A 72,089-nucleotide genomic window follows, 5' to 3' on the forward strand; every position below is an offset into this window, starting at 1 on the left:
TTCAACATCTTCTCAGCCAAAGATGTGTGATATGAAATGGGGCAATCAGGCTGCAACTAGAAAAATTTAAGTCCTTTTAAGGCAGCTACAGAAGGAAAGTGTCTGATGAGGGAACAAGACCATTGCAAAAATCTATTTTAAGAGCTCAGAAAGTGAACTACAACTCTCAGGTGGATAGATGACTCAGAGACTAACAAAAGAAATTTACCTTGGAAAATTAAGGCTCCTTCCCCACTTTTTCTTAGTATCTTTCTTTTCTATAAACAGAATGGAATGCTCAAACATCAACTAAACTGAACTATCAGAGGAATTCTTAAAAGAAACCCATCCTTACAGAAAAACGTAACATAAAATTCCCAATCCTTGCAAACACTTCCTTCTCTCACTGATCTGTTTTGGGGGAATTCAGCTGTAAAAAGAAACTTATTGCAGGTGCGAGGTTAACTCATTAAGATCCATCAGAAAATTACCTTTGATTCTCTATAGTTTATAGTCATTTTGATTTATATCAAGGTCAAAGGACTTGATTCAAAGTATATAAAGAATTCTTGATCTGAATGTGATGCTCCTAAAAACGTAGCAGTTTTTGTTTACCAGGTATTGATCTATAAGAAAACAAAGCAGACTGTCCCAAGACAATTAATGCCCTTTGGTAACAGAGAAACCTAGAGGATGGGGCATATCCAAACATGGCCAGGGACACACACAGTTCACAGCTGTGCTACAAAGTTAATCACATGCTCTACATGTTTATCTGGACCCCTGAAGTGACCAGGTTTGCACATTCACAGGTGCTTAACCCATTGTCTGGGTTAGGGCATGTTTTGGGGTTTGACCCTTGAGGACACACAGAGATAGAAATATGAGAGAATTTGCCCTGGTACAATATTTTGAGGGCATATATCCTTGAAGATTAGTATATTGTAATTGACAAAAATGACCACTCCAATTTTATGTGGTTAAATTTAAAGTTTTATTTGGTAAGTGAGCAAAAACAGTGCTGGGCAGCCAGGAGAATCTCCTGTTCCTCCACGGCTCACATCTGACAGTATCGTATAGACTCCTTTTATAGGGTAGGAGTTCAGCATCATCTCAGTCTCTTTGCATTGTTTCAGTTCCTTATCTCTTGTTCTGCATACTCGGAGCCAGTTTATCATTCTGCATATGCGTAGATATCCAGCAAGGAGTCGTGGATCCGGCTTAGGAATGTTAGAATACAGGACTTTGACAGATACACAAAGCTGCCTATGATACACAAGGCTGTCTGTTGTAGTTTAGTTACAAGTCTTGGCAAATAAGCAAAGCAACCTACATTCCACTATTAAGCTATTATAAAAGATAATTATTAATCTAACATCATTTAAACTTAACATCATATGATTAACAGATAATTCCATTTCTATTTATTACAAAGACTTCGGATTAGATACGTATTTGATGGGTAAGAAATATGTAGAAAACAATTATTGTTGTGATAGAGTAGGTGGTTCATTACATTTTAAAGTCAAGGAATTTGAAACTCTCCACTAGCTACGGCACAGCAGATTTGTCCAGGCCAGTGAAACTCTTCTCCTTGCCATGAGGAGGGAAGCAATGTATATGATAGACATTATGTAACAGCTACATATTTAGTATCCACTCCTTAAATCTTGTTTTTCATATTTCAGTGGCTTTTTAGACATCCCAGCTCAGCTGCTTTCATTATTGCTGTGATTTGAACTTGAGCTTTTTGTCTGTCTGATACAGGAACTAGTTGAAGTGCCGAACAACCCAAATTCTGAACCCCACAGTTAAACACTCATTGCCCCAGATTTCCTGCTCCTTTAACACTGGCTGCAGGATTTAGCAGATAGGATGAGGAACTCTTTGTCAGAGCACTAACAGAATTTACAAAGCCAATCTGCCCAATCTGGAGGCTCCCTAGCTGTATTCACAGCCCATATCAATCCCCCAGGGCCTTCAGTTTCCCCTGATGTGAGTCAGGTCTACAGCTCCCCCACAGCTCTGCCCTGGCCTGGGCATTGTCTCATCAGCAGAGGTCTGAATAGAGGAGACAAGGTGTGAAACGTTCTTCCCCTGCCCTGATGACAGCAATAGTCACCTATTGTCACTGGCCCCGCAGGTATTTACCGGTGTGGGGAGAAGCCCTCTGGTATTTGGAAAGGTGATAAGGGGGCTATTTCACATTTTGGCTTGAACAGATTGTCTAGGAAAGGGTAAGCAGAGAACAGTCAGGGTCCTCACATATGATTAACAAATAATTTCATTTTTATTTATTACAGTATTGTTTTAAAAAGTCAGCTAAGTCCCCCCAAACTGGTGCCTTGAGATTGAACTGCCTCATTATAACATCATTAGAATGTGAAAAAACACCCCTCCTAGCCAGAGAAATCTCCCATCCAAATCAGCCCCTTACCCTCTGAGCATGCTTAGTGAATTGAAAAGGAGCTGTATTTTTAGGATGAAGCAAGGAAGAAACTAACCAATGTCTAATTAGTAGGTGTTGACATTAGGTGTAGTCAATACCTTTTACCATATAAATACCTGCCACAATATCAACTGTGATGCTAGCTTTGTGGAATTACTACCTAGCATTCTATTCTGCGCAGAACTCTGTGTGTTGATTGGTTTTTGCACACCAGGTAAAGAACCCAGATTTAGGACAACAGTGGTGATAATTGCTATATTTATATGCATATGATTTGCTGTGCTTTGATCCCATGCGAATAACCATAGTGTTATTTTCCAAATGCCAGGCATGTAGTAAGAACTCTATCTTTTTTTTTTTTTTTTAGATAACATTATGAAACAGCCAAATTCCAAGAATTAGTTAAAAGAGTGAACTTTTAATTTCTAGTATTAACTTCCTTGTTTCATGCTACTAAAGTGGAAAAGGGTCATATTGAGAGTCAGTTTACCTCTGTTCATAGTCAGGACTGTGCATACCTCATGGATCCCTTCTAAAAGCCTCTACTCCCACCTTCCATAAGTATTTTTTCAGCAACTGCTTAGGATTTGCAGCCACTCATGCTGACTTTTGGGAATTATCCCCATTTCAAACATGATGTTTATCTTCCTGACCCACATTAATGAAGAGAGATGTTTGGAATTTAGAAAGCCCAAGGCTTTTGATTTTAAACACTTTATTAAGAGTTGTTTGTTCTTGAAATTACAGAGGCTGGATCACCCACCACTTCACTACCATCTATACCAACAATAGCTTTATCTGAAAGCCAGTGATACAGAAGGTGGTGGTATTACACCACATAGAGTTTGGAGATTTACTGTGAATTGACTAAACAACCACACTTACTCAGAATTTAGAAATTAAATGAAACAATATTTACAAAAGTAGATTAAATAGAAAAGTAAACTAAATATAAAAGGTAATAAGCATATATAAATACATATGTACATATACAACTAGACAATAGCGCAGCTACCCCCCTGTACAGACCCCCCTGGACAAAGCCCAGAGGGCTGTGTATCAGCTACCATGTTATTCTCTCTCTCTTGTCCCTGCTGCTGTTTCTTACCATAACCCAAAGAGAAATGATCAGGCCAAACAAGCAAGGTCAGAAAACAGAGACAAAGAAGCAAGCCAGAGAGAACAAACAAGGGCAGACTTTGGCTTATTTAAGGAACTAACTCAGAAAGATCCTTGGGAAACAGCCCTTAAAAACAAAGGGTTCCAGGAAGGCCAGACCTACTTCAAGAAAGAGCTCTTGAAGGCGCAGGAATAGGCTGTCCCAGTGTGCCAGAAGAGGAGCCGACGAGGGAGACAGCTGGACTGGATGGGCAAGGAGCTTCTAAAGGACTTAAGGGGAAAAAAGAGGGTGTATCACCTTTGGAAAGAAAGGGGAGGTATCCCAGGAAGAGTTTAAGGACATTGCTAGGTCTTGTAGGAAAAAAATTAGAGAGGCAAAAGTCCATTTAGAACCTAGACTGGCCACTGCTGTAAAGGAGAATAAAAAATATTTCTATAACTATATTAATGGCTAAAGAAGGGGCAAGGAAAACCTCCACTCCTTATTGGATGTGGAGGGGAATATAGTAACAAAAGACGAGGAAAAGGCAGAGGTACTTAACACCTTCTTTCCTTCAAACTTTAATAGTGGGACAACTGGCCTCCTGAACTGGCAGATGGAGCAAGGGACCAGTATAGTCCCCCTGGAATTCAAGAGGAAGCGGTAAGGGACCTGCTAAGCCACTTGGATCCTCACAAGTCCATGGAACCAGATGGGATCCATCCTAAGGTGCTGAGAGAGCTGGCAGATGAGCTGGCCAAGCTGCTCTCCATCATTTATCAGCAGTCCCGGCTCACTGAAGAGGTCCCTGATGACTGGAAGATGGCCAATGTGATGCCCATCCACAAGAAGGGCCGGAAGGAGGAACCAGGAAATTACAGACCTGTCAGCCTGACCTCAGTGCCAGGCAAGGTTATGGAACAGGTCATCTTGAGTGAAATCACACAGAACCTACAGGATGATCAAGGGATCAGGCCCAGCCAGCATGGATTTAGGAGGGGCAGGTCCTGCCTGACCAACCTGATCTCCTTTTATGATCAGGTTACCCGCCTGGTGGATGTGGGGAAGGCTGTGGATGTGGTCTACCTGGACTTCAGCAAAGCCTTTGACACCGTCTGCCACAACAAGCTCCTGGCAAAGCTGGCAGCTCATGGTTTGGACAGATTCACTCTGAAATGGGTCCAGAATTGGCTGGAGGGCCAGGCCCAGAGAGTGGTGGTGAATGGTGCCACATCCAGTTGGAGGCCAGTCACTAGTGGTGTCTCCCAGGGATCAGTGCTGGGCCCCATCCTATTCAATATCTTTATTGATGATCTGGATGAGGGAATTAAGTCCATCATCAGTAAGTTTGCAGATGACACCAAGTTAGGAGCAGGTGTCGATCTGTTAGAGTGTAGGAGGGCCCTGCAGAGGGACCTTGACAGGCTGGATGGGTGGGCAGAGGCCAATGGGATGAGATTTAACAAGGCTAAGTGCAGGGTTCTACACTTTGGCCACAACAACCCCAAGCAGTGCTACAGGCTGGGCACAGAGTGGCTGGAAAGCAGCCAGGCAGAAAGGGACCTGGGAGTGCTGGTTGATAGTAGGCCAAACATGAGCCAGCAGTGTCCCCAGGCAGCCAGGAGAACCAATGGCATCCTGGCCTGTATCAGGAATAGTGTAGCCAGCAGGACAAGGGAGGTTATTCTTCCCCTGTACTCAGCATTGGTCAGGCCACACCTTGAGTACTGTGTCCAGTTCTGGGCCCCTCAGTTCAAAAGAGATGTTGAGGTACTGGAAGGTGTCCAGAGAAGGGTGACAAAGCTGGTGAGGGGCCTGGAACACAAGCCCTATGAGGAGAGGCTGAGGGAGCTGGGGTTTTTTAGCCTGGTGTTCAAGTTTGGGGCCAGACAGATCGTCTCTTGCCCCGAAAGGGACAAAAGAATGAGACTCACACAAACGGATTGGAGAGTGATGGAAAGTTTAAATGGAAAAGCGATTGGTGAAGCTACAGAGAACTACAAACTACACAGCATAGTGGCAGAGAACATCCCAAAGCGTACAGAGCCCCTCACAGAATTCCCAAAGGCTTCCCAATCCTTCCCTTCTTCCCACCTGAGGGTAAACCCAAACCCTCCAGGGCTCTTTCTTCCCCCTCCCGCTGCTAGGCAAGTCTCAGGCTGGCCAGGTCTGAGACTGCCCCCCCCTCCATTCTCCTCCTGGCATTAGGCCTAGACAGGCCTAAGAGGCCTTGAGAATATTCCCCCGGCATTACCCGATAAGAGAGGACATCTCCCAGGGGAGCAGAGAGGGAAGAAAGAGGAAGAGAATGACTTTGCAGATGGCCTTATAGGGTGCAGGACTTATGGGTAGAAATACGCCATTTCCTGTGTCCACCCCTGTGGGTGGGCACCCAGGACACCAGAGGTGTATCTCATGCGGCAGTGGCAGGGGGCACCCAGCCTAAACTGCCACACCTGGAGAAGAGGAGGCTCAGGGGTGGCCTCATTGCTGTCTACAGCTACCTGAGGGGAGGTTGTAGGCAGGTGGGGGTTGGTCTCTTCTCCCAGGCAACCAGCAGCAGAACAAGAGGACACAGTCTCAAGTTGTGCCAGGGGAGGTATAGGCTGGATATTAGGAGGAAGTTCTTCACAGAGAGAGTGATTGCCCATTGGAATGGGCTGCCCAGCAAGGTGGTGGAGTTGCCGTCCCTGGAGATGTTCAAGAGAAGACTGGATGAGGCACTTAGTGACATGGTCTAGTTGATTGCATAGGGCTGGGTGATAGGTTGGACTGGATGATCTTGGAGGTCTCTTCCAACCTGGTTGATTCTATGATTCTAAGCTGTGCTTTCAGACTATATAGAAATGCAGACCAATGAAACAGGATAAATTTATCTCTTATATTCTGTTCAGCCCCTCGACGAGTCCATCCTCCTGGACTCTCTCAAATTCTCTGGAAAAACTTATTTACAATTAGAAGACTAGGGTACTAGCCCTAAGCCTGTAATAGAGAGAAACAGACAAACTCAACAGCTAAGACTGTTAAGTATGTATTATTTAATACTTTATGAACAGCAATGGATGCAGCACTGGACACACAGGGGGTTTCCCCTCCAAATGTGTGCGGAGTTATAATACCGTTAGCTACTTACATATTCATGCTATTTCTTATTCATTTACATTTGGCGCCTCCCATCTGTGCATGCCAATGTCTACTGGCAGTGGGATTGGGAGGGTCTTCCTCTTAGTTGCATTTTTCCTCTCCACGTATGCACTTTTAGTTGTTTTTTCCTGTTCTTCTGCTCACATCTGTAGGAACAAACTGGTATGTCCCCAACCTGTTTCCTGTTATCTATATATTTTCTCAGATAAGCATTCCACAGATTCACCTTCATCTAAGCATTACATTGTAGTGTGACAGTTTTCTTCCTGCATGGTAAGCAAGCCTTGAGCTTCTAAATACAAAGTCCAAGATTCATGTCTTCCCTTCTTTCAATTCACAAATTAGAAGTACATCGTGATGCATGGTCATCCTGTCCCTCAAACTTCTTGGCTTCCATACATTCATTTAGTTCCTGTTATTCTGGCTTCCATACATTGATTTATGATAGGTAAATGTACAATTATTCTAAACAGATTAATACAAAACAGATTAATATAAAAACTCTCCTTCACTAGGATTGGGGACCGGAGTCCTCTTCCTATTTCTTATAGTTTGTTCACATTTTTTACAAAAAGCTTGCATTGTCATTGTAGCAAAAGCACACATCTAGAAGACCTGAGAAAAAGGACTAAACTACACTGATAATGTGTATCTGAAGTACTTGCACCCTGACACACTTACAGCAGAACTACATGACCTATTGGCACAGTGAAAAGCAAACAATGACAGGCTGTGTTTGTTTTCTGTGAAGTTATATTGACTATGATAATATTTTAATGTTAATAAATCTCATCATAAACTGAAAGTACAGGTTGAAACCACTCATGCTCCAACAGCATCTCTTGGCCTATTGCAGTTTGTAAAGGCTGCTAAAAGTCTTCTCCTTTCACAAAGATGGGGGCAGAGAACCCTTTCCTCACCTCCCCTCCAAAAAGGTGTGGCAGTTTTATGCTGTGCCTAGGAAATTTTTCCACAGATCTTGAGTAGAAAGTATTAGAATGTAAATAAATCATCATTGGATGTAAAAGGGAAAATAATGATAAAGTCTAAATAATCCCATTGATCTGAAAACCGACATAAAGTTAGTTTGTAAACTAACTTTCTCTTTTCGCTTCCTCTGCTCTGGCAGATACTAGATCTGGCTTCTGCTGGCTTTGCTGACCTTGGCTGTGTTCTTTGTTGTGGTAAAGTACTAACAGCAACTCTCTGCTCTTTCTCTTGTCCCGTGTACAGGGGGAAGGAAGGGAGCAGGGAGGGGGAAGCTATTGGTAACCCCCTGGTTTTGTCCAGGGGGGTTCTTGTGTTGTTTATAAATTGTAAATCTATGTAAATATTGCATATTTTGTACATATTTATTGCATTCTATATTTCTAGATTGTAGTTTCATTTGTAGATACAACTTCATTTGCTTTCAACTGAGCTAGTCTGGCAATTTTAAGTTGGGGGGGAATTTCAACCCACCACGTTCATAGTCTGCCTAACGCAAGGCAAGGAAGCAAAAATGAAGCTATTTTGGGTGTTGTGGCATTTGGTTTACTCTGTCTTAAGTGTGATGCTTTATAAATGTTTTCTTTTCTGCACTGATTGACCAAGTCGTCAGGTACACTGTATATAAGCTATTTGTTTGGTTTAGAAACAGGTTTGGTGATTACTGCCTTGGATTTGTTGGTTATGTATATATCAATGGAACTGTGAGTGTTCCTTCTGAGTTTCTTGAATTTAGTGTTCCTGTAACTGAGAGTTATCTAGGTGATTTGAATCTTAAGATGGTCTGTTCATTATGCCTAAATTTGTTATTTGTGGTGGTAATAATAGGTCTGTTAATAGCATTGTGCTGACAGAGACGTGCAGCTAGTTGCACTGTCTCTAAACAGAGAAAAAGATGTAAGACATCTGGGTCTTAATGCAGGCGATTCTAGCAGTGAGGAAGGAACAGAGGCAGGAGAAGCTGAAGCAACGACAGGTAGTAGCAGGCAGGCAGGAGTGTTGTGGTGTGGTGGGCTGAAATTCGCCTCCCACTATTAACAACTCCAGACTAGCTCAGTTCAGAAGCAAATGAACCTGTATTTTACAAGCAAATCTACAATCTATGATGAAATGCAATGAATATGTACAAATATACACTATTCACAACATTTAAAAATATGTACAATTAATAGAAAAACACAACAAAGCCCACTGGCCCCAGAGGGGCCCTGCTTCTTCCCCCCCCCCCCCCTTCCCAGAGCTAGCAGTCAAAGGGGAAGAAAGCCAAGAAGCAGAGAGGTTGTTAAACTTAGCTTTTCAAGGTCAGTATGCCAGTATGTTATCTGTGAAGAATAAAGCGCAGAAGAGAAACGCAGACTGCCCAGCAGAGAAACACCAGACAGACTGACAGAAAGACTGCCTGTACTTTGTTTTGAGTACTGAATCTTAAACATTTCTCTCTCTCCAACTGAAAATTGAAGTGTTTAGAATAATCATTATTTTGCTTTCTTACACCCAATTGTGATTTATTTACATTCTTTTACCTTACTGATTGAACTCTGTGAGAAGAAATTAAAGGTATAGCCTTAAAACCATCACAATCCACCCCTTCTAAACAATTCCATTGGCTGCTACTACTATGCATCTAATCTAAAACAATATCTACAACAATGAGCAAAGAAAGTTTATAGTCCATTCTGGCTATCTCAGATGTAGATGATTCAAAAGTTCGAATCACAGGAAAAACAGAAAACAGTTTGTTTCTTTGCAGATGGGGCCTTTTGGGCGTGATGTCGTATCTGTACGACACTCTGAATTTAACCTCTCTCAGCCAAAGTTAGATTTCTTTGTGGAATACACTGAATTTCACCATTCTCTTGCATCACCCAATAGGTGTAACCAGGACCTTCAGCAGAAACCACCCCTCGGACAGGTTTTGCCTCTCCTGAAGGAGAAAATACCCAAACAGTTTTGCCTAACAGATTCTTCTCTCTGATAACAGGAACTCTATCACCTTCCTCCTTTTGTAACAAGTCTGATTGATAAGTTTGCAAGCATCCAGTGCTCACCTCTACCATAGTCAGCACATATTGCTTACCAGATCGAGAACGAGGTAGAGTGATGTAGTCAATCTGCCAGGCTTCACCATACCTGTACTTGGACCATTGGTCACCATACCATAAGGGCTTGATTCGCTTTGCCTGCTTAATAGCAGCACAAATGTCACAGTCATGGATGACTTGCATGATAGCATCCATGGAAATGTCAATGTCACGAGCCCATTGGTAGGTTGCATCTCTGCCTTGATCTGACGAGTCATGGGCCCACTGAGCTAAGAACAGATTCCAGTCAAAACCAAGATAAGAGTTCATGTCCACTTGGGAAACTCTCACACCTAGATCTGCCTGACGGTTCTGTTGTTCTTCCTCAGTAGCTTTGCTCTTAGGAATGTGAGCATCAATGTGTCTCACTTTCACTGGGATTCTCTCAATGAGAGCAGCAATGTCTTGCCACAGATCTGCAGCCCAGGTAGGCTTTCCTTTTCTCTGCCATTCATTCTTTTTCCAGTCCTTTAGCCAACCCCACAAGGCATTGGCTACCATCCATGAGTTGGTGTAGAGATAAAGCTTGGGCCATCTCTCACATTCAGCGACGTCAAGAGCTAGCTGGACAGTTTTTACCTCCGCAAATTGACTGGATTTTCCTTGTCCATCTCTTGCCTCTGCAACTCTGTGTATTGGACTCCACATTGCAGACTTCCATCTTTGCTTGTTTCCAACAAGACGACAGGAACCGACTGTGAACAATGCATATTTCTTTTCATCATCAGACAGATAACGGTAAGGAGGAGCTTCCTTTAGTGAAGGCACCAAATGCCCAGAATTATGCCCCCAGATACCAGCTAACTTGTCCCAACATGTTCTGGTAAGTCCCTCCCCTTCCACCCTCCTTCCAGGAGAGGACAAAAGCTCAGGCGCTAACCCGTCTGGTAAGGGGTAAACAACTGCATGCACCCATCGCATGGCATGCTTATGCTCTTGCCATCTAAGGGCATAATTCTAGCTTCACCTTTTCTATAGGTGGAAGTAGGTTGTTGACAAGTGTGCCCATTGGCTAGATCCAGCCTCGAGAATCTATAAGTATTACTCCATTTGTTTACTACTTTGCTCTCTCCTTTTGCTTTCTCTCACTTTGGCCGAGCCACAGAAGCTCAGCAAACCCCACGTCTTCTCCATCCCACATGCAAGCGCACTAGAGGCCTCTGCATATGGACAGAAGCCAGCTCACCAAGCTGCTCGAGGAATGAGCAAACAGGATGACCCCTTCGCTGATGCAGAATCTCAGCGTCGTATGCCCGAGAGAGGGTGAAATCAAGACCAGTTGAAAGGACTGAGGAAGCCCCAAGAGAGGGTAAGCAAAGCCCAGTCAAAAGGGCTGAGGGAAGCCCCGAGAGAGGGTAAGCCTTAACCCAAAGGGGAAGGACCAAGCCCGAGCCAGGCGGTCCAGATCTGCTGCAGCAATAAGCAGCCATAAGCAGAAACGCATCTTGCGTAGCCCCCGCCATTTGCGGGAGAGAAAAGAAGCCACCCACTGCAGCCGCTCCAGGCCCTAAGTTGTCAGGGCAAAGCACCGGGGATTTCCCTGAGGGAAAGAGAGAGCAAAAGATAGCCTCTCCATTGAAGTCAAAGGCAAAGACTGCAGCATTGTAATTTAAATGGAAAGCAGTCGCCAAGATTCAGCGCAGTCAGCTTACCTCGAGCCAAGTCGAGGGGGAAGTGTCGCTTCACTGCACCCCCCACCGAAACCCGCCTACCGGAAGCCGCCATCTCGATCGTGAAGGCCAACCCCCGAGAGCCCGGCCCTGCCGCGTGGAGAACCGATCCTCTGTTCAGGGAGCCGCTCCAACCCCGCTAAGGAAAGCAACCTCCCCGCGACCACGGGAGAAGGAAACCAAGCCACCTCCCTGCAGACCGCGGGAGGAGAAAGCAAGCCTTGCCCCCACCCGCAGAGGCGGGGGGGAGAAAGAAAGTCGCTGCCCGAATGGGACCAGCCCCGGGCAGAAAGCAGATAAGCAGCGAGCCAGCGTGACCCAGCAACTTGTCTCGCTACACAGAAAGACAGAATGTATCTTTCCATGTGTACAACATTCAGTAACATTCTATTCAAAGTGCCCGCCCGTAGCCGCGTGATATTTCTAGCTTAACTTGCTTCGTGAAAACATAATAAATATCTCTGTACATAGTTGCAAGCTGCAAGCGTCTTGTCGAGTCTCCATCTAGTGGACAAGCGGTGGAACTGCACCATTTTGTTCCCTTAATTAGAAATTGACTGTAAATATTATAATTGGGTATAATTTTATATACTGAACCAGTTATGGACTATATTGTTACAACCATGCATCTGAATCAATATATATATATACGGTGATTAATAGTATTATTAATAATAATAATTTTCATAATCCATAATTTCATAATTCATAATTAATAAGCACCATCCTCCATCCCTAATCCCCCTCTCCACGACACTTCCTCAGCACGAGTTACACTCTCCTTTGGAGGTTTTGCACGGATTGTGTCTTCTGGCCAATTTGTGATCACCTCCACCAAACAAGGCCTTTCAAGATTTCCCATTCGAGCTCTCTGTGTTATCAGAGCCATCCACTTAGACCAGGTAGCATCTGTTGCATGATGTGGTGAAGATCCTTAGCCTTTGAACATCCAATTTAGAACTGGCAATCTAGGAACTAGAAGAAGTTGTGACTCAGTTCCGATCACTTCAGAAGCAGCTTTCACTCCTTCATAAGCAGCTAAAATCTCTTTCTCTGTTGGAGTGTAGTTTGCCTCTGAGCCTCTGTAGCCACGACCCCAGAAACCAAGAGGACGTCCTCATGTCTCACCTGGAGCTCTTTGCCATAAGCACCAGGTTGGACCATTGTCACTCGCGGCTGTGTACAGAATGTTCTTAATGTCTGGACCAGTTTGGACAGGTCCCAGACCCATTGCTTGGACTACCTCTCGCTTGATCTGGTGAAAGGCTGCTTGTTGCTCAGGACCCCATTGGAAACTGTTTCTCTTTCGAGTCACATCATATAGAGGTTTCACAATCTGACTGTATCCAGGAATGTGCAGTCTCCAAAATCCCACTATGCCTAAGAAACGTAGAGTTTCTTTCTTATTGATGGGATTTGCCATGGTGGAGACTCTGTTTATCACATCCATTGGAATGTGACAGCGACTGTCTTGCCACCGCGCTCCCAGAAACTGGATTTCTCTGGCAGGTCCTTTTACCTTGTCTCGCTTGATAGCGAAACCGGCTTGCAAGAGAATGTCAAGGATTTTATTACCTTTCTCAAAGACTTCTTCAGCAGTCTCACCTTAGATGATGATGTCATCGATGAACTGAATGTGTTCTGGAGCTCCACCTTTCTCCAAAGCATCATGGATCACTGCATGACCGATTGTTGAACTGTGTTTGCACCTCTGTGGCAAGCGATTAAAAGTGTACTGTATTCCCCTCCAGGTAAGGGCAAACTGAGGCCTGCATTCCTCTGCTATGGGGATAGAGAAGAAAGCATTAGCAATGCCTGTGGTAGCATACCATTTGGCCTCTTTGGATTCCAGCTCATACTGGAGTTCCATCATATCCAGTACAGCTGCACTCATGGGTGGAGTTACTTCATTCAGGGCAGACGCCATTCTCCATTCTGCTTTCACACAGGCCAAAACGGACTGTTGAAAGGTGAATGAGTTTTGCTGATGACATTCTGACCTTCCAATTGACGAATCAAGTTTTGAATGGGCACCAAAGAGTCATGGTTGGTTCTGTATAGTCTGTGATGCACAATTTGAGAAGCAACTGGCAGTTTCACATCCTCTCTCTCATGTAGTCCCACAACTGCAGATTCATCTGAGAGTTCAGGTCTAATAAACAACTTCAATTTTCCTCCATCAATTTCTGCAGTTGCTATTCCAAAAGCCCTTTTGTAACCCTTTGGGTCTTTGATGAAACACCCTCCTCTCAGAAAGTCAATTGCCAAAATGCAAGGTGTATCTGGTCCTGTTACAATAGTATGTTTCTTCCACTCTTTCGCAGTTCATGTTATGTCAACCTGCAACTTAGACAGCTCTTGAGATCCACCAGTGACTCCCTGAATAGTTGTAGGCTCTGACCCTTGATAATTTGATGGTATTATGGTGCACTGAGCTCCTGTGTCAACCAAGGCCCTGTACTTCTCAACTTTTGAAGTGCCAGGCCACTGAATGTACACATCCCAATAGATTCTGTTATCTCCATTATACCTTTCCTTCCCCTGGCAGAAGGCAGGGCACCCCTAATTGTGGGGATTACATCCACATGTACAGTTGACACCGCACCTACTGTTAGTGCCAGAATCACTGTTGGAGCAATTAGAATTGTTGTGGGAAACCGAGGAAGTGACAGCTACCCTTCTGGTATTGTTACCTCGGGCTCTGCCACTCTGCAGTTCCCACAATCTTCTGAAAAGAGCAGAAGTGGGTTGACCCTGCCACCTATTCATGTTTTCACCAAACTGATCACACAGATGTATCCAAATAGTTCCATGCAATTGCCTCTGTGGTCTATTTTGGTTTGGCCTTTTTTGAAATGGCCTTCTAGGAGGACATCTGTTCCTGACAGCTGAAACTTGGATCCATTTGGAAGAAGAGGAATTGAGATCATCCCCCTTCACCAAGTTCAATTTGGAGTTTTTAAGTCTCTCATTCAGCTCTTTCATGCAATTCTTTATCTCTCCAGACAGAGTTTCAATGGCTGAGGGGGCCCCCACCTTCCCTAGTCTTTTTACCATTAATATACCTATAGAAATTTTTACTGTTCCCCTTGATCTCCCTGGACCCAGGACCAGAGAGACATCTTTGGACCCTCACATTGGTGATGGTGATTCATAACACCTTTTTCTCTTTTTCTCTCTTTACTGACCTCTATTTTATTTTACCTTCCCCCTTTCTCCTCTCACTTTTCCCTACGTATCTTGCACCATCTTATAGGAAAACATTAAAGTTTTACTGTTGATTGAAGTGAAGCCCCCTGGCTTGTTTTGACTGAGTTTTTTGCACTTCGAGGTCATAGTAACAAACCATCATGAGTCCACTGCATGGACAGTGACACCAAGCTAATTAAAATTTGTAACCATTTTCCAATGCCTTGGAGTAAATTAATGTTAATCAACACCAAATGCTTGAGTAGTTAAGTTTATTTGAATCAAGGAGCAATATATGCATGCTATGCAAGCTTTTGGTTTCTTATGCTTTAAAGATGAAATAGCTAGTAAGAGTAGAATAAAGAAGAGGGGAAAAAAAGAGAAAAGTGAGAGTGGGATATCATCACCCTTCATTCCAGCGACATCTCGCAGGACTGGTGCGGATCTCGACATAGTTCTTTGGTGGTGGGTGCAGATCCAGTGAAGTCTTTTGTGGTGAATGCACACCAATCGATATACTATTATCCTTTTTATACACCTGGAATATGGGTGGAGTGGGCATGGTCATACAACTGTGGAAAAAATGCAATCCTGCCTTCACAGAACTTACCTCTTCCAATTAGTTAACTTCCTTAAAGAGCAGGCCTCACCTAAGCCAAGGAGGGAACAGGGTCCTTGCTGCATTTCACACTTCTCCCCTCCAGGCAGGCCTTTCTCACTCTACACCCCGGGTCACAATGTCATCACCACACAAAGTTTGAGACTTTAAGTCCTTTTAGGAGTTAGGCTCCAACAGGCTTTTAAAAAGTATTTAGAATAGAAACTGAGATTTTAATTTTTTTTAGTCCTCTGTCCCCAGCACTTCAGACCAGCACTTGAACCAAGGTGACTGCCCAGATGGGAGTCATAAAGCTCACCCGACCTCCATCTGCAAAACCCATCAGAAAGAAAACAAAACGCAACTCTCTCGGTGAAAGAAAGGGGAACCGGCACATTCCTGAACAGCACCTCAGGAGCCGCGGTTTCAGCCTGCAGTCAACGTAGCTATACCACCACACAGCATTTCCTCTCCTTCCCTGGGGGACGGCTGCTGGCGGGGCGGTTCTAAACGAGATGGAGAAACCGCTGCAGCAAACAAAAGAAAACAACCATTACCACATTCCTTTTAGGTATTAAGTGCCCTCCTCCTGGCCCCTTCTTATAGCCCCCCAGCCGCACGCAGCTGGTGAAGGGCGGGGCTTGGCAGCGCCTCGCTCAGTGAGGCCGCAGCCCTGACAAGGCCTGGCTCCAGGCAGGGCACCGCCATGAGCTCCACAGGCATTCCCATGATTGCCGTGAGTCGGCGGATATGGGAGCTAGTCCCACGCGGGACCTTTTTTTTTTTTTTTTTTTTTTTTTTTTTTTTTTGGTCTTTTTTGCCGCTATCCTAGACGGGGCGGGGGAGTTAGAAACGAGTAACGAAGGACTCGTCCCCTTTAAAAACATCCCTCCGCCCCTTCCCACGTGGTGCAGGACAAGGGTACACGTTCTGTAATGCGTCCCTGCATTTTCTTTTGTGGTATAGATAAATCGCGTGTGGAACAGAACGTGAGTATTGGTTTTCTGTTTCGTATTCAGTCGGGACTGCTACCGTTTTCTCCCACCTTCAGCTGTTGGGGGCTCGGTACTTCCGGTCTGATGCAGTAGATGTGGGCTGGGTAAACGTGTGATGAGGCTTTCCTTTTTCCTTGAGTGATCGCTGTGCTTTGCGGGAGGAATATCCCGCTATGGAGTGAGCATAGGCCGGTAGGAGGAGCCGCTGCCATGTTGGGGGGCGCAAAGAGGAGTTGAGTGCAGAAAACGGCGATGGAGAAGCGTCCAGCTTTCGTAGTCCCCAGGCCGGGATCTGACCTTGCCCGCTGACAACCCCCGACCTTTTTGTTTGTTTGTTTGTTGCTTTTTTTTCCTCCTTCGCCGGTAATCTGTACTCCTCTTGTTTTCGCTCTACCCCAGGAGGATCTGGGCATCCTTGCCCGCCCGCCCCCCCTATCGGGCCCTCGTTCCTCTCCCATGGGGGGAGGGAGGGGGGCGGGCGACAGCGACGAGAGCCGTAGAAAAGAAGAGGGAAGGGAAATGGTGGCTGGATTCCCCCTACCTGGTCTTCCTACCTCGTATACGCTTGTGTTTCTCATCTTTCTTTCTCTCATCCTCGCTCTTCCCGGTGCTTCGGTGTCTTCTCACGCTCTGCTTGCCAATTTCTCCGACGGGCACCCACCGTCCCCTTTTTCCAGTTTCCGTCCCCACCTTCCTCTGTATTGCTAATCCCTTATTCTGGTGCAGACACCAGGGTTATTCTCTGCTGGTGCCCCATGTATCAGACTTTTCTTCTTCGGCTTCCTGATTTGATGTCACCTCTGTGCTTATTTTTGCATTGTCTCTTTCCAGGTCTCCTCTGCCTCTGTCCAGCAGCGCACTTCCCATATTCTTCTTTCATTACCAGTACTACAGCTTCCATTGTTGTGCTCCAAACTATTATGACAGAATTTGTCCTAAGCTAAAACCACACACAGACACCGTTTTTTCATTTGTGCATGGTTTATTGCCCTGCCAGTTTAAAGACACTCTTATTTCCTTTACTGAGATATTCTGCTTTCATATTTTATTGGCCTTTCCTAGCTGTAGTTTATACAGTTTTTCCCTGTGATGCATATTTTTATTCTGAAACTACAAATGAGCTATTTGTTACAAAGAGTTTCTCATAGCAGGCAAGATGTCCAACTGCTATATCTAATCGTGTTTGCATACTAGAGAGATGTAGAGACACACTTAGCAGCATGCATTCAAAATTGAATGTCTTCTTCTCTGGCAAATGAACAGACTGATTTACTAATGCTGCAGTGGAAATATTAATTGCAATTCTGTAGTTCAGTGTAACCAAGATGATTTTACTCCCATTTTCTTATCTTATATTACTCCCATTTTCAAAAAGGGTAAGAAGGAAGAACCAGGGAACTACAGGCCAGTCAGTCTCACCTCTGTGCCTGGTAAGATCATGGAGCAGATTCTCCTGGAGGCACTACTGAGACAGAAGAATAGTGAAGAGGTGATTTGGTACAGTCAGCATGGCTTCACCAAGGGCAAATCCTGCCTGACAAACCTGGTGGCCTTCTATGAACAGGTCACAACATTAATAGATGAGGGGAGAGCAACTGATGTCATTTACCTGGACTTGAGCAAAGCCTTCGACACTGTCCCGCACCACATCCTGGTCTCCAAACCGGTGAAACATGGGTTTGATGGGTGGAGCATGAGATGGATAAAGAACTGGCTTGATGGCCGTGCCCAAAGAGTGGCTGTCAATGGGTCCATGTCCCAGTGGAGGCCAATGACAAGCAGAGTCCCTCAGGGCTCAGTCCTGGGACCAGTCTTGTTCAATATCTTTGTCGGTGACATGGACAGTGGCATTGAGTGCACCCTCAGCAAGTTTGCTGATGACACCAAGCTGTGTGGTGCAGCAGACACGCTGGAGGGAAGGGATGCCATCCAGAGGGACCTTGACAGACTGGAGAGTTGGGCACAAGCCAACCTCATGAGGTTCAACAAGACCAAGTGCAGGGTCCTACATCTGGGTCGAGGCAATCCCAAGCACAAATATAGGCTGGGCAGTGACTGGCTAGAAAGCAGCCCTGAGGAGAGGGACTTGGGGGTGCTGGTGGACAAGAAGCTCAATATGAGCTGTCAATGTGCACTTGCAGCCCAGAAAGCCAACCAGATCCTGGGCTGCATCTGGAGAAGTGTGGCCAGGAGGTCAAGGGAGGTGATTCTCCCCCTCTACTCAGCTCTGGTAAGACCCCACCTGGAGTACTGTGTCCAGTTCTGGTGCCCCTATTACAAGAGGGATATGGACATGCTGGAACGTGTCCAGAGAAGGGCCACGAGGATGATCAGAGAGCTGGAGCACCTCTCCTATGAGGACAGACTGAAAGAGTTGGGGCTGTTCAGTCTGGAGAAGAGAAGGCTCCGAGGTGACCTTATTGTGGCCTTCCTGTATCTGAAGGGGGCCTACAAGAAAGCTGGGGAAGGACTTTTTAGGATATCAGGTAGTGATAGGACTAGGGGGAATGGAATAACGCTGGAAGTGGGGAGATTCAGACTGGAAGTGAGGAAGAAGTTCTTCACCATGAGAGTGGTGAGAGCCTGGAATGGGTTGTCCAGGGAGGTGGTTGAGGCCCCATCCCTGGAGGTATTTAAGGCCAGGCTAGATGAGGCTCTGGCCAGCCTGATCTAGTGTGAGGTGTCCCTGCCCATGGCAGGGGGGTTGGAACTAGATGATCGTTGTGGTCCCTTCCAACCCTGACTGATTCTATGATTCTATGATTTTTTTCTAACTTTTGTATTATTTATGGGAACTTTAGTCTCATGTATGAGGATTATGCAGCTGTTGCTTGCAAATTCAATTAGGCAAAATGCCCATGTAAGAATATAGATAATGCCAGTGCCTTAATCATTTATATTTATGAATGGAATGTTGAGAATTCGACTAGAGGACAGTATTGTATTTTATACATTATGGTTTCTACCATAGTGGGGATATATGAAACCAGTGAAAAATTGTCCCTTTGTAAGCAGTTCAGATTCTAAACCGTTGCATTTAAGGGAGTCGCAGCAAAAAGGGGAAATGATCTAAGAGGGAAGGGTGTTTGAGATTACATCTACATGTATTAAAGTTTATATGAAAAGACAGTGTCCTGGTTTGGTCTGGGATAGAGTTAAGGGAAGTCTTCAGGATGGTTTTGAATAAGATGGGCTTTGAAGATGACTTTCTAGCTGTGATGAGATGTATTCATTGTATAGCGTTCTCATGTTATCTTTTTCTTCCTAGAATGCCTAAGTCAAAGGAAATCGTGTCTTCAAGCTCATCTGCCAGTGATTCAGATAGTGAAGTTGACAAAAAGGTGAACATTGTATACAGCTTATAACCATTGTATTAACTCTCATATTTCAGGCTGGGGTTAAGGAATGAAATGAGCTTTCTGTCACAATGCATGGCATTCCATATGATTTATTGGATGCTAAAAAACAAAACAAAACACCACCCCAAAACACTAAACGCCCCTCCCAAGCCGAAAGCAACAACAAAACCCACCCCTCAAGATTAGGGTTTGGGTGTATGCTTTTTGTTTTGCAGTGAACTACTTTTCTTAAGTTGCATTTTGCTTTCTTCAGGATTTTCCTGTGCGATATATCTAGCCACATGATTCCTGAAATTCTTTGCTGCTTTGTGGCAAGTGGCAGAAGGCTTCTGTATAAGCTGCCCCTGGTGGCAAGAATTTGGACTAATTTTGAGGACACCTCCCCTGGCTCCCTTCGTTTTGGCATCTGGATTAGTCACAAGTCCAAACCAAAAACCTCTGCTTGCCCTGTCATCCATGTGTCATTTGCTTATCTAGTTTACATGGTTTTTTTCTGTTTCAGATTCTTACATTTACTGGAATACCATCTGATAGTTTCTCACTTAAAAGATGAGCCAACTTGAATGTCTTGGAGTTGATAATTTTAGCATTAACTGTTTTAAATGCATAAACAGTGTTTTAATTTATTTTTAATAGTTAATTTGTTTGTATAAAAGATGTACCAGTCATTACAAACAAAACCTGAATATAGCAATGAATTTATCTTTTTAAGAAATGCTTGGTGGTAATGCAGATATTGGGTCTTTTAGTGCAGCATGAAAAGAGACTCAGTCTGCTTTACTGAATTTGTTCATATGTGATTCTGTTGCGCTTAGCAAACTAGATGTTTTGTCAAATCTTAACATAAGAGAAAATGGTCAGGTGATTTCTTTGTTGTAGTTGTTAGGGAAATCTATTCCTGAAAAGACACAATCTAACAGTCTGCTTCAGTGGGCAGTAAGGTTTTGTGTTGTTTTTTTTCTATGACAACCTCCCATATTTGTTGGAACTCTGCTTTTAAAAGAGATTATCTACAATATCATTCTAGCAGGTGAGACCTAACTTTTTGCATCTTTGTATTGCTCTTTCCTTGGGGGCTGTGATTGCTATTTAACCATTAGTAGAAAAAGTAACTTTTTAATATCTGTTAGCAAAGTAATCTGATTTACAGGTGATACCACCTGAAGGTTTTAAAAGCATGTTTAACTTATGCTACGGAAAGAGATTAGACAATTAAACAATTAAAAAGGAAAAAAAGAAAATCTGTTTGATTTCCAGAGCCCTTTTTCATCATCTAGTTCTCTTTTTTTAGAAGAGATGCTAGCTGTCCTGTATTTTTCGTTGCAGACAGTGGAAATGAAAGTGAAATTTAAAGACTTGAAAATTTTAATTAAAACTATTCAACTGACAATAAACTGGGCAAAAAGAGCAGGCTTTTTGAAGTGTATATTGATCCGATTCTCGTTAAAGCCAAAATATGATGGTCAACTTAACCAGGAACAAAAATAGGCTCACTTGAAGGTTTTGATTTGTTTTGTTTTATTATTTCCCATCTAAATGTACAGTATTGGATTCCTGCCTTCACAGAAGGAAGATGTATATTGAACAGTAGCTTGTGACGTCTAAAAAAAAATGGGGTTTTTTTATAACTTATGAGTTGTGGCTCATGTGTTTTGTTTATTTTTGTTCCAAGGCAAAGCGGACAAAGCAAGCAGCTCCAGAAAAGCCTGTAAAGAAACAAAAGACGGGTGAAAGTTCAAAAGGTGCAGGTTCTTCTAATCAAAGCAGTAACAGAGATGAGAGTATGTTTCAGGTAAAGTTGATGATTCTTAGAGCCTGGTTAAGGTAACTATTTACATCATACTCAATATAGATTTTATGTAGTCATCTAAGTATCTTGGTGACATAGTCCTTAGTCTCCTGAAGCCTTGGCGAAAGGGGATTATGATGCTAACATGCAGATGAGATGCTCAGAAAAAGTGCTACCAGGTTTCAGCAGAGTAAAAACAAAGCTGAGCTGTGGGCAATCAATTCTAACCTTCATGTCTTTGGCCATGGTAACACTGGGTAGTCATTTTGTCTGTAAATACAGCACTTACCATAAGTATGCTATAAATATTAGATAAGGACAGCCTCTACATGGAAATACTTTCTAATCTGGATTCTTGAAAGAAAGGTTCTTGGAAAAAGTATGGATTCTTCATTCCTATTACACTAGGTCAAGGGCAACTTGGCCTTAGAGAAATAGCAACCACCAGTATCATGTAACTATTATCATACAGTTCAAATTATTGGCTATTCTCACTCAAAATCAAATCTCCTTGAAGTACACATCTAACTTTCCCATCCTCCTGCATTATCCACCAAGTGCACCCAGATCCTCGAGTGAAGGCAACCCCATGAACAGGTTTGTCTTGGCTCGAAGCAGGAGTAACCCAGACTGTTTTCCCCAATATATTCCACAGGGACTTTATCCCCTTCTGCAGCATGTAGAAGTTCCAATCGAGCAGGGCCACATGGATTCCAAAAAGGACCCAGGTAATAATAGACCCATTAGCCTCACTTCAGTCCCTAGGAAAGTTATGGAACAAATTGTCCAGAGGACTGTTACATGTCAACTGAAGCATGTGATTGGGCAAAGCCAATACAGATTCACCAGGGGCAAATTGTGCTTGACAAACCTGATTGCCTTCTCCGACAAAGTAACTCGCTCGGTCGGTGCACGGCGAGCAGTGGACATTGTCTACCTGAAATTCTTCAAGGCTTTTGACGTGGTCCCCCACAGCCTCCTCCTAGAGAAACTGACACGTTATGGCCTAGACAGGTGGTCTGTGCAGTGGGTGGGGAACTGGCTGACAGGCCCTACCCAGAGGGTGAGAGTCAATGGTTCCTTCTCAACCTGGCAGCCATTCACAAGTGGGGTCCCCCAGGTATCGAATTGGGTCCAACGCTGCTTAATATCTTCATAAGTGATCTGGATGTTGGGATCAAGAGTGCCCTGATGAAGTTTGTAGATAGAATCATAGAATCAAGAAGGCTGGAAGAGACCTCAAAGATCATCGAGTCCAACCTGTCACCCTAAACCTCATGACTATCTAAACCATGGCACCAAGTGCCACATCCAATCCCCTCTTGAACACCTCCAGGGATGATGACTCCACCACCTCCCTGGGCAGCACATTCCAATGGCCAACCACTCTCTCTGTGAAGAACTTTCTCCTCACCTCCAGCCAAGATGACACCAAGATGAGTGGGGAGGTTGACACTCTGGAAGGGAGAGGCACCCTCCAGGAAGACCTGAACAGTCTTAAGGAGTGGGCTAGCAAGAACCTTATGAAGTTCAATGGGGATAAGTGTAGGCTCTTGCACCTGGGAATACAGGACCACAGGACCCAGGAGTGCAGCTCAGACTGGGATCCATCTGACTGGAGAGCAGCCCTGTGGAGAGGGACCTGGGGGTCTTGGTGGATAACAAGCTCAGCATGAGTGAACAGTGTGCTGCAGCAGCAAAGAAAGCCAACAGGATGCTGGGTTGCATCACCAAGATCATTACCAGCAGGGATGAAGTCATTGTCCCACAATACTCAGTTATTATGTGTCAGCTAACTTTGATCTTTCACCATTAACTTCTGTACTGGCATGCCCCTTAACTCTCCAAGCTCTACTCAAAACATCATATTTTCCCTTCTTCATTCCATAGTTTGTGATACCTACCAAGAAGTCATTCAACTGAGGCAGCATCTAGTCTAATAGAGCTGGATGAAAGCTTCTTTTACCAGAATAGTACACTGACAAGCCAAGTTCACTAGAGTCATGGTCCACTATGTACCAGTGCTCCATTGTAAGCACGAAGTATCTTCTGTACAAAAGATAACACAATTGTGTGTATTTAAGCCACACAAGGCAAGCCAAGTTAAATGGTTTGGGCAGACAGTGTGGGATAGAGCAGAAGCATGATAATCAAATGTTTTGGCTGAAGCAATTTTAAACCTGTTTGACTGTTTAACCTGTGTTACCACCTAGTTTAAGCATTGTTGTTTACACAGTACTCTCAGATGAACAAAAGCCTTATAAAGACAGATTAACTGATCTTTTTTATAGACTGACTAGTCAGTATATGTATTCAAGAATGAGTTTAATTCAAAGCTTGAAAAGAATAACTAACTAATAACCACATTCAGAGCTTTCAAATACTATCTTACTGTGAGGTATATGTCTATTGCCTTAAAAGTTTATGCATCGCATTCTAAAATATAGGGTCCAAGAATAAAGGCTAATTGTACTTTCTAAGTCAAGCAAACTATAGAAAAATGGGAGGAAGTAGTGTGTGACGTGTTCAAATGTTACTGTTTAGCATAACACTTCATGAAGATAATGCAAAAAAGTCTATATACTCAGGACTCTTTACATCTGGATAAATATGGTAAATTAGCAAATAAAGTATTTAAGATAATCTACAAAACTGTATTTTACCAGGTATTCTCTGTATCAAGTCTTAAAGCAGAAAGCTGTCAGGGCAATAACAGAGTATGAAATAAAAGGGAAAAAATTAAATAGAGACATTTTAAGAAATCTCTCCAGAAAACAAATTTGTATTAACAATTAACTAAACTGAAACTAAAACAAAGACTAAAGCTATTGGGTGGCCTTATCAGCAAACACCTTCAATCAAAAGGTCATAAACACTGATACTTTACATATTATTTGTTTATATTATACCATAAGGTGAAAGCAACACATTTCCTTTTAGTAAAGCATACACAAATAGCCTCATTCAGAATACACTTTTAATGCACATTAAAAAAGTATTGCTCTTACAGATCATTTTGGAACCCAAATATACAATAGCTTGGAAAACAATATTTTAGAAAACAAAAGCCAATGTAAAAAGATCACTTAAAACAACTAAAATGATAAAGATTCTGTATGGTTCTGTATTTACAGTTTTCTTACTGCATCATCAATATCAGAAATCTGTTCCTTCAGCTGGTTCCACTGTTCTGGATTTAAAGAAATACCTGAAATGCATTAAAAATAAATACTTAAAGACAAAAGGAAAATTGTAGTGCAGGATATTGCATAATTACTGTCAAGGCTGGTTTCGTAAACAAAGTCTATGTCACAACTATTAGTGCTTAAGCAGCAACCACAGAATAGCAGAATGGTTTGAGTTGGAAGGGACCAACCCTCAGCCTCCCTGCCACTAGACCAGGTTGCTCAAGGCCCTGTCTAACCTGGCCTTGAACGCTTCCAGGGAGAGGGCATCTGCAACCTCCCTGTGCAGCATGTTCCAGTGACTCACCACCCTCACTGTAAAGAATTTCTTCCTAGTATCCAGTCTAAATCTGCCCTCTTCCAGCTCAAGGTCATTGCCCCCCATCAAATCACAGAATCACAGAACCACAAAATCACAGTTAGGGGTTGGAAAGGACCTCCAGATGATCATCATCCCACACCCAGAGATGATAAACTGCACAAACTCAACAATCCACAGTGTTAAAGCCACCCACAGCTTCAAAAGCACCTGTAGAAACAAATACCAGAGAATTGCAGCAAGCAACCATCCTACCTGCATCATCAAAATTATGAATGCTTAGAAGAATTCAGTCAAATTTCACAGAATCATGGAATGTTAGGGGTTGGAAGGGACCGTTGAGCTGAAAATAATTCATCTTTATTCTACTAATCCACATCTACTTGAGACATTCTAACCTTAGCAGCTCTGCAGTCTACCTGCTGGTGGTTTTGATGTTCCTCATTGGACCAACTTTTGGATATCTGGACATTTACGTGGTATACCTTGAGATCTAGCATTTCTAGTCAGGCAGCAACATCTTGCCACAAGTGGGGCAGCCTAATCAGGTTTGCCTCTGCATTGCCAATTGTTTTCCGCCTTCAGTGAAGTTATTACAGGAGATTGACCTGTACAAGTTGATGGGCCTGGATGCCATCCACCTGAGGGTGCTGAGAGAGCTGTCCGATGTTGTTGCAAGGCCACTCTCCATAATCTATGAGAAGTCATGGGGATCAGGAGACATCCCTGAAGACTGGAAAAAGGCTAATGTCACCTCCATCTATAAGAAGGGTTTCAAGAAGGACCCAGGTAATAATAGACCCATTAGCCTCACTTCAGTACCTAGGAAAGTTATGGAACAAATCCTCCAGAGGACTGTCACAAGTCAACTGAAGCATGTGATTGGGCAGAGCCAATACAGATTCACCAGGGGCAAATTGTGCTTGACAAACCTGATTGCCTTCTCCAACAAAGTAACTCGCTCAGTCGGTGCAGGGCGAGCAGTGGACATTGTCTACCTGAACTTTCCAAGGCTTTTGACGTGGTCCCCCACAGGTTCCTCCTAGAGAAACTGATATGTTATGGCCTAGACAGGTGGTCTGTGCAGTGGGTGGGGAACTGGCTGACAGGCCCTACCCAGAGGGTGAGAGTCGATGGTTCCTTCTCAACCTGGCAGCCATTCACAAGTGGGGTCCCCCAGGCATCGAATTAGGTCCAACTCTGCTTAATATCTTCATAAGTGATCTGGATGTTGGGATCAAGAGTGCCCTGATGAAGTTTGCAGATGACACCAAGATGAGTGGGGAGGTTGACACTCTGGAAGGGAGAGGCACCCTCCAGGAAGACCTGAACAGGCTTAAGGAGTGGGCTAGCAAGAACCTTATGAAGTTCAATGGGGATAAGTGTAGGCTCTTGCACCTGGGAATACAGGACCACAGGACCCAGGAGTGCAGCTCAGACTGGGATCCATCTGGCTGGAGAGCAGCCCTGTGGAGAGGGACCTGGGGGTCTTGGTGGATAACAAGCTCAGCATGGGTGAACAGTGTGTGCTGCAGCAGCAAAGAAAGCCAACAGGATGCTGGGTTGCATCACCAAGGGCATTACCAGCAGAGATGAAGTCATTGTCCCACAATACTCAGCGATGGCCAGACCACACCTGGAGCACTGTGTGCAGTTTTGGTCTCAGCTGCACAAGAAGGAGGTGGACGGGCTGGAAAGTGTCCAGACAAGGGCTACGAGAATGATCAGAGGACTGGAAGCCCTGCCATGTGAGGAAAGGCTGAAGAGCTGGGTTTATTCAGCCTTGAGAAGAGAAGGCTGAGGGGAGACCTCATCACCATGGACCAGTAGCAGCTTTCCAGCTATGTAGTTTTCATAAAATATGGCAAGGTCCATCAGTAAACAAGGCATATTTACGTGTCCTGTTTGAGCCCGCTGAGTGATCAATGCAACCCACTTACCCCACACTGCATCAGTTGCATGATTTGTGGAGAGAGCCCTCCTTTAAACGTGCGTTTCAACGCTGGCAATGAAAGCACCAAGAGGAGTTGTGCTTCAGTACCAATTACTTCTGAAGCAGTTCAATCTCCTTCATGTGCTGCCAGTATCTTTTTCAGTGGGAGTACAGCAGACCCCAGATCCTCTATATGCTTGATTCCCAAAAGCCTAGGGGTCAACCTCAAGTCTCCCCTGGTGCCTTTTGCCAGAGGCTCCAAGTAGGGCCAGTCTCCCCAGCTGCGGTGTAGAACACATTACTTGCACTGTGACCTGCTGGACTAACCCAAGGGCTGCTGCATGAACAATCTTTTGTTTTACTTCTTCAAAGGCCTGTGGTTGCTCAGGACCCAATTTAAAAGCATTCTTCTTTCAAATCATTTCACAGAGATGACTTACAATCTGACTGTGGTCTGGAACATATATTTGCCATAAACCCAGGACATGTAAGAAAACTCATGTAGCCTTTTTGTTAGTCAGTGGAGCCATAGCTGCTATTTGGTTAATCGCATTTATCGGGATCTGGCTCTGTCTTCCCTGCTGCTATGCTAGATGCCCACCAATACCCCTTTGGGTCCTTGAAATGTCCTCTCAAGATAATCTACCCCAAAAATGAGTGGGGCATCTGGGCCAGTCACAATATGGTGCTTTTGCCACTCGTGTCCAGTCAGACTTATTCCAGCTTCTACTGCGGTCAGTTCCTGCAATGCCTCTGTCACTCCAGAAATAAAAATGGATTCTATCCCTCTGTAGTTTGATGGCATCACAGTGTATTGTGCACCAGTTTCCACCGAAGACTTATATTCCTGTGGTACTGACATGCCAGGCCATCAAACCCACACAGTCCAATAAAGTGTTGTCTCTCTCTTTCACCTGTCTGGAGGCAGGGCCCCTCCAATTACAAACAGAGTATTTGTCATCAACATATGGGTCCAAGCAGCTCACATGGACTAGACCTCCATCATGGTTACTCATGTCTTGTAAATAAGGATCTGAAGCCCATCTATGCATCTGAGGGGCTCTGCACTGGAAACTGGAGCAGCAGTTTTCCTGGAAGGAAAACTGTGTTCTAGATTGTACCATCTGTTCCTTGTCCTTTCACTGGGCACCACCAAAAAGAGACTGGCACCTTCATCTTACCACTGACCCCTCAGACGTTGATAAGATCCCCTCTCAGCCTTTTCCTCTCAAGACTAAAAATGCCCAATGCTCTCAGCCGCCTTTCTTCACAGGAGAGATGGTCAAGTTCCGCAATCATCCTCGTAGCTGTCTGTTGGACTCGCTCCATCAGATCCCCGTCTCTCTTGAATTGGGGAGCCCAAAACTGGACACAGTATTCCAGGTGTGGTCTCACCAGGGCAGAGTAGAGGGGGAGGAGAACCTCCCTAGACCTGCTGGACACACTTTTCTTGATGCACCCCAGGATGCTATTGGCCCTCTTGGCCACAAGGGCACATTGCTGTCCCATGGATAGCTTGCTGCTCACTAGGACTCCAAGGTCTTTCTCCACAGAGCTGCTTTCCAGCAGAACAACTCCTATTCTGTACTGGTGCTTGGTGTTATTCTTCCCCAGATCACTACAAGCCCTTGTAAAAAGTCCCTCCCCAGCTTTTCTGTAGCCCCCTTCAGGTACTAGAAGGCTACTCTAAGGTCTCCTGGGAGTCTTCTCTTCTCCAGGCTGAACAACCCCAACGCTCTCAGCTTGTCCCCATAGGGGAGGTGTTCCAGCCCTCTTATCACCTTCCTGGTCCCCTCTGGACCCACTCTGACAGTTCCATGTCCTTCTTGTGTCAGGGGCACCAGAACTGGACATAGTGCTCCAGGTGGGGTCTCACAAGAGTAAAGTAGAGAGGCAGGATCACCTCGTTCATCCTGCTGGTCACACTTCTTTTTATGCAGACCAGGACACGGTTGGCTTTCTGGGCTGCAAGTGCACATTGCTGGGTGATATTGAGCTTTTCATCCACCAACTCCCCCAAGTCCTTCTCTGCAGGACTGCTCTCAGTCCACTTACCATCTAACCTGTATTGATACTGGGGATTGCCCCAACCCAGGTGTAGGACCTTGCACTTGGCCTTGTTGAACTTCATGATGTTCACATGGGCCCACCTCTCAAGCCTGTCCAGGTCCTTCTGGATGGCATCCCTTCCTTCCAGTGTGTCAACCAGACCACACCTCTTGGTGTCATCCACAAACTTCCTGAGGGTGCCTCAGTCCCACTGTCCATATCACTGACAAAGATGTTAAATGGCACTGGTCCCGGTACCGACTCCTGAGGGACACCTCGTCACTACTCTCCACTTGGACATTGAGCTGTTGACTGCACCTATGTCAGTGCAACCATCCAGCAAATTCCTTATCCATCGAGTGGTCCACCCATCAAATCCACGTCTCTCCAATTTAGAGACAAGGATGTCATGTGGGACAGTGTTGAATGCTTTGCACAAGTCCAGGTAGATGACATCAGTTGCTCCTTCTTCATCCAACAATGCTGTAACCCCGTCATAGAAGGCCACCAAATTTGTCAGGTATGATTTACTCTTAGTGAAGCCATGTTGGCTGTTGCAAATCACCTCCTTATTTTCCATGTGCCCTAGCGCAGTTTCCAGGAGGATCTGCTCCATGATCTTGTCAGGCACAGAGGTGAAACTGAGGTAGCCTGTAGTTCCCCATCTCTTCTTTTTTCCTTTTTTAAAAATGGAAGTGATGTTTCCCTATTTCCAGTCAGTGGGAACTTTCCCAGACTGCCACAACTTCTCAAATATGATGGATAGTGGCTTAGCAACTTCATCCACCAGTTCCCTCAGGAGTCGTGGATGCATCTCATCAGGGCTCATGGAGTTGTGCACCTTCAGGTTCCTTAGATGGTCTGATCTTCTCCTACAGTGGGCAGTCCTTCATTTTTGCAGTCCCTGCCTTTGCCTTCCGTGATTTGGGTGGTGTGGCTGGAGCAATTGCTGGTGAAGACTGAGATAAAAAAGTCCTTGAGTACCTCAGTCTTCTCCATGTCTTGGGTAACCAGGTCTCCTGTTTCCTTCCAGAGAGGTCCCACGTTTTCCCTAGTCTTCCTTTTATTACCAATATACCTATAAAAGGTTTTCTTGTGCTTGACGTCCCTGGCCTGCTCAGACAGTTTTTCTGTATTCTTCCCAGGCCACCTGTCCTTGCTTCCACCCTCTGTAGGCTTCCTTTTTGTTTGAGCTTGTCCAGGAGCTCCTCGTTCATCCATGAAGGCCTCCTCATTTGGAACACTTCAGTTTAAGCCAGAACAAAAGAAATCTTGGCTCCTAAAAGCCATACCTCTGTGATCTTAACTATGCACTTTTGAAGTATCATAATTCTTAGTTTCCTAAAGCACTGTGAATAACATATACTATAAGTAACATTTTGGAGAGACTATTCCACTCCCTAGCACTCACAAACCAACACAGAAGTTATTTTTTCACTTCAAGTTCACTGTACTTCTAGTGACATTCAATCAATAATTATTCAGTGCCCCACAACCCATCTCTTCAGCTCTAAATTTGTACTTCCTCAAGTTCAAGTCCAGGCAAATATTTCCTTTTTCCTTTACTCTCCTTATTCTTCCTCTATGACAACTCTATGCGAGTACAGACTCCCAGGCCTACCTCTCATATTCTCTCCAGTACGGCTCTTCAACTATTTACCCCCACTCTCCCCCCTCAGTGATCAGGCTTCCTTCGTTTCTTTCTCCCTGTAGGTGGAGTAGGATCTGAAAACAGCCAAAACTTTGAATTCCATTTTTTGGGCTCATAATTATTTTTTTTTAATCATCACTGTCTTACCAGAGCAATACGCACAGAGCTATTCCATTTTCCACCAGTCTATAGATGGCATGTTTTTTTTTTTAAAACAGGTCAGTGTGCTAACCATTATTAGGGACCAAATGTCATCAAGATGCCCGAAAATAAAAAATGGGTTATTGTCACAGATGACTCATTTCTGAAGGGAGTGGAAGGCCCAATATGCAGAGTGGACCCATGCCTTAGGGAGGTCTACTGCCTCCTTGAGGCCTGAATTTTAGTGATGTGAGGAGAAAGCTTCCTTCCCTAGTATGGCACAAAGACTACTATCCACTGCTAATCTTTCAGGTAGCAACAAGAAGTCCAAGGGCAATGAAGAGAGACTTCAGGGCCTGGGGATGACTGGTTAAGGGATTGGGAACACAAGTAGTGTCCACCTCTATCTCCCCAGTTGCAGAGTGATGAGGGAATAAACAGGAAAACAGAGGAGATCAATGCCTGGCTCCAAGCCTGGTGTCTCCAGGAAGACTTTGGATTCTTTAGTCATGAATTGATTTACAGGACACCAGGCCTGCTGGCAACAGATGGGATACACCTGTCTCAGAGTGGGAAAAGTATCCTAGCCCAGGAGCTCGCAGGGCTCATTGAAAGAGCTTGAAACTGGATTGGAAGGAGGAAGGTCACAAAAACCAGGCTGCTAGAAATAAGCCTGAGGGCAGCACACTGGTGTTTGAAGGATAGGGTGCTGGCAAGGTGGTAGGTAGAGAAAGGAGACCTATGTGGCAGCAAACACACAAGGGTTATCGATGGGTTAGTAACCATGAGAGCACCTGAGAACAGTCAGGTAGGTATTAGGACTTCTCCCTGCAAAAAGGTGGCAAGACCTTTAGACCAACTAAAGTGCATTTACACTAATGCACACAGCATGGGAAACAAACAGGAGGAGATGGAAGCCATTGTGCAGAAGGAAACCTATGATATAGTGGCTATCACAGAAACATGGTGGGATGTCTCACACCACTGGAGTGCCACAGTCAATGGCTACAAACTCTTCAGAAGGGACAGGCAAGGAAGGAGAGGTGGTGGGGTGTCCCAGTATGTCAGGGAGTGTTTTGATTGTATTGAGGTTAATGATACTGATGACAGAGTTCAGTGTTTATGGGTAAGAATCAGGGGGAAGGCCAACAAGGCAGATATCCTGGTGGGAGTCTGGTCTAGACCACCCAATGAGGATGAAGAGACTGATAAAATATTCTTTAGGCATCTGGCAGAATTCTCTTGTTCTTCTGGGGAGCTTCAACTTCTCTGATGTCTTCTGGAAATTCAACACAGCAGAGAGGGAGCAGTCCCAGAGGTTCTTAGAGTGTGTGGAGGAGAACTTCCTGACACATCTGGTTGAGGGAGCCAACTATGGGAGGTGCCCTCCTGGACCTGCTGTTTGTGAACAGAGAAGGACTGGTGGGAGATGTAATGACTGGAGGCCACATTGAGCACAGTGATCACAAAATGGTAGAGTTGTCAGTTGTTGGAGAAGTAAAGAGGGGGGTCAGCAGAATTGCCACCTGGGACTTTCAGTGAGCAAACTTTGACCTGTTTGGGAGCCTGGTGGACAGAGTCCCTTGGGAGGCAGGTCCTGAAGGGCCAAGAAGTCCAGGAAGGCTGGTGTCATTGGTTGAGTTGAAATCTGCTGCTGTTATTCAAAAAGTGCTGGCTGGAACAAAGTATCACAGGACTTGAAGTTCAGATTGTAACATGAGGGATTTCCTGTTCTGGTTGCTGCTTTCAGGTTCTGGGTTTGGGTGTTGGTCTCTTCCACTGGGACAATGGTGTGACAGGGAGAGATGGGGGGGGGTAGCTCACTGGTTTAGGGTTTATCTTGCTGGCTTCTGCTTGCTGCTGAGTTCTGCATTTTGATGTGCTTTTTTTCTGTAAATAGTCTAAGGTAATTGTGCATTATGTTATCTCATTTATATTAAACTCTTTTTATCTCAACTCTTTATCTCAACCCAGAGGGCTTTTTTTTGTGTGTTACTTTCCCTCACTTCTGTGTTGTAGGGAAACAGGCAGTTTAAACTGTTACAGCTGGACGCTGCTCAATAGGGACTTCTTAAAGGTACAGGAACAAGCTGACCCCATGTGCCAAAAGAAGAGTTGGTGGGGAAGAAGGGGCCTAGCTGAACAGAGAGGTCTGGTTGCTGCTTAGAGAGAAAAGGAGAGTCTGTGGTTGTTGGAAGAAGGGGCAGGCCACTTGGGAGGACTACAAGGATGTCATGAGGCTGTGCAGGGAGAAAATTAGAAGGGCCCAAGCCCAACTGGAAACTAATCTGGCTTCAGCTGTTAAAGAGAACAGGAAATGCTTCTACAAATACATTAGCAACAAAAAGAGGACTGAGGAGAATCTCTGTCCTTTGTTGGATGCAGGGGGAACATAGTGGTCAAGGATGAGGAAAAGGCTGAGGAACTCAATGCCTTCTTTGCCTCAGTCTTTAGTAGTAAGAGTAGTTGTTCACTGGGTACCCATCCCCCTGAGCTGGAAAAGAGGGATGGGGAGCAGAATGAAGGCCCTATAGTCCAAAAGGAGATGGTCAGTGACCTGCTGCACCACTTAAGACACACACAAGTCTCTGCGGCTGGATGGGTTACACCTGAGGCTACTGAGGGAGCTGTCAGAAGTGCTCACCAAGCCACTTTCCATCATTTACCAGCAGTCCTGGCTAAGTGGGGAGGTTCCACTTGACTGAAAATTGGCAACTGTGACACCCATCTACAGGAAGGCCTGGAAGGAGGACCCAGGAAACTACAGACCTGCCAGTCTGACCTTGGTGTTGGTGAAGGTCGTGGAGCAGGTCATCTTGAGTGCCATTATGCAGCATGTGCAGGGCAACCAGGTGATCAGACCCAGTCAGCATGGGTTCATGAAGGGCAGGTCCTACTTGATGAACCTGATCTCCTTCTACAACATGGTCACCTGCTTAGTGGATGAGGGAAAGGCTTTGGATGTTGTTTACCTGGACTTTAGTAAAGCCTCTGACATTGTTTCCCACAGCATCCTCCTGGAGAAACTGGCTGTTCATGGCTTGGATGGATGAACACTCCACTGGGTAAAAAGCTGGATGAATGGCCAGACCCAAAGAGTGGTGAGGAATGAAGTTAAATCCAGCTGGCAGTCATTCACTAGTGGTGTTCCCCAGGGCTCAGTACTGGGGCCAGTTCTCTTTAATATCTTTATCAATGATCTGGATGAGGGGATTGAGAGCACCCTCAGGAAGTTTGCAGATGACACTAAATTGGGTGGGAGTGTTGATCTGCTTGAGGGTAGGAAGGCTCTGCAGAGGGACCCAGACAGGCTGGATTGATGGGCTGAGGACAGTTGTTAAACCTCATACAAGGCCAAGGTCCAGGTCCTGCGCTTTGGTCAAAACAACCCCATGCAACGCTCCAGGCTTGCGTCAGAGTGGCTGGAAAGCTGCCTGGCAGAGAAAGACCTAGAGGTGTTGATTGACAGCCAGCTGAACATGAGCCAGCAGAGTGCCCAGTTGGCCAAGAAGGCCACCAGCATCTTGACCTGGATCAGGTATAGTGTGGCCAGCAGGACCAAGGAAGTGATTGTGCCCCTGTACTCAGCACTGGTGAGGCCACACCTTGAGTATTGTGTTCAGTTTGGGGACCTTAACTACAAGGACATTGAGGTGCTGGAGTGGGTGCAGAGAAAAGCAATGAAGCTGGTGAAAGGTCTGGAGAAAAGGTCTGGTGAGGATCAGCTGAGGGAACTGGGATTGTTTAGTCTGGAGAAGAGGAAGCTGAGGGGAGACCTCATTGCTCTCTACAACTCCCTGAAAGGAGGTTGGAGTGAGGTGGGTGTTTGGTCTCTTCTTCCAAGTAACAGGTGATAGGATGTGAAGAAATGGCCTCAAGTTGCACCAGGGGAGGTTTAGATTGGATATTAGAAGAAACTTCTTCAGTGAAAGAACACTGGAACAGGCTCCTCAGGGTGATGTTTAAGAGGCAGAGATGTGGTGCTGAGGGACATGGCTTAGCACCAGACTTGGTAGAGTTAGATAGTGGTTGGACTCAATGATCTTAAAGGTGTTATCCAACCAAAACAATTCTATGATTCTATGAACAACCTGTAGTTCACACCTGCTGTTGGAAACAAACTGACACAACAATTCTAAACTACTGGATTTTAAAAAATTTACTTTATTACACAATTTCAACTGTTCATACTGGTTTTAGGATAGCTAGATAAGGGGCTTATAAGTGCCTCAATGGAACATTAGACTCACATACTGTATCAGATCATTATTAATTTCACCCTAATAAAATTTAGATCTTTTTGCCACATAGATAAACATTTCTATCTACATCATGTAATTTTTGTCACTTGGCATACCCATCAATTTTCATTGTAGTTTACCACTCAAACTGCATATTCTTTTTAATTCCACCTCAAAACACAGCAGCTTGAAGTCCTTAGAAATTTTCCTGTACAATACTGGTACATCTGTTCATACAAACCTATTCTCAGTGGTTATTCAAGAGCTATTGAAAACATTTCTCAAGCTTTCCAAACATGTATTTGCTCCTGGACACACTAGAAAAATGTAATAAACTTTATGCTGATTCTACATTAAATGTTTTCAATCTCCAGGACAGGATGTTTGATACTTACCTCTTTTCTTGGCACAATATGAAAAATGATTAAAAGTAAGCTTTTCTAACAGAAGCAACATGACATTATGGAAAGCAGTACTACTGCAACTATCCTTGCATCCCTATCTTGAAGGTGATTTTCTGAAAATGGTTCAATGAAGGCATGCCATAAAAAGTAGTTATGGGAATAGCAATTAAAGGCACAATGGCTTATGCTGTGTTGACATTTAAAAACACAGCACCAAAGCTTGCATACTTGAGATATTTTCACCTGAACTAAAATCTTGAAATATTTTTTACAAAATTAGTCACAATAAATATTTTCATTATTTTAAGCTAATATTTTATAGAAATTGAAGATCATAACTGTTTTAAAGATCATCATTGTTTTACAGAAATGAATGTCATATTACAAATTAATAACTTACATCTCTTTGTTTACTTTTGAAATAAGAAATCAAACTGTAATTAAGGCAAGAAAATCAATTGATTAAGTTAATCAATGGGAAAATGTATGGCTATGTATATAATTCCCATATCAAATTTCCCTGTATTTGATGCCTTGTTTTCTGTAAATCATGGGGGATCCATTTAGGAAAACAGATTCAGGCCAATGAAATCACTTTGTTTTGGTGTATAATCTACAGACAAAACTAATAATTTGTTAAAATATAAATTATATTTTAAAAAAATACAATAACAAACTATAAAAATCAGATACACAAGGTTCTCCAGCAAACTGCAGACAATATTTTAACACGAAATAACATGACAATAGCATAACAATACCTTTTCTGCCAGGCTTCATTTCACCTTCTTGATCGATCCAATATTCTCTAATATCAATTAAAACTTTCCCTTTAAAGTCACGAACACTGACATATCTCATTTTGCCAATCTGTCAAAACAATATAATGATATCTTTTAGATATTTTACATGTTACAGCATTCATTTTACCAGCAGCATCAGACTTGGACATGTGATATTGCACACTGCAGTGTATTTTAGACACCAGAGAAACAAGTAGATCATGAGTTTAATCCATAACAGTTAGTAGACAAGTAAGTAATGACAATATAAATGGATGAACAACTTAAAACCACTTGAGTATTCAATGCTCAATGCAAAAGTGGCTCTCGTAGAATAAAAATATCTATATTCTTAACAGAATAAAATCCACTATTCCACTGGTTTCTGAAATAAAATTTTGCCTCTATTATATCCATCCTTGTTACTAGCTGTTGCAACCAAACAGTGAAGAGGGAGCTCTGCTCCCAAATCTAAATTGTAGTCCATTCCATATGTACAGAAATCAAATTAGATATTCACATGAGATACGCACAATTTCTAGAGGGGTGGGGTTTTTCTCCTTCCTCTTTTTTTTCTCCTTTTTCTGTGTTTTAAGCACAATAAATATAGCCAGAAATGAAAATAAGCCACCAACTGTCCTATGTCTGCTAGCAAGTCCTCATGGTACTTCATTGGAACTGTTGTTAAAAGACTATTGCCTGGTCCAGATCATTGCTAAAGATACTAAACTGGCCTCAATACTGAGCCCTGGTGTGATGGTTTTAAGGCTATACCTTTAATTTCTTTTCACAGAGTTCGAGCAGAAAAGTAAAAGAATGTAAATAAACCACAATTGGGTGTAAGAAAGCAAAATAATGATTATTCTAAACACTTCCATTGGGGAGATAGAAATGTTTAAGAGACAGTACTCAAAACAAAGTCAGTCTGTCTGGTGTTTCTCTGCTGGGCAGTCTAACAAAGTTCTGCGCTTAGCTTCGAAGATAACATACTCGCATACTGACCTTGAAAGCTAAGTACTAACCACCTCTCTGCTTCTTGTCTTTTCTTCCTTCTGCCAGGGGGGTCTGAGGAAGGCAGGGAAGGGGGAGGCAGGGGGGCAGCTTTCCTGGCTTTGGCCAGGAGGGTTTTGTGCTGTTTCTGTTAATTGTACCGTCTAGAGAAAAGGTCTGGTGAGGATCAGCTGAGGGAACTCGGATTGTTTAGTCTGGAGAAGAGGAAGCTGAGGGGAGACCTCATTGCTCTCTACAATTCCCAGGAGAGGCAAGGAAGGAGAGGTGGTGGGGTGTCCCAGTATGTCAGGGAGTGTTTTGATTGTATTGAGGTTAATGATACTGATGACAGAGTTCAGTGTTTATGGGTAAGAATCAGGGGGAAGGCCAACAAGGCAGATATCCTGGTGGGAGTCTGGTCTAGACCACCCTATGAGGATGAAGAGACTGATAAAATATTCTCCTGTTTCCTTCCAGAGAGGTCCCACGTTTTCCCTAGTCTTCCTTTTATTACCAATGTACCTATAAAAGGTTTTCTTGTGCTTGACGTCCCTGGCCTGCTCAGACAGTTTTTCTGTATTCTTCCCAGGCCACCTGTCCTTGCTTCCACCCTCTGTAGGCTTCCTTTTTGTTTGAGTTTGTCCAGGAGCTCCTCGTTTATCCATGAAGGCCTCCTCATTTGGAATACTTCAATTTAACTGTAGACCTGGATTGGTTAAAGTTATGAAGAAAAAGGGTGCAGTATAACAAATTAATTCACAAACGTTAGGCTAAATACAGGAAGTAAAATACAGCTCTGGTCTTGATCGAAACCAGAGCAAAAGAAATCTTGGCACCTAAAAGCCGTACCTCTGTGATCTGAACTATGCATTTTTGAAGTGTCATAATTCTGCTGGACACTTTTCTTGATGCACCCCAGGATGCCATTGGCCCTCTTGGCCACAAGGGCACATTGCTGTCCCATGGATAACTTGCTGTCCATTAGGACTCTAAGGTCTTTCTCCACAGAGCTGCTTTCTAGCAGTACAACTCCTATTCTGTTCTGGTGCCTGGTGTTATTCTTCCCCAGATGCAGGACTCTGCCCTTTTCCTTATTGAACTTCATGAGGTTCCCCTTCGCCCAGCTCTCCAGCCTGTCCAGATCTCGTTGGATGGCAGCACAGTCTGATGGGCTGTCAGCCACCCCCTGCAGTTTGGTATCACCAGCTGTATTGGGTTTGGTTTAGCTGGAGTTAATTCTCCTCAAAGCATTCTTCTAGTGCTGTGTTTTTCAGCAGTAGTTGATAACACCCCAGTGTTTTGGCTACTACTGAAACAGTATCCAGGCTGTGTTCTTGCAACATTTCCCTGCTCCAAGAGTATGATGAGGGGTGGGAGGGGACACAGCTGGGCCAACTGACCCAAATTGCCCAAAGGGGTATTCCGTGCCATATGATGTCAGCTCAGATATAAGAACGATGTGAAAGAAGGAAGTAAGGGGGGCATTTGTCCATGGCATCTGTCCTCCAAAGGAACCACCAAGTGTAGAAGGCCCTGCTTCCTGAGACCGACCATCGTCCTGCTGATGGAAAGTAGAGACTAACATCTCTCTCTGCTTTTCGCTTCTGTGCGGTCTTGCTTTTGCTTATCATTATTATTAAATTGCTTCTATCTTATAGCTGGCTTTTGTTATACTTTCCCCTCTCCCCTGTCCATCTAAGGGGGAGTGATAGAACGGCTTTGGTGGGCATTTGGCCCCTAGCCAGGGCCAAAACACCACATCAGCGAACTTGCTGAGGGTACACTCAATCCCCTGACCCCTAGGGAACACCACTGGCCACAGGCCTCCAACTGGACTCTGCGCTGCTGATTACAACTCTCTGAACTCTGTTGTTGAGCCAGTTACCAATCCACCTCATGGTTCAATCATCTAACCCACTTTTCTTGAGTTTACCTGCAAGGATGTAATGGGAGAAGGTATGAAAAGCCTTGCTGAAGTCATCTATCCATTTGGTCATGCCTTCATAGAAGTCTATCAGATTAGTCTAGCAAGATTTCCCCTTAGTGAACGCATGCTGGCTACTCTTGATAGCCCTCTTTTCTTCCATGTGTTTAGAGATGGCCTCCAGAACGAGCTGCTCCATCACCTTTCCAGTGATGGAGGTGAGGCTGACTGGTCTGTAGTTGCCCAGGTCTTCCTTCTTGCCCTCTTTGAAGACTGGAGTGACATTGGTCCGGCATTCTCCTTCAGAAACTCATGGCACATGGCTTGGATAAGTGCACTCTGCGCTGGATAAAAAAGTGGCTGGATGGCCAGGCCCAAAGAGTGGTGGTGAATGGAGTTGAGTCTGGCTGGTGCCTAGTTACTAGTGGTGTCCCCTAGGGTTCAGTACTGGGGCCTGTCCTTTTTAATATCTTTATCAATGATTTGGATGAGGGGATTGAGTGCACCCTCAGGAAATTTGCAGATGACACCAAGCTGGGTGGCTGTGTCAATCTGCTAGAGGGTAGAGAGGCTTTGAAGAGGACCTGGGCAGGTTAGATCGATGGGTGAAGGTTAATTGTATGAAGTTTAACAAGGCCAAGTGCCAGGTCTTCAGCCTGGGTCACAACAACCCCATGGTAAACTACGGATTTGGGGATGTGTGGTTGGAAAGCTGCGACTCGGAGAGAGACTTGGGGGTTCTGGTTGACAGTCGATTAAATATGAGTCAACAGTGTGCCCAGCTGGCCAAGACAGCCAATGGCATCCTGGCTTGTATTAGAAACACTGTGGCCAGCAGGAATGGGGAGGTGATCATCCCTCTGTGCTCAGCACTGGTGAGGCCACACCTCAAGTATTGTGTTCAATTCTGGGCCACTCACTACAAGAGGGATATTGAGGTTCTGGAGCGTGTTCAGAGAAGGGCAATGAGGCTTGTGAAGGGCGTGGAGCACATGATCTATGAGGAGTGTCTGAGGGAGCTGGGGTTGTGCAGTCTGGAGAAGAGGAGGCTGAGGGGAGACCTCATCGCTCTCTACAACTACCTGAAGAAAGGTTGAAGTGAGGAGGGGGCCAGACTCCTCTCCTTGGTGGCAAGCAACTGGACTAGAGGAAATGGTTTCAAGCTGTGCCAAGGGAGGTTCAGGCTGGGTGGTAGGAAATACTTCTTCACAGAGAGGGTTATCAAACATTGGAATGATCTGCCCAGGGCAGTGGTGGAGTCACTGTCCCTGGAGGTGTTCAAGCAGTGTGTGGACCTGGCGCTTAGGGGCACGGTTTAGTGTTGACCCTTCTGTGCTGGGTCGAAGGTTGGACTGGATGATCTTTGAGGTCTCTTCCAACTGGATGTTTTCTGTCATTCTGTGATTCTCTTCCAGTCCTGAGGCACCTCCTCCATTCTCCATGATATTTCAAAAATGAACAGCAACATCATCAGCCAGCTCCCTCAGCACTGGTGGATGCACCCCATCAGGGCCCATGGATTTGTGTGAGCCTCACTGACCAGTGGAGTGTCTTCCTCCTTCCAGTTTTGCTCTCTTGCCTCCAGTGTCTGAGATTCCTGAGGGCTGGTCTGAGCAGTAAAGACTGAGGCAAAAAAAGCATTCAGTAATTCCACCATCTCTTCATTGTCTGTCACCATGGCTCCCACCTCATTTAACAATGGACCCACTTTTTCCCTATTCTTCCTTTTGCTGCTGATGTATTTTAAAAAGCCCTTCTTGTTATCTTGCACCTCCCTAGCCAGATTTAGTTCCAAGAGAGCTTTCGCCTTCCTTGTTGCATCTTGGCATGCTCTGACGGTATTTCTATAGTCCTTGTTATCATTTCAGTCTGTTGAGGTCTTCTAAGTAAAGGTCTGCAATTTTCCCAGGTCATCTATTGATGTCAGACCCAAATAAACGTTGGGCACCAAATAAACTGTTGTATCTGAGGCTAAACTATAGCAGTTGCTTGATCCCACAATGACCTCTCCTCAGCAGAGAGGGGGAATTGAGAAAAGGACAGAAGACCTGTAGGTTGAAACGAAAATGGATTTAATGAAACAATAAAACTAATACCAATATGTTACCCCCCCCATCCCGATTTGGGCTGCCATTGGGTGACGAATGAAGGCATGAACCCTGTTGCCATATAGCAATGAGATTCCAGAAATGCAGAGAGAAGAGAATCTCAGAAGTCCTCCCAGAAGTCCTTTATTGCTGCGTTGTAGAATCCTTAGTGTTACAGAGTCTCAGAGCCTCACTTACAGAAGTAGTCCTGGAAGCGTTTAACAGACGAAGCAGCTAACAGAAGTCCCAAGCATATCCCTCGCAGCATCCCTACACCGAAGCCTCTGTCAGTGTGAGCTGAAATTCCCCCCACACCAACAATAACCAGGCTAGCTCAGTCTAAACAATTCCATTGGCTGCTACTACTATTCATCTAACCTAAACAATATTTACAACGAATGAAAAAAGATCATACTCCATTCCGGCTATCTCAGATGTAGATGATTCAAAAGGGTCAAATCACAGGAAAAATAGCAAACAGCTTGTTTCCTCGCAGATGGAACGAAGAAAGGAACAGGGACTCTCAGGTGATGCAGGGCTATCAGGGTTCGTAGGGTTCATGCACTGTAGATCTCACGGATTCTCCTCTTGGGCGCAATGCTGTATCTGTGCAACACTCTGAATTTAACCTCTCTCAGCCAAAGTTAGATTTCTTTGTGAAATACACTGAATTTCACCATTTTCTTGCATCACCCAATAGGTGTAACCAGGACCTTCAGCAGAAACCACCCCTCGGACAGGTTTTGCCTCTCCTGAAGGAGAAAATACCCAAACAGTTTTGCCTAACAGATTCTTCTCTCTGATAACAGGAACTCTATCACCTTCCTCCTTTTGTAACAAGTCTGATTGATAAGTTTGCAAGCATCCAGTGCTCACCTCTACCATAGTCAGCACATATTGCTTACCAGATCGAGAATGAGGTAGAGTGATGTAGTCAATCTGCCAGGCTTCACCATACCTGTACTTGGACCATTGGTCACCATACCATAAGGGCTTGATTCGCTTTGCCTGCTTAATAGCAGCACAAATGTCACAGTCATGGATGACTTGCATGATAGCATCCATGGAAATGTCAATGGATCTGTCACGAGCCCATTGGTAGGTTGCATCTCTGCCTTGATCTCCTGACGAGTCATGGGCCCACTGAGCTAAGAACAGATTCCAGTCAAAACCACCGCTCCAGGTGAAAGGAAACCTAGGGCTGCATTCCTCTGCTATGGGAATAGAGAAGAAAGCATTAGCAATGTCTATGGTAGCATATCATTTGGCCTCCTTGGATTCCAGCTCATACTGGAGTTCCATCATGTCTGGTACAGCTGCACTCATGGGCAGACTAACTTCATTCAAGGCACGGAAATCAACTGTCAGACGCCACTCTCCATTCTGCTTTCTCACAGGCCAGATTGGACTGTTGAAAGGTGAATGAGTTTTGCTGATGACTTCCTGACTTTCCAACTGACGAATCAAGTTTTGATTGGGCACCAAAGAGTCAGAGTTGGCTCTGTATTGTCTGTGGTACACAGTTTGAGAAGCAACCGACAACTTCACATCCTCTATCTCATGATGTCCCACAACTGCAGATTCATCTGAAAGCTCAGGTCTAATGGACAACTTCAATTTTCCTCCATCAATTTCTACAGTTGCTATTCCAAAAGCCCATTTGTAAACCTTAGGGTCTTTAAAACGCCCTTCTTTCAGAAAATCAATTCCAAAAATACAAGGTGCATTAGGTCCTGTTACAATAGTATGTTTCTTCCACTGTTTCCCAGTTAAACTTATATCAACCTCTATCTTAAACAACTCTTGAGATCCACCAGTGACTCCCTGAATAGTTATAGATTCTCCCCCTTGATAATTTGATGGTATTATGGTGCACTGAGCTCCTGTGTCAACCAAGGCCCTGTACTTCTGAAATTTTGAAGTGCCAGGCCACTGGATGTACACATCCCAATAGATTCTGTTATCTCCATTATCCCTTACCTCCCCCTGGTGGAAGGCAGGGCACCCCTAATTGTGGGGATTACATCCACATGTACAGCTGGCACAATGTACAGCACCAGAATTAGAATCACTGTTGGAGCAATTAGAGTTGTTCTGGGAAACTGAGGAAGTGACAGCTACCCTTCTGGTACTGTTAACTGGGAATCTGCCACTCTGCATCTCCTGTAACCTCCTGAAAAGATCAGAAGTGTATTGACCATCCCATCTGTTCATGTTCTCACCAAACTGATCACGAAGAGTTATCCAGATACTGCCACGTGATTGCCTCTGCTGTCTGTTTTGGTTTGACCTGTTCTGGAATGGCCTTCTTGGAGGACGTCTGTTCCTGACAACTGAAACTTGTATCCATCTGGAGGAAGAGGAATCAGAATCATCCCCCTTCATCAAGTTGGATATGGAGGTTTTAAATTCCTCCTTCAGCTCTTTCATGCAATTCTCAATCTTTCCAGACAGAGTTTCAGTGGCTGAAACCAAAGAAGTACGTGCAAGACTATCCTCCAATTGCCTCATTTGGTCAGTGAAATGGCCAACAGTAGGACGCACTCCACCATAATTTCTTGCCACAATTCTGCTTGCCAGAATAGTATCATAATTAGGAGGAGCAAGTTTAATGAGCTTTTTGGCAAGGCCTGTTCCAATGGGAATTTCATCAGGATTCAATGTCTTATGATCTCCATACATCACTTCTCTCACAGCAAACTCTCTCAGATGCTTGATTCCCTCATCTATTGTGGTCCAAGGCTTAGGGTTCCATGGTAAATCATCTCTGCCAGGGTACCTCAGCAGGACTGCCAGTAAGAGGTGTGCCCACAGAGAAACTTTACTAATGCGCTTGCCTAGATGCCTGTCTATGCCTGTATCTTTCGAGAGCGTACCCAACTGGGAGGCTGACCAATGCTGGGGCTCCCATATCAAAACACCTGGCTAGCCAAGACAGGACTGGCTCAGTATCTCCTCTGATGTAATCCTTCCTCACATGTCTAATTTCCTGTCTGGGTGCATTAGCTGACTGTATGTCATCCTCATCATCATCATCATCATCATCATCATCCTGACCTCGCTGTCCCTATAGTCCTGCTGTAATCCTCCATGCAATTTCCTGGAGTTCAGAGGCACTTCCAGCAGTTGCAAATTTACCAGGGTCCACATCCTGACCTACATCTCCATCATCCATGTGTGGTCTCAGGAGGTCTGCCAGAGTTTTAAGGCTAACCTTCTCTTCCTCACCAGAAGGATCTTTCTTAACAGAGGGACCCTGAGCAGAAAGACCCTCACCTCCTTCTGCACCATCTGCACCATCTCCTGCAGCATCTGCACCTTCTCCTGCAGCTCCTTTGTGCTTTCTGGTAATAGTGGCAACCAAATTCACTGGGCTAGCTTTCACATTCGCAGCAGTGTTGGCAGGACCAGAGGAATTCTGTGCAGGGTCAGCAGGTGCAGAGGGAATCTGTGCAGGGTTGGCAGGTGCAGAGGGATTCTGTACAGAATTCGTAGGAACAGAATGATTCTGTGCAGTCAGCAGGGACGCTTTGAGACCCTGCAGCCGCTGCTGCGTCCATCTCAACAGCAGAGGGAGGAGGAGGAGACTGTGCCTTGGTAATGGTGCCTGCCTGAGTAGTCACGGCTGTTATCTCAGATTCTGGCACATTTCCTGGACCTTCTGGCACAGATCCCAGATCCCGCAGCTACTGCTGCTGGCTCTGAGTCAAGGCAGCTTTCTCACAAGCCTTTTCTTCCCCACACTTAACTGTGATCTCCTGGACACTGTAATCAGAATCAGAACCTAATTCCGAATCTCTCTGAGCTTTTCTGTATTTCCTCTTATGTCTACACAGGCTGCAAGAGCAAGTAGCCCTATGTCTTTCTTGATACAGTGCTACCAGCAGCCATATGACTACTACAACAAGCACCAGATTCAAGATTAGCATAAAAATCAATTTAGAGTTCCATTGGTTCACATAATCCTCTGAAGAGGAATAGCAAACTCAAATGCTTCTGCTGTCAGATTTATAGTTGAGTTACCGTATCTCCCTAGCCCGATAAGACCACAACAGAATTCAACAACATTTAGTAACTTGTTCTTAGCCCAAAGGAACGACTTATATGCCACATATCTCACAATCTTGTCTGTCATGGAGGAAATGGCCCATTTGTAGATCACCAGGGTCAGACAAGAATAAATAAAATGCCAAACAAACCAAAACAGCTTCATTTTGCTTCCTAATCTGAGCAGAAATCAATCATACAAGCAATCACCCCACATTGGGTGTCAAAAATAAAAATGTGTCAGTGTGAGCTGAAATTCCCTGCACACCAACAATAACCAGGCTAGCTCAGTCTGGAAGCAAATGAAAGCTGTATTTACAAGCAGAATCTACAATCTATGATGAAATGCAATGAATATGTACAAATATACAAAATTCACAACATTTACAAATATATACAAACAACAGAAAAGCACAACCAAGCTCCCTTTGCTTCCCCCCAAAGGGGACCTTTCCCAACAGGCCTCTCTCCCAGGGGCCTCCTCCCCCAGACCCCCCTGGCAGAAAGGAAAGTTAGCTAAAGCAGAAAGTTGTTAACTTAGCTCGCCAAGGTCAGTGTGTTATCTTCAGCCAGAAGAGAAGAAGAAACAGCAACCAGACAGCCCAGCAAGGAAGCCCTGACTGCAGAGTGCCCCCCTTTGTTTTGAGTAATAGTTCTTAAGCATGTCTATCTATCCAATGGAACTGTTTAGAACAATCATTATTTTGCTTTCTTACACCCAATAGTGACTTATTTACACTCTTTCACTTTCTCTGCTTGAACTTTGAGAAGAAAATTAAAGAGACAGTTTCAAACCATCACAAAGCCCTTGCCAGAAGTAGCGAACTGACAGAAGCAGAAGCCCCTAGCAGCCTTAACTAAAGATCCCTATCCAAAGTTCCTTGAGAAGCCCTAAACCAAGCCGTTCCTACCTAAGTCCCTAACCCAAGATAACTCATTCAGAGTGGCTGTTTTTTTATACCCTTTGTTTTCAATCCCTTTACCAGTAAATTACAACCACATATATAAGCAAAAATCTTTTCCCAATAAGAGGTGCCAGCATGTCAAGGAGGTGGCTTCTGCAGCATGTTCCAATCAAAGTTCTTGGCTCACGTGGAATGTTATTGTTTTGCTCTACACAGTGTGCTAAGGAATTGGTCAGATAAGGAATCATGCACTCTGCACGCATCCAGCAGCTGCCTTCAAAACAGTGGCTGCAACACCATTATCCCTTTTTATCCTTCAAATCCCAATATTAAGGATATAAAGTTACACTCACAATCAATGATCTGGACAAGGAGATTGTGAGCAGCCTCAGTAAGTTTGCAGATGATGCTAAATTGGGTGGGAGTGTTGATCTGCTTGAGAGTAGGAAGGCTCTGCAGAGCCAGGTTGGATCTGTGGTCTGAGATCACTTGTTAAGCCTCATTCAAGGCCAAGTGCTGGGTCCTACATTTGGGTCACAACAACCCCATGCAATGCTCCAGGCTTGGGGCAGAGTGGCTGGAAAGCTGCCTGGCAGAGTAAGACCTAGAGGTGTTGATTGACAGCTGTCTCAAGATGAGCTAGCACTGTGCTCAGTTTGCCAAGAAGGTCAATGGCATCCTGGCCTGTATCAGGAATAGTGTGACCAGCAGGAGTAACGAAATGATTATCCCCCTGTACTGGGCACTGGTGAGGCCATTTCCCACAGCATCCCCCTGGAGAAACTGGCTGCTTATGGCTGATCCTCACCAGACCTTTTCTCCAGACAGTACAATTAACAGAAACAGCACAAAACCCTCCTGGCCAAAGCCAGGAAAGCTGCCCCCCTGCCTCCCCCTTCCCTGCCTTCCTCAGACCCCCCTGGCAGAAGGAAGAAAAGACAAGAAGCAGAGAGGTGGTTAGTACTTAGCTTTCAAGGTCAGTATGCGAGTATGTTATCTTCGAAGCTAAGCGCAGAACTTTGTTAGACTGCCCAGCAGAGAAACACCAGACAGACTGACTTTGTTTTGAGTACTGTCTCTTAAACATTTCTATCTCCCCAATGGAAGTGTTTAGAATAATCATTATTTTGCTTTCTTACACCCAATTGTGGTTTATTTACATTCTTTTACTTTTCTGCTCGAACTCTGTGAAAAGAAATTAAAGGTATAGCCTTAAAACCATCACACCAGGGCTCAGTATTGAGGCCAGTTTAGTATCTTTAGCAATGATCTGGACCAGGCAATAGTCTTTTAACAACAGTTCCAATGAAGTACCATGAGGACTTGCTAGCAGACATAGGACAGTTGGTGGCTTATTTTCATTTCTGGCTATATTTATTGTGCTTAAAACACAGAAAAAGGAGAAAAAAAAGAGGAAGGAGAAAAACCCCACCCCTCTAGAAATTGTGCGTATCTCATGTGAATATCTAATTTGATTTCTGTACATATGGAATGGACTACAATTTAGATTTGGGAGCAGAGCTCCCTCTTCACTGTTTGGTTGCAACAGCTAGTAACAAGGATGGATATAATAGAGGCAAAATTTTATTTCAGAAACCAGTGGAATAGTGGATTTTATTCTGTTAAGAATATAGATATTTTTATTCTACGAGAGCCACTTTTGCATTGAGCATTGAATACTCAAGTGGTTTTAAGTTGTTCATCCATTTATATTGTCATTACTTACTTGTCTACTAACTGTTATGGATTAAACTCATGATCTACTTGTTTCTCTGGTGTCTAAAATACACTGCAGTGTGCAATATCACATGTCCAAGTCTGATGCTGCTGGTAAAATGAATGCTGTAACATGTAAAATATCTAAAAGATATCATTATATTGTTTTGACAGATTGGCAAAATGAGATATGTCAGTGTTCGTGACTTTAAAGGGAAAGTTTTAATTGATATTAGAGAATATTGGATCGATCAAGAAGGTGAAATGAAGCCTGGCAGAAAAGGTATTGTTATGCTATTGTCATGTTATTTCGTGTTAAAATATTGTCTGCAGTTTGCTGGAGAACCTTGTGTATCTGATTTTTATAGTTTGTTATTGTATTTTTTTAAAATATAATTTATATTTTAACAAATTATTAGTTTTGTCTGTAGATTATACACCAAAACAAAGTGATTTCATTGGCCTGAATCTGTTTTCCTAAATGGATCCCCCATGATTTACAGAAAACAAGGCATCAAATACAGGGAAATTTGATATGGGAATTATATACATAGCCATACATTTTCCCATTGATTAACTTAATCAATTGATTTTCTTGCCTTAATTACAGTTTGATTTCTTATTTCAAAAGTAAACAAAGAGATGTAAGTTATTAATTTGTAATATGACATTCATTTCTGTAAAACAATGATGATCTTTAAAACAGTTATGATCTTCAATTTCTATAAAATATTAGCTTAAAATAATGAAAATATTTATTGTGACTAATTTTGTAAAAAATATTTCAAGATTTTAGTTCAGGTGAAAATATCTCAAGTATGCAAGCTTTGGTGCTGTGTTTTTAAATGTCAACACAGCATAAGCCATTGTGCCTTTAATTGCTATTCCCATAACTACTTTTTATGGCATGCCTTCATTGAACCATTTTCAGAAAATCACCTTCAAGATAGGGATGCAAGGATAGTTGCAGTAGTACTGCTTTCCATAATGTCATGTTGCTTCTGTTAGAAAAGCTTACTTTTAATCATTTTTCATATTGTGCCAAGAAAAGAGGTAAGTATCAAACATCCTGTCCTGGAGATTGAAAACATTTAATGTAGAATCAGCATAAAGTTTATTACATTTTTCTAGTGTGTCCAGGAGCAAATACATGTTTGGAAAGCTTGAGAAATGTTTTCAATAGCTCTTGAATAACCACTGAGAATAGGTTTGTATGAACAGATGTACCAGTATTGTACAGGAAAATTTCTAAGGACTTCAAGCTGCTGTGTTTTGAGGTGGAATTAAAAAGAATATGCAGTTTGAGTGGTAAACTACAATGAAAATTGATGGGTATGCCAAGTGACAAAAATTACATGATGTAGATAGAAATGTTTATCTATGTGGCAAAAAGATCTAAATTTTATTAGGGTGAAATTAATAATGATCTGATACAGTATGTGAGTCTAATGTTCCATTGAGGCACTTATAAGCCCCTTATCTAGCTATCCTAAAACCAGTATGAACAGTTGAAATTGTGTAATAAAGTAAATTTTTTAAAATCCAGTAGTTTAGAATTGTTGTGTCAGTTTGTTTCCAACAGCAGGTGTGAACTACAGGTTGTTCATAGAATCATGGAATTGTTTTGGCAGGAAAAGGCCTTTAAGATCATTGAGTCCAGCCATTATCTGATTCTACCCAGGGTGGTGCTAAGCCATGTCCCTCAGCACCACATCTCTGCCTCTTAAACATCACCCTGAGGAGCCTGTTCCAGTGTTCTTTCACTGAAGAAGTTTCTTCTAATATCCAATCTAAACCTCCCCTGGTGCAACTTGAGGCCATTTCTTCACATCCTATCACCTGTTACTTGGAAGAAGAGACCAAACACCCACCTCACTCCAACCTCCTTTCAGGGAGTTGTAGAGAGCAATGAGGTCTCCCCTCAGCTTCCTCTTCTCCAGACTAAACAATCCCAGTTCCCTCAGCTGATCCTCACCAGACCTTTTCTCCAGACCTTTCACCAGCTTCATTGCTTTTCTCTGCACCCACTCCAGCACCTCAATGTCCTTGTAGTTAAGGTCCCCAAACTGAACACAATACTCAAGGTGTGGCCTCACCAGTGCTGAGTACAGGGGCACAATCACTTCCTTGGTCCTGCTGGCCACACTATACCTGATCCAGGTCAAGATGCTGGTGGCCTTCTTGGCCAACTGGGCACTCTGCTGGCTCATGTTCAGCTGGCTGTCAATCAACACCTCTAGGTCTTTCTCTGCCAGGCAGCTTTCCAGCCACTCTGACGCAAGCCTGGAGCGTTGCATGGGGTTGTTTTGACCAAAGCGCAGGACCTGGACCTTGGCCTTGTATGAGGTTTAACAACTGTCCTCAGCCCATCAATCCAGCCTGTCTGGGTCCCTCTGCAGAGCCTTCCTACCCTCAAGCAGATCAACACTCCCACCCAATTTAGTGTCATCTGCAAACTTCCTGAGGGTGCTCTCAATCCCCTCATCCAGATCATTGATAAAGATATTAAAGAGAACTGGCCCCAGTACTGAGCCCTGGGGAACACCACTAGTGAATGACTGCCAGCTGGATTTAACTTCATTCCTCACCACTCTTTGGGTCTGGCCATTCATCCAGCTTTTTACCCAGTGGAGTGTTCATCCATCCAAGCCATGAACAGCCAGTTTCTCCAGGAGGATGCTGTGGGAAACAATGTCAGAGGCTTTACTAAAGTCCAGGTAAACAACATCCAAAGCCTTTCCCTCATCCACTAAGCAGGTGACCATGTTGTAGAAGGAGATCAGGTTCATCAAGTAGGACCTGCCCTTCATGAACCCATGCTGACTGGGTCTGATCACCTGGTTGCCCTGCACATGCTGCATAATGGCACTCAAGATGACCTGCTCCACGACCTTCACCAACACCAAGGTCAGACTGGCAGGTCTGTAGTTTCCTGGGTCCTCCTTCCAGGCCTTCCTGTAGATGGGTGTCACAGTTGCCAATTTTCAGTCAAGTGGAACCTCCCCACTTAGCCAGGACTGCTGGTAAATGATGGAAAGTGGCTTGGTGAGCACTTCTGACAGCTCCCTCAGTAGCCTCAGGTGTAACCCATCCAGCCGCAGAGACTTGTGTGTGTCTTAAGTGGTGCAGCAGGTCACTGACCATCTCCTTTTGGACTATAGGGCCTTCATTCTGCTCCCCATCCCTCTTTTCCAGCTCAGGGGGATGGGTACCCAGTGAACAACTACTCTTACTACTAAAGACTGAGGCAAAGAAGGCATTGAGTTCCTCAGCCTTTTCCTCATCCTTGACCACTATGTTCCCCCTGCATCCAACAAAGGACAGAGATTCTCCTCAGTCCTCTTTTTGTTGCTAATGTATTTGTAGAAGCATTTCCTGTTCTCTTTAACAGCTGAAGCCAGATTAGTTTCCAGTTGGGCTTGGGCCCTTCTAATTTTCTCCCTGCACAGCCTCATGACATCCTTGTAGTCCTCCCAAGTGGCCTGCCCCTTCTTCCAACAACCACAGACTCTCCTTTTCTCTCTAAGCAGCAACCAGACCTCTCTGTTCAGCTAGGCCCCTTCTTCCCCACCAACTCTTCTTTTGGCACATGGGGTCAGCTTGTTCCTGTACCTTTAAGAAGTCCCTATTGAGCAGCGTCCAGCTGTAACAGTTTAAACTGCCTGTTTCCCTACAACACAGAAGTGAGGGAAAGTAACACACAAAAAAAAGCCCTCTGGGTTGAGATAAAGAGTTGAGATAAAAAGAGTTTAATATAAATGAGATAACATAATGCACAATTACCTTAGACTATTTACAGAAAAAAAGCACATCAAAATGCAGAACTCAGCAGCAAGCAGAAGCCAGCAAGATAAACCCTAAACCAGTGAGCTACCCCCCCCATCTCTCCCTGTCACACCATTGTCCCAGTGGAAGAGACCAACACCCAAACCCAGAACCTGAAAGCAGCAACCAGAACAGGAAATCCCTCATGTTACAATCTGAACTTCAAGTCCTGTGATACTTTGTTCCAGCCAGCACTTTTTGAATAACAGCAGCAGATTTCAACTCAACCAATGACACCAGCCTTCCTGGACTTCTTGGCCCTTCAGGACCTGCCTCCCAAGGGACTCTGTCCACCAGGCTCCCAAACAGGTCAAAGTTTGCTCACTGAAAGTCCCAGGTGGCAATTCTGCTGACCCCCCTCTTTACTTCTCCAACAACTGACAACTCTACCATTTTGTGATCACTGTGCTCAATGTGGCCTCCAGTCATTACATCTCCCACCAGTCCTTCTCTGTTCACAAACAGCAGGTCCAGGAGGGCACCTCCCATAGTTGGCTCCCTCAACCAGATGTGTCAGGAAGTTCTCCTCCACACACTCTAAGAACCTCTGGGACTGCTCCCTCTCTGCTGTGTTGAATTTCCAGAAGACATCAGAGAAGTTGAAGCTCCCCAGAAGAACAAGAGAATTCTGCCAGATGCCTAAAGAATATTTTATCAGTCTCTTCATCCTCATTGGGTGGTCTAGACCAGACTCCCACCAGGATATCTGCCTTGTTGGCCTTCCCCCTGATTCTTACCCATAAACACTGAACTCTGTCATCAGTATCATTAACCTCAATACAATCAAAACACTCCCTGACATACTGGGACACCCCACCACCTCTCCTTCCTTGCCTGTCCCTTCTGAAGAGTTTGTAGCCATTGACTGTGGCACTCCAGTGGTGTGAGACATCCCACCATGTTTCTGTGATAGCCACTATATCATAGTTTTCCTTCTGCACAATGGCTTCCATCTCCTCCTGTTTGTTTCCCATGCTGTGTGCATTAGTGTAAATGCACTTTAGTTGGTCTAAAGGTCTTGCCACCTTTTTGCAGGGAGAAGTCCTAATACCTACCTGACTGTTCTCAGGTGCTCTCATGGTTACTAACCCATCGATAACCCTTGTGTGTTTGCTGCCACATAGGTCTCCTTTCTCTACCTACCACCTTGCCAGCACCCTATCCTTCAAACACCAGTGTGCTGCCCTCAGGCTTATTTCTAGCAGCCTGGTTTTTGTGACCTTCCTCCTTCCAATCCAGTTTCAAGCTCTTTCAATGAGCCCTGCGAGCTCCTGGGCTAGGATACTTTTCCCACTCTGAGACAGGTGTATCCCATCTGTTGCCAGCAGGCCTGGTGTCCTGTAAATCAATTCATGACTAAAGAATCCAAAGTCTTCCTGGAGACACCAGGCTTGGAGCCAGGCATTGATCTCCTCTGTTTTCCTGTTTATTCCCTCATCACTCTGCAACTGGGGAGATAGAGGTGGACACTACTTGTGTTCCCAATCCCTTAACCAGTCATCCCCAGGCCCTGAAGTCTCTCTTCATTGCCCTTGGACTTCTTGTTGCTACCTGAAAGATTAGCAGTGGATAGTAGTCTTTGTGCCATACTAGGGAAGGAAGCTTTCTCCTCACATCACTAAAATTCAGGCCTCAAGGAGGCAGTAGACCTCCCTAAGGCATGGGTCCACTCTGCATATTGGGCCTTCCACTCCCTTCAGAAATGAGTCATCTGTGACAATAACCCATTTTTTATTTTCGGGCATCTTGATGACATTTGGTCCCTAATAATGGTTAGCACACTGACCTGTTTTAAAAAAAAAAAACATGCCATCTATAGACTGGTGGAAAATGGAATAGCTCTGTGCGTATTGCTCTGGTAAGACAGTGATGATTAAAAAAAAATAATTATGAGCCCAAAAAATGGAATTCAAAGTTTTGGCTGTTTTCAGATCCTACTCCACCTACAGGGAGAAAGAAACGAAGGAAGCCTGATCACTGAGGGGGGAGAGTGGGGGTAAATAGTTGAAGAGCCGTACTGGAGAGAATATGAGAGGTAGGCCTGGGAGTCTGTACTCGCATAGAGTTGTCATAGAGGAAGAATAAGGAGAGTAAAGGAAAAAGGAAATATTTGCCTGGACTTGAACTTGAGGAAGTACAAATTTAGAGCTGAAGAGATGGGTTGTGGGGCACTGAATAATTATTGATTGAATGTCACTAGAAGTACAGTGAACTTGAAGTGAAAAAATAACTTCTGTGTTGGTTTGTGAGTGCTAGGGAGTGGAATAGTCTCTCCAAAATGTTACTTATAGTATATGTTATTCACAGTGCTTTAGGAAACTAAGAATTATGATACTTCAAAAGTGCATAGTTAAGATCACAGAGGTATGGCTTTTAGGAGCCAAGATTTCTTTTGTTCTGGCTTAAACTGAAGTGTTCCAAATGAGGAGGCCTTCATGGATGAACGAGGAGCTCCTGGACAAGCTCAAACAAAAAGGAAGCCTACAGAGGGTGGAAGCAAGGACAGGTGGCCTGGGAAGAATACAGAAAAACTGTCTGAGCAGGCCAGGGACGTCAAGCACAAGAAAACCTTTTATAGGTATATTGGTAATAAAAGGAAGACTAGGGAAAACGTGGGACCTCTCTGGAAGGAAACAGGAGACCTGGTTACCCAAGACATGGAGAAGACTGAGGTACTCAAGGACTTTTTTATCTCAGTCTTCACCAGCAATTGCTCCAGCCACACCACCCAAATCACGGAAGGCAAAGGCAGGGACTGCAAAAATGAAGGACTGCCCACTGTAGGAGAAGATCAGACCATCTAAGGAACCTGAAGGTGCACAACTCCATGAGCCCTGATGAGATGCATCCACGACTCCTGAGGGAACTGGTGGATGAAGTTGCTAAGCCACTATCCATCATATTTGAGAAGTTGTGGCAGTCTGGGAAAGTTCCCACTGACTGGAAATAGGGAAACATCACTTCCATTTTTAAAAAAGGAAAAAAGAAGAGATGGGGAACTACAGGCTACCTCAGTTTCACCTCTGTGCCTGACAAGATCATGGAGCAGATCCTCCTGGAAACTGCGCTAGGGCACATGGAAAATAAGGAGGTGATTTGCAACAGCCAACATGGCTTCACTAAGAGTAAATCATACCTGACAAATTTGGTGGCCTTCTATGACGGGGTTACAGCATTGTTGGATGAAGAAGGAGCAACTGATGTCATCTACCTGGACTTGTGCAAAGCATTCAACACTGTCCCACATGACATCCTTGTCTCTAAATTGGAGAGACGTGGATTTGATGGGTGGACCACTCGATGGATAAGGAATTTGCTGGATGGTTGCACTGACATAGGTGCAGTCAACAGCTCAATGTCCAAGTGGAGAGTAGTGACGAGGTGTCCCTCAGGAGTCGGTACCGGGACCAGTGCCATTTAACATCTTTGTCAGTGATATGGACAGTGGGACTGAGGCACCCTCAGGAAGTTTGTGGATGACACCAAGAGGTGTGGTCTGGTTGACACACTGGAAGGAAGGGATGCCATCCAGAAGGACCTGGACAGGCTTGAGAGGTGGGCCCATGTGAACATCATGAAGTTCAACAAGGCCAAGTGCAAGGTCCTACACCTGGGTTGGGGCAATCCCCAGTATCAATACAGGTTAGATGGTAAGTGGACTGAGAGCAGTCCTGCAGAGAAGGACTTGGGGGAGTTGGTGGATGAAAAGCTCAATATCACCCAGCAATGTGCACTTGCAGCCCAGAAAGCCAACCGTGTCCTGGTCTGCATAAAAAGAAGTGTGACCAGCAGGATGAACGAGGTGATCCTGCCTCTCTACTTTACTCTTGTGAGACCCCACCTGGAGCACTATGTCCAGTTCTGGTGCCCCTGACACAAGAAGGACATGGAACTGTCAGAGTGGGTCCAGAGGGGACCAGGAAGGTGATAAGAGGGCTGGAACACCTCCCCTATGGGGACAAGCTGAGAGCGTTGGGGTTGTTCAGCCTGGAGAAGAGAAGACTCCCAGGAGACCTTAGAGTAGCCTTCTAGTACCTGAAGGGGGCTACAGAAAAGCTGGGGAGGGACTTTTTACAAGGGCTTGTAGTGATCTGGGGAAGAATAACACCAAGCACCAGTACAGAATAGGAGTTGTTCTGCTGGAAAGCAGCTCTGTGGAGAAAGACCTTGGAGTCCTAGTGAGCAGCAAGCTATCCATGGGACAGCAATGTGCCCTTGTGGCCAAGAGGGCCAATAGCATCCTGGGGTGCATCAAGAAAAGTGTGTCCAGCAGGTCTAGGGAGGTTCTCCTCCCCCTCTACTCTGCCCTGGTGAGACCACACCTGGAATACTGTGTCCAGTTTTGGGCTCCCCAATTCAAGAGAGACGGGGATCTGATGGAGCGAGTCCAACAGACAGCTACGAGGATGATTGCGGAACTTGACCATCTCTCCTGTGAAGAAAGGCGGCTGAGAGCATTGGGCATTTTTAGTCTTGAGAGGAAAAGGCTGAGAGGGGATCTTATCAACGTCTGAGGGGTCAGTGGTAAGATGAAGGTGCCAGTCTCTTTTTGGTGGTGCCCAGTGAAAGGACAAGGAACAGATGGTACAATCTAGAACACAGTTTTCCTTCCAGGAAAACTGCTGCTCCAGTTTCCAGTGCAGAGCCCCTCAGATGCATAGATGGGCTTCAGATCCTTATTTACAAGACATGAGTAACCATGATGAGGGTCTAGTCCATGTGAGCTGCTTGGACCCATATGTTGATGACAAATACTCTGTTTGTAATTGGAGGGGCCCTGCCTCCAGACAGGTGAAAGAGAGAGACAACACTTTATTGGACTGTGTGGGTTTGATGGCCTGGCATGTCAGTACCACAGGAATATAAGTCTTCGGTGGAAACTGGTGCACAATACACTGTGATGCCATCAAACTACAGAGGGATAGAATCCATTTTTATTTCTGGAGTGACAGAGGCATTGCAGGAACTGACCGCAGTAGAAGCTGGAATAAGTCTGACTGGACACGAGTGGCAAAAGCACCATATTGTGACTGGCCCAGATGCCCCACTCATTTTTGGGGTAGATTATCTTGAGAGGACATTTCAAGGACCCAAAGGGGTATTGGTGGGCATCTAGCATAGCAGCAGGGAAGACAGAGCCAGATCCCGATAAATGCGATTAACCAAATAGCAGCTATGGCTCCACTGACTAACAAAAAGGCTACATGAGTTTTCTTACATGTCCTGGGTTTATGGCAAATATATGTTCCAGACCACAGTCAGATTGTAAGTCATCTCTGTGAAATGATTTGAAAGAAGAATGCTTTTAAATTGGGTCCTGAGCAACCACAGGCCTTTGAAGAAGTAAAACAAAAGATTGTTCATGCAGCAGCCCTTGGGTTAGTCCAGCAGGTCACAGTGCAAGTAATGTGTTCTACACCGCAGCTGGGGAGACTGGCCCTACTTGGAGCCTCTGGCAAAAGGCACCAGGGGAGACTTGAGGTTGACCCCTAGGCTTTTGGGAATCAAGCATATAGAGGATCTGGGGTCTGCTGTACTCCCACTGAAAAAGATACTGGCAGCACATGAAGGAGATTGAACTGCTTCAGAAGTAATTGGTACTGAAGCACAACTCCTCTTGGTGCTTTCATTGCCAGCGTTGAAACGCACGTTTAAAGGAGGGCTCTCTCCACAAATCATGCAACTGATGCAGTGTGGGGTAAGTGGGTTGCATTGATCACTCAGCGGGCTCAAACAGGACACGTAAATATGCCTTGTTTACTGATGGACCTTGCCATATTTTATGAAAACTACATAGCTGGAAAGCTGCTACTGGTCCATGGTGATGAGGTCTCCCCTCAGCCTTCTCTTCTCAAGGCTGAATAAACCCAGCTCTTCAGCCTTTCCTCACATGGCAGGGCTTCCAGTCCTCTGATCATTCTCGTAGCCCTTGTCTGGACACTTTCCAGCCCGTCCACCTCCTTCTTGTGCAGCTGAGACCAAAACTGCACACAGTGCTCCAGGTGTGGTCTGGCCATCGCTGAGTATTGTGGGACAATGACTTCATCTCTGCTGGTAATGCCCTTGGTGATGCAACCCAGCATCCTGTTGGCTTTCTTTGCTGCTGCAGCACACACTGTTCACCCATGCTGAGCTTGTTATCCACCAAGACCCCCAGGTCCCTCTCCACAGGGCTGCTCTCCAGCCAGATGGATCCCAGTCTGAGCTGCACTCCTGGGTCCTGTGGTCCTGTATTCCCAGGTGCAAGAGCCTACACTTATCCCCATTGAACTTCATAAGGTTCTTGCTAGCCCACTCCTTAAGCCTGTTCAGGTCTTCCTGGAGGGTGCCTCTCCCTTCCAGAGTGTCAACCTCCCCACTCATCTTGGTGTCATCTGCAAACTTCATCAGGGCACTCTTGATCCCAACATCCAGATCACTTATGAAGATATTAAGCAGAGTTGGACCTAATTCGATGCCTGGGGGACCCCACTTGTGAATGGCTGCCAGGTTGAGAAGGAACCATCGACTCTCACCCTCTGGGTAGGGCCTGTCAGCCAGTTCCCCACCCACTGCACAGACCACCTGTCTAGGCCATAACATATCAGTTTCTCTAGGAGGAACCTGTGGGGGACCACGTCAAAAGCCTTGGAAAGTTCAGGTAGACAATGTCCACTGCTCGCCCTGCACCGACTGAGCGAGTTACTTTGTTGGAGAAGGCAATCAGGTTTGTCAAGCACAATTTGCCCCTGGTGAATCTGTATTGGCTCTGCCCAATCACATGCTTCAGTTGACTTGTGACAGTCCTCTGGAGGATTTGTTCCATAACTTTCCTAGGTACTGAAGTGAGGCTAATGGGTCTATTATTACCTGGGTCCTTCTTGAAACCCTTCTTATAGATGGAGGTGACATTAGCCTTTTTCCAGTCTTCAGGGATGTCTCCTGATCCCCATGACTTCTCATAGATTATGGAGAGTGGCCTTGCAACAACATCGGACAGCTCTCTCAGCACCCTCAGGTGGATGGCATCCAGGCCCATCAACTTGTACAGGTCAATCTCCTGTAATAACTTCACTGAAGGCGGAAAACAATTGGCAATGCAGAGGCAAACCTGATTAGGCTGCCCCACTTGTGGCAAGATGTTGCTGCCTGACTAGAAATGCTAGATCTCAAGGTATACCACGTAAATGTCCAGATATCCAAAAGTTGGTCCAATGAGGAACATCAAAACCACCAGCAGGTAGACTGCAGAGCTGCTAAGGTTAGAATGTCTCAAGTAGATGTGGATTAGTAGAATAAAGATGAATTATTTTCAGCTCAACGGTCCCTTCCAACCCCTAACATTCCATGATTCTGTGAAATTTGACTGAATTCTTCTAAGCATTCATAATTTTGATGATGCGGGTAGGATGATTGCTTGCTGCAATTCTCTGGTATTTGTTTCTACAGGTGCTTTTGAAGCTGTGGGTGGCTTTAACACTGTGGATTGTTGAGTTTGTGCAGTTTATCATCTCTGGGTGTGGGATGATGATCATCTGGAGGTCCTTTCCAACCCCTAACTGTGATTTTGTGATTCTGTGATTCTGTGATTTGATGGGGGGCAATGACCTTGAGCTGGAAGAGGGCAGATTTAGACTGGATACTAGGAAGAAATTCTTTACAGTGAGGGTGGTGAGTCACTGGAACATGCTGCACAGGGAGGTTGCAGATGCCCTCTCCCTGGAAGCGTTCAAGGCCAGGTTAGACAGGGCCTTGAGCAACCTGGTCTAGTGGCAGGGAGGCTGAGGGTTGGTCCCTTCCAACTCAAACCATTCTGCTATTCTGTGGTTGCTGCTTAAGCACTAATAGTTGTGACATAGACTTTGTTTACGAAACCAGCCTTGACAGTAATTATGCAATATCCTGCACTACAATTTTCCTTTTGTCTTTAAGTATTTATTTTTAATGCATTTCAGGTATTTCTTTAAATCCAGAACAGTGGAACCAGCTGAAGGAACAGATTTCTGATATTGATGATGCAGTAAGAAAACTGTAAATACAGAACCATACAGAATCTTTATCATTTTAGTTGTTTTAAGTGATCTTTTTACATTGGCTTTTGTTTTCTAAAATATTGTTTTCCAAGCTATTGTATATTTGGGTTCCAAAATGATCTGTAAGAGCAATACTTTTTTAATGTGCATTAAAAGTGTATTCTGAATGAGGCTATTTGTGTATGCTTTACTAAAAGGAAATGTGTTGCTTTCACCTTATGGTATAATATAAACAAATAATATGTAAAGTATCAGTGTTTATGACCTTTTGATTGAAGGTGTTTGCTGATAAGGCCACCCAATAGCTTTAGTCTTTGTTTTAGTTTCAGTTTAGTTAATTGTTAATACAAATTTGTTTTCTGGAGAGATTTCTTAAAATGTCTCTATTTAATTTTTTCCCTTTTATTTCATACTCTGTTATTGCCCTGACAGCTTTCTGCTTTAAGACTTGATACAGAGAATACCTGGTAAAATACAGTTTTGTAGATTATCTTAAATACTTTATTTGCTAATTTACCATATTTATCCGGATGTAAAGAGTCCTGAGTATATAGACTTTTTTGCATTATCTTCATGAAGTGTTATGCTAAACAGTAACATTTGAACACGTCACACACTACTTCCTCCCATTTTTCTATAGTTTGCTTGACTTAGAAAGTACAATTAGCCTTTATTCTTGGACCCTATATTTTAGAATGCGATGCATAAACTTTTAAGGCAATAGACATATACCTCACAGTAAGATAGTATTTGAAAGCTCTGAATGTGGTTATTAGTTAGTTATTCTTTTCAAGCTTTGAATTAAACTCATTCTTGAATACATATACTGACTAGTCAGTCTATAAAAAAGATCAGTTAATCTGTCTTTATAAGGCTTTTGTTCATCTGAGAGTACTGTGTAAACAACAATGCTTAAACTAGGTGGTAACACAGGTTAAACAGTCAAACAGGTTTAAAATTGCTTCAGCCAAAACATTTGATTATCATGCTTCTGCTCTATCCCACACTGTCTGCCCAAACCATTTAACTTGGCTTGCCTTGTGTGGCTTAAATACACACAATTGTGTTATCTTTTGTACAGAAGATACTTCGTGCTTACAATGGAGCACTGGTACATAGTGGACCATGACTCTAGTGAACTTGGCTTGTCAGTGTACTATTCTGGTAAAAGAAGCTTTCATCCAGCTCTATTAGACTAGATGCTGCCTCAGTTGAATGACTTCTTGGTAGGTATCACAAACTATGGAATGAAGAAGGGAAAATATGATGTTTTGAGTAGAGCTTGGAGAGTTAAGGGGCATGCCAGTACAGAAGTTAATGGTGAAAGATCAAAGTTAGCTGACACATAATAACTAAAGTGAAATAATGTATGTTAGTGGAATTGGAGAAGAGTTTATTTTCTGACTTAATTCATTTAATTCAAGTAAGAAGATGAAGCAACTTCATGAAAATTGATATTTTGAAACTGTAATGAATGTACAACTTATTGATTTGGGTGTAATTTTCCCACTTGATGTTACATTTATTTATTTATTTAGTATGCATAAACAGGTTTTATTATTTGTTTAGGTTTGGGATATCTTAATATAATTGTTTATATTGCAGATATGCATGGAAGTCCTGTTCTGCTAAGTGCCATACACAAACTGTCCCTATGCTGCAGAGTTTATAATTCAGTACAAATGAGTATTGAAAAATAAGCAATGGTGACCATCGAATTAAATATATATTATTTAATTTAAATATTATATCTGAAACCTCCACCTGCTTATTACTTTATCCATTGTTCATATATTTCAAATAAAGTTAAGATCTCAAGAAATCTGAGTTTTAAAGAACTGCTTGAGGGTGAATAAAAAGGTGAAGAGATGTTTTGTGGTAGCAGCTGCTTTTTTGGGCTCAACATTCTTTTGAGTGATTCTTAATGGCATGTAGAAGTATTTGTACCAAATGGAAAAAATATGAAATATCTGCTAAAATTTTCACAGATGAATGAAGGAAATAAATTGCTTCAGATCATTATCAACATATTCTAGATTTTTTATTTTTTGCGGTATGCATACATGTTTTTTTCCCTTTAAATCTGAAATTTTGCAACCAGATTTCACCCATTTTGCCTTAAAACTTTCACGTGGCTCCTTTAAAGTGCATGATTATCATAACAGTGGGAGCATTGTCCTCACTTAGACTACTCTGGTAGTAGGTGATTGAATGGCAATTGTGCATCAGAGTACAATATCATTGTTTTCAGGAAGGTGGAGAGTTAAATTCATTCATTTTGGGGGAGTAAGTGAAAAAGTTTTAATACAGTGGTTAGTTTTCTTGTACAAACTGATGTAGAAAGTGAGTTGTTTAAAGAAATTAGTACTTGATAACCAAGAACTATTAGTTCTTCTTATAGATAACCCCATTGCTGAATTTGTGATAATTACTGGAGCTGTTTATCCCATTTTACTTGAGAAAACTTGGAGCAGGTTGATTTTACTTAGCTTGTGTGTTTAAAAATCATTTTCCATCTGCCAGTTATATTTCTGCCTGTAATAATGATAAAACATATATTTTACTCGAGCCAGTCTTAATGTCTGCATGACTGTCTTACAAAAAAGGTAACTAATAAATTAGTTTCACAAAAGAACTCAAAATGGGACACGCTTAACTGTGAGGGAATTCATTGCACCTCAGATGACTGATGTGCTGGTTACACATTGACACATTCAATGTTATTTTGAAATAAATAGTTGGTAGCGATTTGTCATATAATTGTCTATGGCTGTAGTCTTTCTAATTTGAGAAGAAAAATCAGATTTTAAAAAATTATTTTCTTGCAGACAAAAGGGTAGTTAGGGTACATGGAGAAGTGTCCATGGAAGAAAATTGTGCATGTATGAAAAGACTTTAATATGAGATAAAAATCACTGTTCTCTTTCCCACTGAAGTGGTGAAAGAAAGATTCTTGATATTTATACTGGGCATATTAGCAATATGATTTATAAATTAAACCTACTATGGAGCTTAGGAGGGAAGATACATCCCATTTAGAGATGCCAAATGCCATTTGCGCTAAATAAAACTGTCATGTGCAATGTTGCTCTTATGTAGTGATGTTCATATTGAAGTTAAACAAATGCAATACTAAGTTTGATATTTCTGTTAAAGGAAATGTCCCGGTTATGCACTACTTATGTGATCTGTTAGCAAAAATGACAACTGTAATTCTGGTAACTCAAATGTTATCTTGTTAACCATGTGGAATGTTTCATGTTTTGTTCTGACAGTATCTACTGCAGAGTGGCCACTGGAAATATGTGCCCTCCAACTGTAATTACCTTAATGTTCAAATAAGTTAAATAGCATATGTGTAATAACAATTAAGTCTTCTGTTGACATTTAAATAGAAATTTAGCTGCACTAAAACTTTTTTTTCTTAAATTACTGTTTTCATAACAATTTGTTTCTTGCAACTGTTGTAATTTGGAAATTTGAAAACTTGATCATCTTATACTTGGTCCACATTTTTAAGTGATTGTTTGCTTGTGTTAGTCCAGAAGAACAGAAGTTTTTCACTATGACAGAAGAACAAGTGTTACATGAATATGGAAGCAGCAGATATAAACACACTTTCAAATAGAAGGAAAGTGACTGATAAGTTGCTACTGTTAAGAAAATAGCTGATTATCATTTCAGTGTATTTTCTTTTTAATCTGACAATAAATGTAACCATAGATTATATAAAAAAATGAGTCATGGTTAGGAAGAATATTTGTTTTTCGCATGCTTTCTTTGGCTTATCTGTAGGGAGTGGTGCAACCAATTATAGCCTTGAACCAAATAAATTTTTCTTCAAGTAATTTTGATTAGTTTAGCAATTTATAGCCACAGAATCAAAAATTACCTTGGCTCAAATGGAAGAAATGCAGTTTGGGGTTGTTGAAGGATCATCATGTCTTATTTCCCATCTACTGCCATCCACTTATTGGTAGGATTCATCTTTGCAGCTCTGGTGACTACATATGTAGGAGCAATTTCATAGGCAATTTTTTTTCCTGTTGCAAATCAAGCTTATTGTCCCCTGCTCTCAACTTGTGGGTAAAGGGAGTGACTCAGATTTGATGATTTGCTTGGGTTGAATTAAGGAAGACTTACACCATAGATCCATACAAAAAGAGATTTGTTATCTGACTGAAGTTATATGTGTGTATATATATGATGTGTCTAAGAGAAAGGTACACAGAGAGAGCAAGCAAGCAGGGTCTTCATTGTGGGTGCACCATTTGCCAGTGTGTTAAAGTCCTTTTTTATTCCCTGCCGAGAGGGGTGTTGCTTTGTGGCTTCACGATGTATCCCCTGTGTTGCGTTATGAGTAAGACCCCAATGTCTGCCTGTCTCAGAGCCCAGTGTATGGAAAATCATGTCACCAGAGGTCAGTGTTCACAAAGGAGACTGGAGTCCTGTAAAATCCACTTTATTTGAATAAAGAGAGAGTCCACCATGGTATAATCCTGTGGGGTCTCTCAAATTGATGGAGGCCGCAACCTCCTTTTATCCTAACTTCCTGGCCACAATTATCCCTCTTCCTTTCCCCATTGATGAGGAACTCAGAATGTACAGACTTCCCAGTCTGCCTACTACATATTCCTCCTTGACACATACACCCCCCTGTGTCATAAATCCCATGTTCATTAATTTTCATCTTTATGCCTCCCTGGGCCGGGAAGTTACTATTCATAAGCCTATTAAGCCTGTGCGCTGTCTCAAAAGTTCAAAAGTTCAGGCTGTATCCCGTTACCACTGGTTTCTGCTGTTTTAGCTAAGTTTCCTGGTTTTGTAGAGCCCAATAATTTACAATTTGCAAGGTTGTATCTTGGTTCTCTCTTTATTATTTCAGGCTGCATATTGCAACATCTTTATTTGTGAAGACATCCATCTCCATCCCATCAGCAGTGATAAAGGCACTGACTGCAAGATGATCTGGGTAACACCTGACAGTCAGAGATGCAAACCTTTGCAATAGCTCTAATATAAAACATAAATGCAGCAAAAGTTCAGCCATGTGAAGGCACAATTCTCACCAAGAAAGGTGTCCCTGTCTTGGGTGGAGGAAAGGGAGCATAGCCCAGCAACTGTCCTTGTCTGTGCTGGTATAGGTGCCCCTGCACACACCTGTTGCATCTGCTACACCACCACCACCCCTCAAAAGATGTCCCTCTTGTGGGTTTTATACCCTAGTGTCTTAAAGAGGGGACAGAAATACTTTTACTCCCAAAGGAAGTAAAATAAAGACACTCTCATTGAATTGGAGAGAAATACAGAAATTTTATTCAGAAATATACAGGAAAATAGAGAATGCATGAATCCTCAACACCTAATACATATACAGGATACATGAAAATCCCCAAAAACCTTCCCCCCAACCAGACTAAACCACAAGCCCCAGTGCTCATTTTCTTCCCATTCATCCCTTGCCTAAACAGGCCAAGATTGCTCAGTAAAAATTAGTCAGGCCTCTGAAGGCCACAAACAGGCCTACTCCCCTATTGTTACCAGCAGATAAGGACTCCCACCAGAGAGCAGACAGGAGGGAGAAAAAAAAATTAGTTGGCCTTGCTGCCAACTTATAAAGAGAGAGCAGAATTATGGGATTGAATAACAAAATTACAATTTTCTGGTCCATCTCTGGACCTTTCTGGTTCTCCTGGAGGACTCAACTCTATGGTTTTTTTAAAGGCACCAGCCTCAAACCATGACACCTAGCCCCAGCTGCCTCTGCCTTCTGCAGGACATCTAGCATGATTTGGGTTGAGAGCTGAGTAAGAGAGTCATATATGTTTAGCATGTACTCTATTTGGCTCATTAGCATACAGAGGGGTGTCAACTTTAATATTAAAATTGCAGTTAATTAGGCAAAGGTCTTTGCTTGGGCACCTGGAAAGCTGCTTTGAAGTTCGATGTTTATGTTATTTGAGCTCTGCTCCATCAGTGTTAGCCAAAACAAGGCCATCTGATCTTCATAAGACTCCCTCCTTCAGCTGTTAGCAGGCCGGCTTCACAGATCTTCATTGAACACAAACACCTGCTAATAGCAAATTGTGATGAATATAATAAGTGATTTGTGTTAAAGGGTGAGTTAGGAGTAAAGTTCAAGGAGCTTGTTTTGAAAGATTGCAAGAAGCTGTTTTCGAAAAGCTCGAATAAAGACTTTTAAACCAGACAAATCGAGTTCCGGAGGCATCAGACCAGAGATAAAAGCTGTACCAGCTTTGCTAGCTTTGTCTTGGAATGTGGATTTCAGATAAGAAACCTTGGGAACGGTGTATGCTTAAGGGGGGAGGTTATTCAGCACTGTGAGGAAGATTTCTTCTTCGCCCCCCCCAAAAGAGTCGTGCCAAGCAGAATGCGCATGAGCACCCCATTCCGGTAACTCATTATCATATCTTTGCCTTCTATTTAGCATAAGCTTGTTATTTAGATAAGGTAGCTATATAAAATTAGAGAAGCTATTGTAGTTGCTGCTGTGATTTGTCCCCCCAGCCCAGTGCATGCTGTTTGCTTGCTTTTATTCCCAATAAAATTTTAAAAGACCTTTTTTTGGCTAGCGTATTTATAACAGTTTTGGTGTGTCGGCCAAGAAAGCTTTGATCTTCTCTGTCTTTCGGCTTCATTTGAAGGGGCGCCCCGCCGGAGGTTCTGGTGGCTTCAGTGTGGCTTCGGAAGACAGGAAATCAGTGTTTTCTGAACCCGAATAAGAGCAAGCAAAGGAATTCCTTTTGTTCAACTGGCAATACGTTATCCCTTGTAATACTTTGTGCACGAAGATCCGGACGAGGGTGAGTAAAATTGTATTCCGTCCGGGGAGGGAGGTTACGGCTATTTGTGTTTGGGTTTGGCTACCTATTTGAGTTCCGAAGTGACCTGAGCCGTTCGCCGGGGGCTGTGACCCTTGGTAACCGGCCTGTGAAGGACCGAAGCTTAAGCTTAAGAGTATTCACGGGTGGGGGCTGGGATTCTTCCACTTGCATGAGTTTTGTGGGTAGCTATGAAATAGCATTCGCGGGTGGGAATTATTGAGATTCTTTCACTTGCATGAATATTTGCGGTAGCCATGAAATTAGAAAAATGGGACAAAAGAAGAGTAAATCTTTAGAACAGGGGGGAGGAAAGCTTTTACCATTTATTCCTCCAGAGAGTCCACTAGGGCTAATAGTACAATATTGGGAAGATCGTGGGCTGTTAAAAGGGAAATCAAAGGAAAAAATGATTCACTACTGTATGAAGGTATGGCCAAAAGAACCATTAAGATTATGTGTATATTGGCCTCTTTTTGGATCTTTTGAGGACTGGGTTTGTCAAGCCTTGAACTTTCATGTGAAGTCTAAAAAGCCTTTTAATCAGGAAGAGAGTGAATATGCTGCAAATTGGGTATTGGGCCTCATGTTCTTCCCCTGTTCCAATATTAGCATTAAAACCTGAGGATAAGGATAAAGACAAGGAAGAGGACAAAGACAGGGAAAAGGAAAAATGGGAACCCTTATATAACCTATCACCACCACCTTTTCATCAGGACAGGGGTCGAGGTCCCCCAAATCCAACAGCTCCTCAGCTGACCCCCTCTCAGTCACCCTCTTGAACAAGAAGCAGAAGCAGGGTTAGGAATGACCAAGGGGAAAGCAGTGTAGGATTACATCCACTAAGGAAAGTGCCTATGGAGGAGGGCCAGGGAGGAATAGGATTTGTGACTGTACCTCTTAATACATCAGATGTGCGTAATTTCAAGAAAGAGATGGGTGCTTTGTTGGATGACCCCTTAGGTGTAGCTGAGAGATTGGATCAATTTTTGGGCCCCAATACATATACCTGGTGAGAGGTGTAATCTATTTTGAGTATTCTGTTCACCACAGAGGAAAGAAATTCAATCAGACAGGCTGGGATAAGAATATGGGAACCAGAGGGGCCGCCAGGAGATCAGAAGTGGCCTAACTCTGCAGCTGGAGTGACACTTCTCAGGACGCAGTTTGTAGCGAAATCATGGGGAGAGATTAGAAGGAAGTTGGAGAAGATCGAGAATTGGCAAAACAGAGGGCTAGAAGATTTACTACGAGAGGCTCAGAAGGTATACATAAGAAGGGATGAGGAGAAACAAAAGGCTAAAGCTAAGTTGTTTGTAACTGCTGTAAGGGAAAGTCAGAAACCACCAGGAGTAGAAACAGGGTGACAGGGTTCAGAGGAAAGAAGTTACCATCTGCTATTACTGCAATAAAAAGGGGCCTTAAGCCAGTGATTGATAGCTTATTGACAACAGCTTGTAAATGGTGGGACAAGAACTTTTTCTACTCCACACCTTCTCCCTCCTTCATCCCTCCCCCCCCCTTTTTACTCTCTGTTCTTTCTTCCAGGCTTGCAGGCAGCTGCAAGCTGCAAGATTTAAAGCAACAGTGCTAAGTTTGAAAAGAAAGATATTTTAGCATTTTGTGAAAGTAAACCTGATATGAGTAGTGTTTTTGGCATTATTTTTGATTGTATGAAATTTCGGACACTTATTCTTTTGATGTTTTTAGTCATTGCATTTTTACACTAATGATAATGATTAATAAGTATGAGACAAATGTGGTATTTGTAATAAGGTATGGTAAATAATATGTAAGAATGTTAAGTTATAGGTAATAATAATTGTTTGTAAGTATTTAGTAATTGATAAGGTATGCTAAGTAATAAGCAAGTGTAAGTTGTTTTATAAGTAGGTTAAGTATTTTTGGTTTAAACCTTTTTTTTTTGAGTGTGCTGGCAATTTTAAAAAAGAGCTCTGTAAAGAAATGTTCATTTTGAAAAGCGTGCTTAATATGATATACCATCTTTTTTTGTTCTTTTCCTGTACATTACCTTGATGGTTTAATTTTCACATAGTTCTTTAAGTTTTTAGGACTTTTTTGGTGATAGCAGGACTTTGGAGTTTATTTTAGAAACGTTATAGAATGTTGTTTTGGTTTTTGTGTTCATAAAGGTTTTAAGATAAGGATTTTATTCCTGATGCCAGCATGGCAGAGCACAAGACTCAAAGGATGGGACAAACAGCGATGCCCATGAATCTGAAAATTAACAGATCTGAAGCTGATCACACGAGTGTCCCCCGAGGAAACCTCCTATTTGGGGCTAAATATCTCAATGCCTTAATGTCGTGTAATTAGGGAATATGTTCGTGTGGATTTATATGTTGACTCACCAGAAGGTTATTGTTAAACAATAATGTCAAATGGTTATTCAGGAAAGATTTTTTGGGATTTTAAAGTTGTTGTGGACTAAAGTCTAAAAGTGACATTCCCCTTGTTATGTTTTGCATATTAAGAGCCCCACCATTTTTTTTTTGTCAAGGTTGTCATGGCCTGAAGTGCCAGTTTTATTTGTCTAGTCCAGCACATCCCTCATTATGGGACTAACCCTAGGGGGTTGCGAGCTCTTCACGTCTGGCAAACAGATGTCACTCATATTGCTGAATTTGGCAGCTTAAAATTTGTTCATGTAACTATTGATACATTTTCCTCAGTCATCATTGCTACTGTTCATACAGGAGAAACTGATAAAGATGTCATTCGCCATTGGCAGCGAGCCTTTTATTGCTGGAGTATCATATCAGATAACTATGTATGTTTTAAAAATTTCTTGCATCTCTGATGATTTTCAGGAAGCCCCAATGATACGCCATTCCAACTCCTTGACCACCACCAATGCAGCACCTTCAGGTGTCAAAGTAAAAGTTTGGAATCTACAAACAGGTCAATGGTCTGATTTCTGTGAATTAATAACCTGGGGTAGAGGATATGCTTGTGTCTCAACAGGTTCTGGACTATTCTGGGTCCCAGCAAGATGGATTCGACCAGTGCTTTCATCATCCTTTGAATGCTGACTGCAGTAGCAGCTTTGCAGATCCAGAAGCAGCCACAGAAAAATATACCACCGTTCGAACTGCGGAAAAATGGTGGATGTATGTTTCACGAGTAAAAGGACCAGTTCGAGAGGACAGTAACCTCTGAGCCTGGAGAGACTAGAGTGATTCTACAAAGAAAGCAAAACTGGCATCAGCACGAGTTACACACGACTTATACAGATCGTTTGAAGTACCTCCGAGACTGCGGTTAGTGCTGACAGATCAGATAAGGATTCGAATAAACGTAGCACCTCAATCCGGGGGCTCTGGAGCTTACAAGACAGACCCACCCTCTGAAATATATGCAATAGTATGTGATATTGAATCTGCATCGCAAGGGAGCACCAAGGATTCTGAGGTTATACACACCCATTTCATTCTGTGTATAAAGCATCCTAGGAATTGGGGACATCACTGGGGGTGGGTAACTTGTAAATGTTTTAGATGTTGTAAGAAATGGTCTTGTATCTGTTATAATCAGGGAATGCTTTGTTCTGAGTGCTGGTGGGATACCGTGATGCAGAGACGGGACAAAAGCTTGATGCAAGCAAGGTGTCAGTTTATTGTACAAAGCTTTTTCTTTATATAGGTTAACATAATATCAGAAGGCAGCTTGTATTTGGTCATTAGCATGCCCAAACAACAGTTGTAAATTCATGATTGGCTACAGAGAGAAAGTATCACGCAAACGCATATATTTTTCCAAGGCTTAAACAAACGTCAGGCAAGAGATAAAGGATTCTATAATTCTACATTCCACTGTCCTAACTTTTGCTTTGTTCTCTTTATCAGGTAACTACGTAATCCCCACAGGTCACAGTGACCACTGGCAGTTACCTATCTGTGTTTTTCTTTCTACACAGCTGCACTCTGTTCCCAGGGTTTACAGCCCATCAGAGACACAAGGTCTCCAGTGTCTGGAGTTCTGGTCCCTAAATCAATTCCTTCATTTCCCCCTTCCTGTTGAACAATAAGGATTCTCTTAAGAGATCGATTGATTAAGCCTTGTAGACATTGCAATATACAGGGTAATAAAAGCAATAAAAAGAGCAAAACAGCAAAAGCATAAATTATTGTTTTAGCAAGACTACGAAGCCAGCCAGAAAGTCCCCAACTACCAAATAGTTTATCTAACCAATCCCAAATATCATCTTCATTAAGTTTAGTAAATCCTTCTTTGAGGGTCTGAATACTATGATGGATTGTGACAGAGTGATCAGAAAGATTCATACAACACATACCATCAAAATCCTCACAACCATGTCCTTGCGCTAAAAGCAAAAAATCTATCGCTGCTGTATTTTGCAGCGTAGCGTGACGAACACCATCACCATCTAATAAGAGATTAGAAAGTGCACTACTAGTTGCATTATTCTGTTTAGCAAGCCAACAACCTATTCTATCTAATGTTGACAAAGCCTTTGCGGTGGCAACCCACGGTGCCAAAACAGAAGCTGTAAAACGTTGGCTAAAAGACCAAAAATCAACGTTATCATCACATTCAGGGGCAAACACATGGACGCTCCCCTTCATTCTGTGATGTAAGCGTTGTTGGTGTGATAATCGATGTTGAAAAATAGAAGATGTATTAGGGGTTAATACAGAAAGCCGTCCAAGGCTACATGGGCCACTTTTAACATGGGAGGGAATACCAGCCCAGGCTCTATCTACACAAATAAAAAATATGCCTCCTGGCAGTTGTAAAGGAATGTTGCTTGATTTAGAAATGTTAGGTGCCGTATAGTTACACCACAAACTAGCATTCCGGAACACAGGATGGTTAGGAGAAACATCCCATGCCTTAGACTGATTTTTCCCTGTATAATTAAAACACAGGCAAAAATCCATTTTTACAGATCCTAAAAGTTCAAGCTCTTGTGGTTCTAAATTAGCGCGTGGGAGATGGGGGGTCCAAAAATCCCACTTATCTGTTAGTTTTCTACTAGGCTGTCTAATTGCAGAAGAGAGTGTTAACGGGACTGGCCAATTATCTAAAGGCAATCCCACAAGACAAGTAGAGAAGGGATTATCAGGAGAGGCAATGGCCAAGCACTAAGTGTCCTGGCCTGTTAAATTAGCAAGCGTAATCCACACGTTAGTTTTTGGCAAAGGAGGGGTAAAGAGGGTTCCCCACGATTCTACAAATCCTATCCCTAATACAATAAAAGCTATAAAATGAAACATCATTAAGTTTCTAAAAAATTTAGTTGTGCCTTTAGTTGTTTTCAGGCAGCAGCTGCGTGGGTCTCCCACTGTCATTATCAGCTATTCTTCCGCTGAATCGCCGTCCTGCTGCATTAGAGACTCTCGAAAAGGTCGGACGTTCTTTGCTGGGATCCACCGAGGGCCTCTTTCTGTTGAAACACAAGCATAATCTCTGCCCCATGTTACTAGAGGATATGGGCCTAAGATCTTATTTGTCTCAGGATCACGAATCAAAACTGGTGCTTTCTCTCACACTTCCAAAGATGGATTAGTACTAAAATATCTGACAATGGGAGGGTTATCATCTAATAGAGAGCAGTTCAAAAAAATTAAAAGCATATAAGGCTTTCTGCAATCTTTCCTCTGGTGTTGTACTTCCCATTCCCCCCTTCTGTTGCAACAGAAGTCGCTTCAGCAT

General features: G+C 43.6%; 1 protein-coding gene across 1 annotated transcript; it reads left to right on the forward strand.

Moving 5' to 3' along the window:
- The first annotated feature begins 19,460 nt into the window (after window positions 1-19,460).
- LOC128979905 (activated RNA polymerase II transcriptional coactivator p15-like) lies at window positions 19,461-59,552 on the forward strand. The gene is made up of 4 exons (XM_054398303.1): window positions 19,461-19,532; window positions 21,223-21,342; window positions 47,888-47,996; window positions 59,473-59,552. Exons 1-4 carry the CDS (start codon window positions 19,461-19,463, stop codon window positions 59,550-59,552), a joined length of 381 nt encoding a protein of 126 aa, XP_054254278.1.
- Window positions 59,553-72,089: the final 12,537 nt, after the last annotated feature.

The sequence above is a fragment of the Indicator indicator genome, assembly GCF_027791375.1.
Source record: "Indicator indicator isolate 239-I01 chromosome W unlocalized genomic scaffold, UM_Iind_1.1 iindW_random_scaffold_75, whole genome shotgun sequence".
Classification (NCBI taxonomy): Eukaryota; Metazoa; Chordata; class Aves; order Piciformes; family Indicatoridae; genus Indicator; species Indicator indicator.

Bases quoted from the DNA above. Each gene is read 5' to 3' on its own strand.
- LOC128979905 (XM_054398303.1), top strand. From the start codon at position 19,461: ATGCCTAAGTCAAAGGAAATCGTGTCTTCAAGCTCATCTGCCAGTGAT. The intron at 21,343-47,887 runs GTAAAGTTGATG...TTGTTTTGACAG, and splicing joins GAGATGAGAGTATGTTTCAG to ATTGGCAAAATGAGATATGT. The intron at 47,997-59,472 runs GTATTGTTATGC...AATGCATTTCAG, and splicing joins AATGAAGCCTGGCAGAAAAG to GTATTTCTTTAAATCCAGAA.